This window comes from Oncorhynchus keta, chromosome 5 (assembly GCF_023373465.1).
Source record: "Oncorhynchus keta strain PuntledgeMale-10-30-2019 chromosome 5, Oket_V2, whole genome shotgun sequence".
Classification (NCBI taxonomy): domain Eukaryota; kingdom Metazoa; phylum Chordata; class Actinopteri; order Salmoniformes; family Salmonidae; genus Oncorhynchus; species Oncorhynchus keta.
Genome location: NC_068425.1, coordinates 8252376 through 8313323, shown reverse-complemented (window position 1 = coordinate 8313323; position 60948 = coordinate 8252376). Strand labels below are relative to the sequence as shown.

Genomic DNA, 60948 nt, shown 5'->3' with positions numbered 1-60948 from the left:
TCAATACATGTAACCTAGCCATATAGGCAATATACTACGTCCTTGCTTATCGATAACAACGAATTCGTAGTGTAAACACAGACCAAGTTTTTCGTTTTTAAGAAGCTAGGATTCCCAGTTGTACAAGCGACCTCGCTGTGAACTTTAGTCAGTCGGCTCAGTAAACAAGCCGTCCATTTGTTACACTGTGAGAGAAAACTCCAAGCTAGCAGCCAGTGGAAGGCCTTGATGGGCTGCATATTTTTAGGACCATTTCACACACACACACACACACACACACACACACACACACACACACACACACACACACACACACACACACACACACACACACACACACACACACACACACACACACACACACAATACATAATTTAGTAGCATATCTCTCTGCAAGGTGATAAAGAGCTAGGCTAGCAGTTATAGAAAGATAACATAATATAATTATACACCCCTTACACACACTGACCTGGCTCGTCACTCTGTAGCTTCCATTTATGAAAACAAAAATATAGCAGTCTGCAGGCTGCTAATCTGCACTATGCTAGGCTCTAGGAAACCGTTTTTCAGTATTTTGCCAAGCGAATCTCAGCCTCTTGTTGAGACATCTCCTATCTAGGTTGGGTGGAGTTATTTTTATCTTAAGTCTGCTCCTCTTGTCAAACTTTTAAGATTAATGGGCTTCTTTTGTATAAACACACCGTTTGCCATATTGTATATGTGCTCTTAACAACAACCAAATTTTACTGGATTACATCACCAGGGTCCAGGCAGAATCTCTGCATGCAAATCTCCATTGTTTGACATGAAGGCCCTCACATAACCTCCCACTCGAAACAACGAGGTGAGACAGTTGGCAACCGAACACTTTTTTTTCTTCTCAAAAATAATACCCCCCTGATAACACAAACCAATATCTTTTGGTATTTTTGAACATTTGTTGAAAATAATGCTTTCTTTAGCCACCAGGCCCCGGCTTTCCATTGGTTGAATCTTGTCATGTGACCAGGAATTGGCTGCAATTTCGCCCATAGTCTTCAGTTTAGTAGACCAAGGTCCCCATACGCTAGTAATATCACCAATATACACAATTATTAAAGCCCGCAAATACGGGATAGCGGGGAGCTAATAATCACGCGTTTTTATTTTTATTTTACTCGTTTTGATCTCGCCGTCCGTCTGTGGACCAGGATAAGCTATGAATTTTGAATTTGAGAGGGAGATTGGGTTCATAAACAGCCAGCCTTCCCTTGCAGAGTGCCTGACGTCTTTTCCCGCTGTCCTGGAGTCATTTCAAACTTCATCAATCAAGGACTCGACAGTAATTCCTCCTCCTTTCGAGCACACCATCCCCAGCCTGAGTCCCTGCACAAGCAGCCAGGCGCGACCGAGGAACCAAAAGCGAACCTCCAATGGCCTCCAGCTTCGGACGCCACAGCCGCAACAGGGCCCAGCCCCGCCGGCGAGCGCGGCTGGCCCGCTGGCACACGAGTTCCCCTGGATGAAAGAGAAGAAATCCTCGAAAAAGGGACCCAAATCTGGGAATGCCACGGTAGCCTCCTCTTCTCCCTCTCCTGCATCCTCCGGGTACGCCACTGCAGGACTTGAATCACCGACAGGTCGGTACATGATATAAAAGACAAGGCTATACATTTGTTCTGCATTTTCTTTTCCATTTTCTTTATTTGCATGGTTCCATTGCATGTTGGTCTATACTGCTGCACCTCATAGAAACAGATATGGAAGCCTAATCTTTCTCAAATTATTGTTGCAGGGCATTTCTCTCATGTTGACGTTAATAAAAGGACAAGAACCATGCATTTATTTCTGAAATATGAGTGCCATTCTCCTCTGTGTCGTGTGTATGGAGGAGTCAAAGAGACCTGCATTATGCTGCAGTGCTATTTCCCGTCATAATCCTTATTACTAATCTATTACACACCTTTCGATTGTATTTCACTGTAACATATCCATATCTTGCATTGCGTGATTTGATGTCAGGCATATAAACATTGATATAGCCTACACATAATCGGCTATATGTTAGCTATATTGCAAAGTCTTTGTTATGCCTGTATGTGTCAGATATTCTATGCATAATGCGGATGTTTGTGTGTGTGTGTGTGTGTGTGTGTGTGTGTGTGTGTGTGTGTGTATTCTTCCTGATAAAGTTGCATTTCTCAAGATACAGATTGCAAATCTTGTCCTAGAATAACGATTTTAATCGCAGTCAGTGTCAGTGCTGTCTTAATGATATATATTCATAACCATGTCTAGAGGTTTGGGGTAGCCATGTTGGATGTCAGTACATAACGTGGAGGCAATGGGACAAAACAAAATATGGGGCTTAGATGAATAACGCGTGTTCTCTGCAAACCTGATACACTGACATCAGAGAAGCACTGCAGTCATTTGAAAACAATGCACGTGGGGCAGGCCTATTGGGATTTTGATACGCCTCGTTCATTTTTATGGTTTTCAGTAGCTGCGTGCCAAATGTCTAGGCTCAACCCTATTAGCTTGCTATTTTGGACTTATTTATGTTCTATGTCTGGGTTCTTGCAGAGGCGCAGGGTGGATTGGACAGCGGAAGCGGATCCCGGAGGCTGAGGACTGCCTACACCAACACGCAGCTACTGGAGCTGGAGAAGGAGTTCCACTTCAACAAATATCTCTGTCGGCCCCGACGGGTGGAGATAGCTGCCCTTCTGGATCTAACCGAGAGACAGGTCAAAGTGTGGTTCCAGAACCGGAGGATGAAGCACAAGCGGCAAACGACACACCACAGGGAAGGCCAAGAGGGCGACCCCGGCGGGTTCGAGCCCCTGGAAGGTGCCGATGCTTCCTCGCCTTACTCGAGCCAGCCACTGGAAGCCTCGGGCTCGGCTGCGTCCGAGGAAGAGACGTGTAACTCGGCAGCCTCCTACACGAACAGCAGTGACAATAACCAGCCCACGCCTGAGGAGGGCCAGCTGAGCTGCCAGGAGCCCGCATCAGTCTCTGATACAACAGTGCGGTCGACTCCGTTCCCAACGCCCACTGCAGATAACCCCGCAACAATGGGCAACCGTGGCGCATCTGGCCCGGATCATTCTTTTTCAGAGCAGCAGGACGCCTCCTCCCTGCCCGATTTGAATTTCTTTTCTGCTGATTCCTGCCTCCAGATTTCTGACGCTTTATCGCCCAGCTTGCAGAGCTCACTCGACAGCCCGGTAGATTTCTCCGAGGCAGACTTTGACTTATTTACAAGCACACTTTGTACAATAGATTTACAACATTTACAGTTCTAACAACAAGAATAGTGCAGAGCAATCGAATTAAGGAGAATGTCCCACCGTCTTACAATGGTATGAATGCTTCTCGGCAACAGTCCTGAAACACACGTATGAAAAAGATTCCTGGGTTTATTTTGAAGATAACATAGAACCTGAGATAGCAAAGGAGCTATTATGTTCTTTCCTGGCATTATAATTTTGGTTTACTCCATCGAAATCACATACGGATTTCCCCTTGTTCAAATTTCAGGTATTTATTGCCTTCTTGTTTTCTGACAGTATTAATTGGCAGTTACAGTAATAGACTATACTGTCTCCTTAATGTTTCAAAACTGTTCAGTGCAGCTCAATCTTTTAATTCTCAGGAAATTTAGGCCTATCAGATATATAAGCCTAAAGGATAGTTGAACTGCTTTTAGAAATTCTCTCGAGACGGGCGTTGAACCTGTTGATGAGGTTTAGAACTAGTTTATTTATTGAGATTCTTTAATAGTAAATTTCAAATTATTTATTGTACATTATTTTCATAGTTGAAATAAAAACAAACTTTTATAATGTGGCCTAAGTGTTTTTGATTATGTAGTTACTAGTAAATGGAAAGTGCAATTATTTCTTTCAGATAAAGAAACATATAGAAATATTTCAAATAGAGACTGTTTGAGATGTATTGGTCTACCAAATATCTGTTACTGGTCGTGGCAAATGCATAATTTGCTATTGCATAGTTGATATAATAATTATAATAATATTAATAATAATAAGTAATATTATTATTGTCGTTAATATTATTTCCACACAATTATGTTGTGATGATTTCATCTATTATATGGCAACACATGGAATCTCCAAAGGTTGTATAACCCGTTGGTTTCAGATTTGGGGGTATTAAAGAAACACAAACGAATAATTTGCTATTTTAAATATTATTGAAATATTTTAATTATTATCTTCCAATAAGATATTTCTGGGGGAAATGCATTCTTATTGTAAATGAATTCTGTGCAAAAATAAACACGACACATATGATAAAACTATTTGGGTAAAGACGTTAGCCAAGAGAAATCGTCATAATCAAGAGCTGATACAGAACACAATCGGTTGGCCAAGTTATTGTTTTTGTCTAGCCTAGCCTGGTGGAATATGGTGCATGGTAGGCTAGCCGACCTAGCTTAGCTTACTTTAGATAGCATTGTAGCATGAGGGAATGACTGAGGTAACGGCTCTCATGGCTGCTGTCATGCTGATGCAAAATGGCGCTGAGAACACAATGGGCGATATGAACAATAATGCGGCAGCCATTATAGGACATTTGGGGTATGTGGCTTCACAGCCCAGCATCCTGCAACACTTTCAATGATAATTGGGTAATAAATAGGCCTATAGCCAAATAGATAAAAAAACAGTTATGTAATTGAACCGTACCTTATGTTAATTAATGAGATAGGCCTGGAATATTTAGCACTACTGACTATTTATACCTTTGTTTGGTTTATACCTAAATTATTGACATGGTCAGAACTAAAATAATAACATAATAATATGAATAATAATTATAATAATAATACAAATTATAATAATAATTATTATTATGTGCAGTATTGCATTGTTTATGTAGGACTAATATGCCTAATAATCAGGCATTATAGTAGGCCTAAAATTCACAATGAATAATGTGTATTCCTAAGACATAAATGAAGCTCTTCTTTGACTCAGCCTGTCTACTGTACCTATTTAAAATGCATCTCCTGGATCTGTGTTCCAATAAGCACTCTCCTCCATGTCAACTTTACCACTGCCTGTCTTACCCGCCTCTCCATAATCACATAGTCTACACACATACATGTTATCTTATAAAGCAGTATTACTATGCCATCACTACATAACTCACTAGCTAGTCCAATATTCCCTTTTATGATGGTACTTAGAGGGAGTTATTTTATTAAAGACATTGATATTAAGTTCCTATATCAAACATGAATACTATCATTATTTCATACTGCAATTACTTAGCCTACTGTGTCTCTGACAAAGTAATGGCCCTTACATTGTACCCCTGGTGGGGAAACCAAATGTATAGTGTGCACCAGCTAGACCCAGAATGGCTTCCTAGTGTGCATGGAATCAAGTTTAAGGAGAGGAAACTGAGAACTAGAACTGGGTCACAGACCTTTGGAGTCATCAGACTCAGGGGGCCATCAGGGAAAAACAGTGGAGTGGTCCAGACAGGGTTCAGCTAAGACTAGTGTGTGTGTGGCAGGAATCGTCACCCCCCCCCCCCCTCCCCCTTCCATGAAAGACAAAGACACCTGATCGATCCCAACTTCAGAGGTCCCTATCTGCCTCATCAATGGCAGAGCACACTCACAACCCTGGGACCCTAGCAGTGACAGGTATGAATCAATTGAACGTTCAAATAACCACCGGAATGAATGGGGTCAGTTCAGTTCACTGGTGTACCTTGGTGTGTGTGTTTGTGTAGGTGTGTACGTGGCGGAGATAGAGGAGAGTGGGATTGAGGTGGTGTGTGTTCATATTTGACACGGGTGTGTATCACTTGATCCTTTCAGGATATATCAGCTGATCAACATACATCGCGAAGGCTATGGAAACATGGGTTGTGACAAAGTGAGATGTTAACAAAATTAGCATTAGTAAACTTAACATTAGCATTAGTGGAAGGTGAAGAATTACGATTAATGTCAAGTTTAAGGTTGAAAAGGGCAACTGGGGTGTCTTATCGACCAAAAGAAAGCCCATCTAAACTGTCGAAACGTGTATCCTCAGTGCTGCATCTCAGCAGAGAGTCACTTCTTGGCTCAACTTCAGCTAGCTTAAGCTAACACTTCCCACCCTCCTGAAGTGAGTCGCTATGGGAATGGACGTGTTCATTCAGCTTCTCATGTGAAACATCTAGTCCACTCTACCTGGGACCAGACCAAAACCTGGACATAAGCACAAGGAAGACCCCGGCCATTGTTTAGACAACAGAAGTCACGCCCCGAAGCCCTTACTAGATCAGTAAACACAGGAGCAGGAGGTAATGGCCGACTGATATGGTTTAGGTGCTTGATAATTGGAGGTGTGGTGCCTGTGTCTATGCTTCTCCATCTGTATTTGTTTTCTTTGGACTCCTGCCACTACTAAGAGAGAGAGTTTATCAGCCGGGTCCCCTCACAATCGGCGAAAATCAAGACGTTTGTTTATTTCCCTCTTAGAGAGCGGCCATTGCTGTGAAGTTCTTGCGAGGTGTTTCTCTTGGACGGCACAGGCTTGTAAGGTGGAGCAAGGCAGAGATTTGTTGCATAAAGAGGAATGTCACTGCCCCAGATTTTTCAATATGATGTTTACATAGTTATGTTTACACATAAATGTGGGATCGGTAAGTGTTCGCAATAGCCAATCACATTTGAATGAGCCTAATGAGTGTTGGCTATAACTCATCTGATTGGCTATGAGGGCTCACATGAGGAGGAAGTAGGAGGTAGGCCAGGAAAAGCAGCAGCTGCATGCACAAACTGTCTTCACATTGGAAACCTTACTAGGTTGACCTGTATGTGCGGTGCCTTCAGAAAGTATTCGTACCCCTTGACTTATTCCACATTTTGTTGTGTTACAGTCTGAATTCAGAATTGATGAAAGATTTTTCTCTCTCACCCATCTACACACAATACCCCATAATGACAAAGTGAAACATGTTTTTCAATATAAATAAATAAATAAATAAATAATACAGAAATGTTTAATTTACATATGTTTTCACACCCCTGAGTTAATACATGTTAGACTATCCTTTGGCAGAGATGACAGCTGTGAGTTATTCTGGGTAAATCTAAGAGATTGGCACACCTGGATTGTACGATATTTTCACATTATTCTTTTTAAATTCTTCAAGCTCTGTCAAGTGGATTGTTAATCATTGCTAGACAGCCATTTTCAAGTTTTGCCATAGATTTTCAAGCCAATTTAAGTCAAAACTGTAACTGGGCCACTAAAAAATATAAATGTCATCTTGGTAAGCAACTCCATTGTATATTGGGCCTTGGTGTTTTAGGTTATTGTCCTGCTGAAAGGTGAATTTCTCCCCCAGTGTCTGTTGAAAAGTAAACTGAAACAGGTTTTGGATTTTGCTTGTGCTTAGGTCTATTCTGTTTCTTTTTATCCTAAACAATGTTCTTGATCCATCCTCAGTTTTATCTTATCACAGCCATTAAACTATGTAACTGTTTTAAAGTCACCATTGGCCTCATGTTGAAATCCCTGAGTGGTTTCCTTCCTCGCCAGCAACTGAGTTAGGAAGGACATCTGTATCTTTGTAGTGACTGAGTGTATTGATTCACCATCCAAAGTGTAATTAATAACTTCACCATGCTTAAAGGGGCATTCAATGTCTGCTTTTTTATTTTTACCCATCTCCCAACATCTCCTTTCTTATCAAGGCATTGGAAAAACCTCCCTGGTCTTTGTGTTTGAAATTCCCTGCTTGACTGAGGGATCTTACAGAGAACTGTATGTGTTGGGTACAGACATGAGGTACTCATTTGAAAATCATGTTAAACACCATTATTTCACACAGAGTCATGCAACTTATGATGTGACTTGTGAAGCAAATATTTACTACTGTATGTATTTAGGCTTGCCGTAACAAAGACTCAAGAAATTTCAGCTTTTCATTTGAATTCATTTGTAAAAAATTCCTAAAAACATAATTCCACTTTGATATTGTGGGGTATTATGTGTAAGGTCAGTGACACACAATCTACATTTAATCCATTTTAAATTCAGGCTGTAACAGATAAAAATGTGGAAAAAGTCAAGGGGTGTGAATACTTTCTGAAGGCACTGTAGCTAAAGATGTACCATAACAGTGTAAGGTATCAAACTCTGACACTATTCATCACTTTGTTCTTTGATTCACGTGGATCTTTATGACCACAACATTGTTGTTATAGTAGATAAACAGTTGAAATGTCATATTATGATCATAACAACATAGATTTAATATTTTACATTAAAGTATGACGTAGGGTTTGACATAATCTCACACAATAATTCAATAAACCGTAACTGAAAAGTGGAGAACTCCTCACATTTCTTCTCATATTGTCTGAATTAAACAAAGGGTTTTGCTGAGGAAAATGAGCGACACCAAGACTTTGGTTGCTGCTGTTACGGTTTGATCACAGAAGCCGCCACATCAAAGATTTCCAGGATGGAAAAAGGCAGGTCCTGTGAGCTGCTCCTGACACAACAGAGAGAATGGTAGGCAGTAGCCTCAAGTGATGTCCACAATGCCCCGGAGTCATGTCTTGTCATATCTGTATGGTGTACACTAGTGAAATTACAATGAAACTCTCCTTGATTCAATAGGACAGGTAACACTTTACATGTAGTTCTCCTTTTATTTACATTTACATTTAAGTCATTTAGCAGACGCTCTTATCCAGAGCGACTTACAAATTGGTGCATACACCTTATGACATCCAGTGGAACAGCCACTTGCATCTAAATCTTTTTTTTTTTTTTTTTTGGAGGGGGGAGAAGGGGGTGAGAAGGATTACTTACCCTTACTTACCCTATCCTAGGTATTCCTTGAAGAGGTGGGGTTTCAGGTGTCTCCGGAAGGTGGTGATTGACTCCGCTGTCCTGGCGTCGTGAGGGAGTTTGTTCCACCATTGGGGGGCCAGAGCAGCGAACATACTGGCTGGGCTGGCTGGGCTGGGTTACATCTTTGATAGCCAGAATACAAAATCACCCAGAATTACTTTATATCCTAATAATACATGTAATAATACATAATCATTAGGCCTACACACGTTACACTAAACCTCCATATTACTAGTCTGTGTATTGTAATACAAATAAATTGAAATTATACGTGATGTTTGGTCAACTTTAGAATAAAAAGGGACCTAAATTATAAATGGTATGGAACGTAAAGTCAAACCTTATAAAGTACACTGTATATGAACATGATGTCACCATCGATCCTCCTGGAGTTTCCCTGTGTTTCTCCAGGTGGCAATCTGAGGTGATAACGTTGGTTGACAGCCAGATAACTTTTTAACCTTATCAGCGATGGTTGCACACAGATAAGGCAAATCCAATGTGGCAGTGAACCAATATGGCTGCCGACACATTGTCTCAGCCCACAACTGCTGACGTCCTTCAAACACAACTGGGGCAATCCACATGGAAAGAGGTGCAAAAGCAAAGAAACAAAGAAACTGTGTTTGAGAACCATGTAAATATGGCTATGAAATATGTCACATGTTTTGATAGGCTAGAGACGATACAGATTCAGTACTTCTCCATTGTTCCGTAACGTTCTTCATATCTCATCATTCCATAGCCTCACAGATGTGCCAGACTCCCATACACACAGACACATTCACTCACGTGTATCAGGTTAGAGTTCAGGGGATATCACAACTGAAGTTTCTGCCACCATTTAAATAGGAATTTCTCAATATACAGTAAAGACAGTGATAAACATTGGTAACTCTTGATACCGTAGGTTACATTGCCCTCAATTATTCTATAACCACTACGGTAACCTCTGAACTGTAACTTCTCAGCATTACACACACAGTAACTGAAGAGAAGTAATAGGCAACAGGACATGACTTGGCAACGTGACACTTGATTTGGCAACCGACCAGATTCTGTTACTACCAGCATCGTTTCCATGTAGTTACATGATAAAAACATGTTGGAATTATAAAGCATGCACATATCTATATCCTGCAAGTGTCACCCCACCCCCACCTCACACACACATTTAGACTGTGTTGGAATTATACTGTAGATTCCTCACATTGAGCTTTTCTCCACATATCAAGTTTAGAACTTCAACAACCTACAGTTGTGTGTATTGTGACCAACTGAAATATGTCTGACTATAGCATGAGCAGCCTGGAGGGGCCTATAGAAAGGGGGGTTGTGGGAAGAGGATTTTGGGGTCATATCCTGTGGTCTAGAACATGGGCGGAGAACCGTGCTGCTTGTGAGCCAGGATAGTCCCTTCCGTCAGCACCTCATTCAGAACCTCAGCAGCCATACGAGATGACCTCATCCAAACTAAGGATTCCATATGGCCATCCACATCTGAGGGGGAAAACTAACCAATTAAGGTTGTTGTTGTGTCAACCCCATTGCTTCATTAGCAACTTCTCACTGATACTTGACGTGATTACGACACACACAAAGGCAATGGTGAGTTTAATAAACCAATAATCTGTGACACATGAGAATATCACTATATACCGGCACTTTCTTTCTCCTCTAGTCTTGTTTGTTTCGTGGTTCTGGTGTGGAGAGTGGTTCTATATTCTACATTGCGGCGGTAATGTAATAGGCTGCCTATTCAGCAGCCGAGAGGGAAATCTCCTCAACCCGTCGCCTATCACATTCCACGCTTTTCGGGAAAGACGGGGCCTGCTTCCAGGAATGCTGTAATGGGCCCGGAGGGTCATGTGACTGTCTACAAGCCCAGAGTGCGCTCAGTGGTTCTCAGACCTCCCTCTGTATAACGGAAGGATCCGATGACGCAGCGCTTAGAGAATAATGCGTTGTTTTATCAAAATCAGTATGTCTAGGTGTCATGATATGGCCCATACACTGCTAGAAAGTAGAAGAACACACACACTCACAGAAGGACACACACTCACTCCTCCTTGAGGAGTGCATCTCACACGAAGTGGGTTTTGTCAAATGACGGAACTCGAACCAGTCATGAGGTCATGAGGTCATTATCGAATCAAACTGTTAATATCTACGATGGAGAGATGAAGTAGCCAGTTATTGCACTGAAGTCACTAACTTACAATAAAGCAGGCGATGAGATATAATTATTTTTTAACCTGATATTGCACAAATGAAATGAGATCATTTGACACATATCTGTTTGCTATATTCAATATTCAACTTGGAAAATATTGAACTAAATATAGCATGGTTTTATCAGAGCCATATACACTGTATGTACAAACATAAGGAACACCTTCTCTTTCCATGACATTGACTGACCAGGTGACAGCTATGATTCCTTATTGATGTCACTTGTTAAATCCACAACAAATCAGTGTAGATGAAGGGGAGGAGACAGGTTAAAGAAGGATTTTTAAGCCTGGAGGCAAAAGGGGGTGCAACTCAATACTAGGAAGGTGTTAATAATGTTTTGTACACTCAGTGAATAGCGATGTATTCTATGTGGTGCTGGGTATACTGTATTATGACAACACAATATTCTAATGTGTTTTATTACCAGTTGATGGACTTAATTTTCTCCCTTGGGATACTGCAAAACCCATCACAATGGTGTTGTCACCGAGCACTGTACAAATTATTACATTGAGTGGCCGGATAGACAATAACTGTGGTGACAACAGTTGACTAATCATCCCTGAGAAATACCTTACTCTCAAGTATTGACACACAGTGTGACAGGTACCATTATGAAATGAAAAACTAGCTGTCAAAACTGACTATCCTTGCATTGTGAAAAAGAAAAATGGTTTCAAAGTCGTACCATCTGGTTTAACTACAGTAAATCAAGTCAAAATAAGCCACAGTCAATAGATACAAAGGCTGAAATAACTATGTTTGTTGTTATGTCTATCTTTTTTAAAGACGTAATGAAGAACAAAGAAGAAAATAAGATAAATATCTATCTGAAGGGTAAGTTTGGAAAAAGTGTGTGGAGGGAAATACAAGAAAGCCCTTCCCACAATAAAACAATTTTAAGACGACATTAGGGAATACTGGTAATGTGATGTCATAGAACAGTTTCTGCCGCTGATTGGCTGAAAACCTGGGGCGTGGGGTGGTTGGAATTGTCAACAAAGCAACATGACAGAAAAAAAAAAAAAATTCAAACTACAGTTTGTTTCTTTGAGAAGATTTCTAAAGCAATCTGTGCATTTTAACAACAGCTACAGTGGGGCAAAAAAAGTATTTAGTCAGCCACCAATTGTGCAAGTTCTCCCACTTAAAAAGATGAGAGAGGCCTGTAATTGTCATCATAGGTACACCATAACTATGACAGACAAAATGAGAAAAAAAATCCAGAAAATCACATTGTAGGATTTTTAATGAATTTATTAAAAAATTATGGTGGAAAATAAGTATTTGGTCAATAACAAAAGTTTAACTCTATACTTTGTTATATACCCTTTGTTGGCAATGACAGAGGTCAAACGTTTTCTGTATGTCTTCACAAGGTTTTCACACACTGTTGCTGGTATTTTGGCCCATTCCTCCATGTAGATCTCCTCTAGAGCAGTGATGTTTTGGGGCTGTTGCTGGGCAACACGGACTTTCAACTCCCTCCAAAGATTTTCTATGGGGTTGAGATCTGGAGACTGGTTAGGCCACTCCAGGACCTTGAAATGCTTCTTACGAAGCCACTCCTTCGTTGACCGGGCGGTGTGTTTGGGATCATTGTCATGCTGAAAGACCCAGCCACGTTTCATCTTCAATGCCCTTGCTGATGGAAGGAGGTATTCACTCAAAATCTCACGATACATGGCCCCATTCATTCTTTCCTTTACACGGATCAGTCGCCCTGGTCCCTTTGCAGAAAAACAGCCCCAAAGCATGATGTTTCTACCCCCATGCTTCACAGTAGGTATGGTGTTCTTTGGATGCAACTCAGAATTCTTTGTCCTCCAAACATGACGAGTTGAGTTTTTACCAAAAAGTTATATTTTGGTTTCATCTGACCATATGACATTCTCCCAAACTTCTTCTGGATCATCCAAATGCTCTCTAGCAAACTTCAGACGGGCCTGGACATGTACTGGCTTAAGCAGGGGGACACGTCTGGCACTGCAGGATTTGAGTCCCTGGCAGCGTAGTGTGTTACTGATGGTAGGCTTTGTTACTTTGGTCCCAGCTCTCTGCAGGTCATTTACTAGGTCCCCCCGTGTGGTTCTGGGATTTTTGCTCACCGTTCTTGTGATCATCTTGACCCCACGGGGTAAGATCTTGCGTGGAGCCCCAGATCGAGGGAGATTATCAGTGTCTTCCATTTCCTAATAATTGCTCCCACAGTTGATTTCTTCAAACCAAGCTGCTTACCTATTGCAGATTCAATCTTCCCAGCCTGGTGCAGGTCTACAATTTTGTTTCTGGTGTCCTTTGACAGCTCTTTAGTCTTGGCCATAGTGGAGTTTGGAATGTGACTGTTTGAGGTTGTGGACAGGTGATACTGATAACAAGTTCAAACAGGTGCCATTAATACAGGTAACGAGTGGAGGACAAAGAGGAGCCTCTTAACTTCTTGCGTCGAGCCAACCCGGATCCGATATCACGACTACAGCCTCAAGCCCATTACCATAACGCAACGTTAACTATTCATGAAAATCGCAAATGAAATGAAATAAATATGCTAGCTCTCATGCTTAGCCTTTTGTTAACAACACTGTCATCTCAGATTTTCAAAAATATGCTTCTCTACCATAGCAAACTAGCATTTAGCATTTAGCGTTAGCATTTAGCATTAGCATTTAGCGTTAGCATTAGCAGACAACATTTTCACAAAAACCAGCAAAAACATTCAATAAATCATTTACCTTTGAAGAACTTCGGATGTTTTACATGAGGAGACTCTCAGTTATATAGCAAATGTTCAGTGTTTCCTGAAAGATTTTTTTGGGCTGGAGAAATCGGTCCGTTTGGTGCGTCACGTTTGGCTACCAAAAAAAAAACCGAAAATTCAGTTATCCAAACGCCAAACTTTTTTCCAAATTAACTCCATAATATCGACTGAAACATGGCAAACGTTGTTTAGAACCAATCCTCAAGGTGTTTTTCACATATCTCTTCAATGATGTATCGTTCCTGGAAGTATGAGTCTCCTTCTGTATCGCATGGTAAAATAATTGCCACTGGGAATTACGCACCAAATTAGACAAAGGACACCGGACGGCCCCCTGGCAAATGTAGTCTCTTATGGCCAATCTTCCAATGATATGCCTACAAATACGTCACAATGCTGCAGACATCTTGGACGAACGGCAGAGCGCATAAGCTCGTTCACAGCATATTCACAGCCATATAAGGAGACCAGAGTAAAACAGAGCGTCAAAAATCCTGCTCATTTCCTGTATGAAGTTTCATCTCGGTTTTGCCTGTAAAATCAGTTCTGGGGCACTCACAGATAATATCTTTGCAGTTTTGAAAACGTCAGAGTGTTTTCTTTCCAAAGCTGGCAATTATATGCACAGTCGAGCATCTTTTTCGTGACAAAATATTGCGCTTAAAACGGGCACGTTTTTTTTATCCAATAATGACATAGCGCCCCCATAGGTTGAAGAGGTTAAAGAAGAAGTTACAGGTCTGTGAGAGCCAGAAATCTTGCTTGTTTGTAGGTGACCAAATACTTATTTTCCACCATAATTTGCAAATAAATTCATTAAAAATCCTACAATGTGATTTTCTGGATTTTTTTTCTCATTTTGTCTGTCATAGTTGAAGTGTACCTATGATGAAAATTACAGGCCTCTCTCATCTTTTTAAGTGGGAGAACTTGCACAATTGGTGGCTGACTAAATACTTGTTTTGCCCCACTGTATCTTCTGCTGTAGAGGTAACCTTCCTGGTCTTCCTGTCCTGTGGCGGTCTTCATGAGAGCCAGTTTCATCATAGCGCTTGATGGTTTTTGCGACCGCAGTAGAAGAAACTTTAAACATTTTAGAAATGTTCTGAATTGACTGACTTTCATGTCTTAAAGTAATGATGGACTGTCGTTTCTCTTTGGTTATTTGAGAGGTTCCTGCCATAATATGGACTTGGGCAATCGTCTATACACCACCCCTACCTTGTCACAACACAACTGATTGGCTAATTTGCATTAAGAATGAAAGAAATTCCACAAATTAACTTTTAATGAGGCACACCTGTTAATTGAAATGCATTCCAGGTGACTATCTCATAAAGCTGGTTGAGAGAATGCCAAGAGTGTGCAAAGCTTTCAACAAGGCAAAGGGTGGCTACTTTGAAGAATTTCAAATGTAAAATAGATTTTGGTTTATTTAAAACTTTTTGGGGTTACAGCATGATTCCATATGTGTTATTTCATAGGTTTTGATGTATTCACTATTATTCTACCATATAGAAAATATAAAAAATAAAGAAAAAACCTTGAATTAGTTTTTGCATCCAAACCTTTGACTGGTACTTTATATAATTTTATATACGTGTTTATTTATTTTTTGGGACCAATCACAAACTGGGCGTTGTCCCTAACATCCTAATGAGCGGGCCACCACTGTCGTAGAATCAAAAACATCAAGCATCCACTGGTTACCAAAACATTACCCTTTGCAGTACCATATCTAGCCAGCAGTGGAGACAACTATATGGATTCCATAGTGACAGGATGCCTGGCCACATTCCTCCAACATTTTCATCAATCAATCACAGTATAATAGTGCCTTCATTTTGTTGTGATACAGCCTGAATTCAAATGGGATTACATGTATTTTTCTCAGGCATCTACACACCCCATAATGACAAAGTGAAAACTTTTTCGAAATTGATGCAAACTTATTGAAAATGAAATATCTAATTTACATAGGTATTCATAGTCCTGAGTCAATACTTTGTAGAAGCCCGTTTGGTGGCAATTACAGCTTTGAGTTGTCTTGGGTATGTCTGCATCAGCTTTGCACATCTGTATTTGTGGATTTTCTCCCATTCTTCCTTGCAGATTTTCTCAAGCTCTGTTAAGTTAGACAGGGAGCAGCAGTGAACAGCATGTCTTTCCACCGATTTTCAATAGGATTCAAGTCTAGGCTTTGGCTGGGCCACTCAAGGACTTTCACATTCTTTTTCTGAAGCCGTTCCAGCATTTCTTTGGCTGTATGCTTGGGGTCATTGTCCTGTTGGAACATAAAAATTCTCCCCAGTCAAAGGTCTTTGCACTCTAAAGCAAGTTCTCATCAAAGATTGGCCTGTATTTAGCTCCATTCATTGTTCCCTTTATCCTTACAGGTCTCCCAGTCCCTGCAGCTGAAAAGTATCCCCCATATGCTGCTGATGCTCCCAGTCCCTGCAGCTGAAAAGTATCCCCCATATGCTGCTGATGCTGCCACCACCATGCTTACCAGTGGGGATGGTGTTAGACGGGTGATGAGCTGCGCCTGGTTTTACATTTTTGTCTCATCGGCCCACAGAATCTTTTACCTTATGATCTCAGAGTCTTTCACATGCATTTTATTTTGCAAACTCCAGGCATGCTGTCATGTGCCTTTTTCTCAGGATTGGCTTCTGTCTGGCTACTCTCCCACAAAGCTCAGATTTGTGAAGTGCTGTAGAGATTGTTGTCCTTCTAGCAGGTTCTCCCATCTCAGCCAAGGAACTCTGTAGTTCTGTCAGAGTGGTCATTGGGTTCCAAGTCACCTCCCTGACCAAGGTCGTTCTTGTCCTGTTGCTGAGTTTGCTCGGATGGCCAGCTCTAGGCAGAGTCTGGTTATTTCTATATTTTTTCCACTTCCAAATGATGGAGACCACTGTGCTCTTGGAAACTTTCAACACTCTAGAAATGGTTTAATACCCTTCCCCAGATATATGCCTCATCACAATTCTCATAGATCTACTCACAATTCCTTGGACTTCATGCTATAGTTTCTGCTCCGACATGCACTGTCAACTGTGGGACCTTATATAAACAGGTGTGTTTTGCTCTAAATCATGTCCAAATAATTGAATTGGCCACAGCTGGACTCCAATCAAGTTGTAGCGATATCTCAAGGACTATCAAAAGGAAATTGGATGCACTTGAGCTCTGTTTGGAGTTTCATAGCAAAGGGATGTGAATACTTATGTAAATGAGATCTTTCTGTGTTTAATTTTCACTTTGTCATTATGGGGTATTGTGTGTAGATCGGTGAGAAAATTCTTAATATTTATTTTGAATTCAGGCTGTAACACAACAAAATGTGGAATAAGTCAAGTTGGTATGATTACTTTTTGAAGGCACTGTACATTAATTTGGCAAATTAGAGAAGTGATATAATAGTGCAATGGTATATTGAGTTTAGAGCAACTGGTCCATATCACTAGAATACTACGAGACTAAGCTATCCATGAAACACAACAAACACCCCACTCATTTCTATCATTCTGAATATCAAAACACATAGCACCATATGAGTGTCTCTGAGCCTCACTACGTTCACCTTCTCAAAGCTCGTGAGACAAAATGCAAAAAAGTCAAAGCTATGTGTGTACAGTACACAGAGTGAGTTAACATCCCTGAGAGAACACATCAAATACACTTTCCTTGCTTGGATAGAGCTGGAGGACAGTAGCTTTGCATGTAGGTAAATATTGTTGTCCGTATCTGGAGGCAGTAGGACATGTCTGAAAATAAGGGTCCGGTGATGATGGCATCTCCACGCTCAGCCAGCTGAAACGAAAACAGCAGCGTATACTGACGCAAATCGCATAGCGCCATTTGCATCATCATTTGCAAAAACACTTGGGCAGAGTCCTTTGGGCTGTGTCTCAAATGACACTTAATTCCCTATATTGTGCATTATGGGATCCAATGGAACCTGGTCAAAAGTAGTGGACTAAATAGGGAATAGGGTCCTGGTTAAAAAGCAGTGCACTAAATAGGGAATAGGGTGCCATTTGGGACAGAGCCTTGGTCAATGCCAGATCGCAGCATCGGAGCACTTGAGGATGGAGGAGAGGATGATGCCACTGCCACTATGTAGAGTCAACAGAGTCTGGCTGCAGTGACATTGCTAACAAAACAAGGCTTGTAGATTGTGATGTAATGATTATGATTTTAGCCGCCCATCTGCATCTGCTGCGTGATTCATGTCAGCTAACAAAACAACAGGGCACAGCCTGCTTTGGGGATCAGACAAGTACCCAAGGGCAGCATAGAAGGCCACATTCAGATCCAGAGTGTACACTGCAAATAACCCAAGAGAGTGTTCCAAACCTTCTCAGATATATTTGCCCCCCTTTGGACTCACACTAGCCACGACACCAATACGACAAACCCAGGTCTCCTGTGTGCAACCAAACAGTGTTAACCTGCTAAGCTGAAGATCACGGAGCCAACATAAGTCTTCACAGGTCTCAAGCAAAGTTACTTAACATGTGAGCGTGGTGAACCAGACATAATGGTCTGGGAAAATGAAGAGGTTTTAGGGCTATACTTCAGCTGTAATATCATGTCTTAAAGGAATTCCTGACTCATTCTTAAAGATTCCTCTTTACACTTAGGGCCTAAGTGTTCCTTATCTAGAATCAGCCCTGGAATATTGCACGGAGCAGTAGACCAACTAAAGGGGGAAAAATGATTTGGCTTTATGCAAGAGAATCATATTAAACACAACATAAAGATGTTAACATAACTTTCTCCACTTTCAAGCATTGGGGCTTTTTTTAAATCCACTGGGCTATCAATACAATTATATTCATAATGTAGCCGTATTTATTGTTTCTCTTTCATTCGCTATTATCCTCCCTTATAAACCACTAATATAGCCTACTATTTTCATTATAGTTTTATTATGATTACAGGCTGTGAAATCAAATGGATTCTTGTATAATGTTCTCATAAAATGTTTTTGTTATCATTTCGAGTGGTACTACAAAGATAACTTTTATGCTCCTGAACAGATAAAACAAGCTGGAATGGGACGCATTAAAAACGTCGCTAAGAAGACTTCGAAGTCCCTGAGTTGTTGTTACCTCGTCGTACCGCTAGGTGGGTCCTACTAGTGTCATTACCATTTGCTTGTATGGCCGTATCTGTTCTGTTTGTTAGCAGTTTCTGTGAAGGGATTACATGCTGCGAAGTGTTAAGAAGGGGGCAATGATCAGAGCGTTAGATTCTAATCCCTGTTTACATTTGCATTTGAATTCATTTTTAGATGGATTAAAATTTCTTTCTCGGTGACCTTTCGTTAACCTCGCAGCTAACTGTTGATTTTGCCACAACAGTTTGTTTACAGCAGAAATGTAGCCGAATGTTTCCTCAATGGCCTATAAAAGTCTGCAATGTCAATGACTGATTGTGTTAAGGTAAATTATATGTTTATTATAAACTCACGAACGTTGCTATATTGGAGAGCATATTAGCTGTTACATTTTTTTTCAATAATCCCAAAAAGTTTTTTCATAAATAAACGAACACAAATGATCGAAGGAATTCGTAGCCTATGCATAGTCAGATGCGTCCGTGCATTAAATCCCTCCAATAGGAAAATTGCCCATTCAATGTGAAAATACCAATAACAATTTCCATAGTTAATTAATATTTTAATAAACGTTTAACATATATATTTAGTTTTATCTGGAGCGTAGTGTACAACGTGTAATGGTATTTGTATATGATTGTAGGCTATTGCTTTTTATTTCATTTTCTACCTTTTTTTTTATTGTTAACAATTTGTAGTGTTTATTGAAAGGTACCATGTAACAAATAGGCCTGCTATAACCACAAACAAACACAGCCTAATGTGGGCAATTCGTTTACACCTAGCTTTTAAAACGTTTTGCAGGCCGCTTGCTCATTGGTAGATTGAATAGCGTTTGGACGTTTTTTTTTACTTTTCATTTCCAGCTTGAATAACTTTCAGAAATAAATTATTATTTAAAAACAAAGTAATGTTTTATGTTAAAGTGAAGGATAGACATGTATGCATTGTTTTACTTTAATGCATGGCTAGTTTACTTTTTTTTCTTCATAAGATTATTGTTAATGAAAATGACAACATCCCAGATTAGAGTTCACGTCTAACACAGTCGATAAAGAATATAATGTAATCTAGCCTATGTTTTGCATTGAATAAACAAAGATCGATTGTGAGTTTAAAAAACATAGCTGTTTAGAATAAGAACAGCCGTTTTGAGTGTCAATAAAAGTATTAAGCTCTAGTTTAAAACTCCAATTGAAACAAGAAAGCAAAATCAAGATAGCACATCATTTTATTGTTGTTATTAAGGCGTTAAAACGCTCCTCAACTAATGATATGGGTCACTCGTCAAGGGCAGTGTGCTGTGTGTGTGTGAGGGGATGGTGGGGGTAAGCAGGTTGAGATGGGGTTTTCTCCTGAGAAATGCCAGGCCTGGTTGACTTGCTTGCAATCAATGTTTTCTGAAGAAACATGCTGAGGTTAACCAAAATACTGAATTTTTCCGATATGGTCAATGACAAAATGATTGTAAACTGAGTAAACTACTAAACCTATAAAGACCGACTATATAACCAATTAATAATATTTAGAAAACTAGGACTACTTTGCAGTGAGGCAGCATATCGAATGACTCTATGGGTTGGCTCTACTAAACCGATAAGCACATTTGAGGGGTGGTTAACTAAAATGTTGGGAGTACTCTTAAGAGAGAAAAGATATCGCCAAGGTAAACAACAAGCTACTTGGTTTGAACTTTTGGCCGCGCAATGCAACCATCCTGTTCTCATGGATGCGAGCCGAACAGTAAACATCCTGACAAGTAACAAATTACTGTGGGCGTAGTATTGTTAGTCCCTCTCGTCCACCATGTATCAACGAGCAAATATATTAGAGATTCTTCAGTCTCCCTCCTTTGAGCGTGGGCTGCTTCATGAACAGGCAGACTTTCTTACCTATTGTCACCACAATTAATCATTAGCCTTTGCCATTTCCTCTTCTTTTTCACCTCTGCCACCTTACGCTTGTTAACCACTGGTCTAGACAACTCACCCATTACACTATTGACGGCGTCCTGGTTGTTGTGGAATGTGGATGACAAAATGTATCACATTTCAACATATGTATAGTGCCTCTTAATATGCTCAGTAATACTTTTTCTGCCTTCATAAGCACAAGGTTCTATTCAACACTTATGGAACTGTACATACAAAGGACTCCGTAACAGTGAAAGATATCTTGACTTCTTTCGGCTGGTCTTTCTGCTACCAGAAGGCTTTGCTGTCGGCCTAACCTCGTTTCTGTAATAGATCAGCTCATTGATTAAATTAGATAGACCAATGCAGGCTCGGGACCGATCTGAAAACGATGGCGTCACTTCCAATCCGAGTGTTAAACAGATTTCAACCCAAAAACAGATATTGGGTTCTGTGGTGAGCCCTTTTCGCTTGGGCCAGAAGTATCTAATGACATTATGCAGTCCTCGTTGTGTAATGCTGGCCAGGCCATGGTGGATGTTATGTGTTTAGTTGTAGCAATGAGAAAAGTGCATCCACCTCTCACCATAGCTCAACCCTCTGATAGGCCTAACCAAATGGACTTCTACACTTTTAAAGTAAGTATAGGGAATCCAATAATAGGGGAGAAACGAAATGGGGGGATAGCGAATATCCAACTCTTTCTTTATTTCATTCTCTGCCGGTTCGGGAGAGGTTTCTTCAGAGGGGTTTGACATATACGTGCTGTTATCAGATTGATGGGCCGGTTTGATTGAAGTGGCTTTGTCATGCAAATGTCAGCCGCGTGATCGATGATCGCGGTGCGCTGACAAACTTCTGGAGGTCCCCATCACCATTGGCGCCGTGACGGCTCACGTGACCAGCAGCTGAGGTTAAAAAAAAGTGTTATAGGGAATCCCAGGGTGACTTCTCCGTGAGGTGAAAGCTTCTTTTTTTCTCTTCCACATGACATACCGAGAGGTTGCAGGGTAGGAGGAATCCCCCGAAACGCAGGTTGATCCTCCGTCATCAATTGCGCATGGAGAATTCCAGAATGAACTCTTTCATAGAGTACTCAATTTGTAGCCGTGGACCGAACGCCTACTCACCCAAGTCCGGATACCACCACTTGGACCAAGACTTCCCGGCCCCTTTTCAAACGGGCTCCGGCACAACAAGTGATAACGGCGATGGACGGCTTTACGTGGCGGGCAGCGCCCAGGCAGTGGTGGCCCAACATCAGCACCAGAGCAGTAGCTACGCGCATCATCATCAGCCCCAGTCGCATCATGCCAACATGGTCCTTCCATATGGCAGTACAGGGACTGCGGGATATGGGACGGAAGCGTGTGCAAACCCGGACTATGGACACCCACAATACTTTATCAACGAGCAGGACGGGATGTACTATCAATCAACGGGCCTTTCCGCCTCCAATGTAGGCCCCAACTACGGCTCCCTGGCCGGGGCATACTGCGGGGCGCAGGGGGCTGTCCCAGCGGCACAGTACCAGCACCACGGCTGCGAGGGCCAGGACCACCAGCGGGGTTATTTGCAGAGCACCTATGTTGACATTTCGGCCTCTCGGGAGAGGGAGAAGGACGCAGAGCAAACACCACAAGGAAAGACTTTCGACTGGATGAAAGTCAAGAGGAACCCCCCTAAAACAGGTGAGATGGGAGAGTCCAAAGAAAAATCTGACCCATGCACGAAATCGAAACGTTCTTGTCAGATAAGGTAATTCAAAGTTCATTAGGTCCACCAGGTGACCCAAACACGTCGACCCACCGCTCAGGTAGGCTAATGGATGTGGTATGCAAATGCACATGCACTCTCCAGCCCCATAAGGGACATGACTGAGGACTGAGGATAGTGTTGCCTCACTCCACTATCTCTGATCCACAACATATGGGGATTTCTCAGCACCATTCCGAGTCATAGCGGTATCTCTGACCAGACATGCCTCTGGTAGATTTGCTTGAAGTGTTATTTTCTCCCCGTCTACTCAGCCTTTGCACTAATGCATCGAGCAGACGTGCTTTCTTACGCCCTAGGAAGTGACCCAACTCTGTTATCTTTAACTTGTCCCAGTTCTCGTTTCAGTTGTCCTCCATTGTATTCCCCAGCCTTTCCTTCCTCGCCATGCTTGGCCCGTCTGAATTGAGTGCACCGACCCACGTTTTAACCTCACGTAGTAGGCCTGCTACCGTGGGCATAGATCGTAAAATATTACCGTCGGAATATGGAAGTACACGTATCAAATGCGTGTATGTCTCCCCCAACGTGGGGCAGCTTTAGTTCATTCTTCAGGAGTGAGTAATGGGAAAAGAAGTAGGAGGTTGAGTCTGTGAACTTACCTATATACAGTAGTCAACAGTTTGGGGCTTGAAATGGTTGGGTGCGTAATTGATGAACCCTTTAGTATGACATTAGTATGACATTATCCAAATCATTTAATCATTAATAATGATTTATGCGGTATTGGTGTCAAATCACACCTTTTTTTCTCTTTATGGGCTTAAACATTTAACGACGGATTGGTGAATTTAAATTAATATGACTTCGAATATGGGACAATTTTCATATTTTACACATACAATTTCCATATTTTAGGCATACAATCTATTCCAGATTATAATGCGTTTCTCCCCTCTTTCCTTCTCTCTCTCTCTTTTTTCACAGCTAAAGTGGCTGACTATGGAATGGGACCCCAGAACACCATCCGCACCAACTTTACAACCAAGCAGCTGACCGAGCTCGAAAAGGAATTCCACTTCAGCAAGTACTTGACGCGGGCCAGGCGCGTGGAAATCGCCGCCACCCTCGAGCTCAACGAAACGCAGGTGAAAATCTGGTTCCAGAACCGCAGGATGAAACAGAAGAAGCGCGAGAAAGAGGGCCTGGCCTCAGCCTCGAGCACGGGTTCCTCCAAGGACCTGGAAGACAACTCGGACCATTCCAGCTCCATTTCTCCTGGCGCGTCTCCCAGTTCCGAGACCTAATGGACCAAATAAACTGCAACTTGCAGACACTGAACTTCAAAGTGATGAACTCGAATGGGAAGAACAAGTGAACGAATTGATAATAAGTCAAAACATTCCTATCCATGCTTGAATAGACTATTCCACCCGTTATGCAACACGTCTGTAAGAGGAGTTTGTTTTGTATATGATTTAAACTCAAATAATATTTTCGAAACGCACACTTCGAGGGAGAAAAAACGAGGTGACAAAGGCACAACTGTGGATGATGTGCGCAACATCTTTCTAGACGAGACGTTGCTTTCCACCCCACAAAATCTGTTTGGATGTACAGGGTCGTAAAACTTCATACCCACGACTATTGGAGTGATGCACTTTTGCATGTTTACAAATCTCAAAGCGAGCCTTATAATAATGTTTATACAGGGAGCCTCTTGGCAAAACATAGTATTGTTGAATTTATTTCTATTTTGTAGTGTTTAAAAAAAATGTATTTCTTCTTATTTGTATAGAGGTTTTGACATTAAACGACTTTACCGTCAGTAAGTTAGATAGAAAGGGTTCATGTGTTACTGACTCTTTGCACTATAGAATTATTACTTTACACGGGAAGTTGTGTGTGTGATTTGGCGATGTTCTTTAATTGAAATATACAGTGAAATGACTCATTTAAACACGAGCGGGTGGATTACCCAAAGCTATTCACTCTAGTAATGTCAACACATGTCTGTATAGCCAATTGTTATTGTCTAAATAGCAGACGTGAACTAAACCTATACAGGGAATGGTTCATGCAAGATGACGTTATCCAACATGACGAATGATGATTAGAGGGAGTATTTATATTATTAAATGGCCAGAGGATAGAAAACGTTTATCATGTCATACAACTAAAAGGAAAGTTTATTGCAACTTTTAACACCTGCCTGAGTGAAACCAACTCGACAATTTACTTTTGAATTAGGCCTTTTTGGATTAATAGGCTGTAACTTTTCCAGGATGGAGTCAAACGTTTTGATAATAGGCTAGTGTCTTGCGAAAAACAGGGTAATCTGAAGTTAGTTTTATTTTCTACGGTTAGGCCTACATTTCTATTTCAAGGCAATAGGAGTGAATTGTATTATTTGTATGTGCAGATCGACTGAGTTGTATTAGTTAATGTCTGTTTTACATGTTTTGGAAAGGATCTCAATCAATGCTGGTTCATCTCTGTCTACCTCAAATAAAAATAAGATATTGCAGATTGTGTTGTTAGTTTTATTATCATTTATGGTAGTTAACGTGCATTTATAATATTTCTTAATGAATATATTGATTGTAAACATTAAAAAAAGTTTATTCCATGAGGCCTATGCAAATACGCAGCATGAACCAGGGCATAGAGTAGTCTATAGCCTATTTGTTGCCATGGTCGATTCCTTTTGAATGAGTTTTGTCCCAAAATATGTGATAGCTAGTAAATCACACACGTGACATACAGGTAAAGTATTTCAATGGTATTACCGCGTACAGTAAGTCTACCCTTGGTTTGACCCCCGAGGAATTTACGAAACTAACCCAACACGCCCAATAGTGTTGCCCTGCACGCTGCATGGGGTGGGGAATGTTGCGGTGCATTCCAGGTGGCTCGCGCTGACCTTTTTACCTATGGACGCCTCTGGAATATCTAAACATGTAAACATACTCTCACCTCCTCAAGTCGCTCTCCGCCTCACACTCTCCGTAAAGGCTCAAAACAAACATTCTCTGAAACACACCCTTGAAGGTTTGGCGAGGTAAACTCATGAGAAAAAAACCCATTCTTCAGTGAGCGGTGTTGTTTGTCCATGTTCAGGCCTATCAAGGTCTCATCAACATATGACAATGCTGTCCCCATGCGTGACCCATGCAGGTGAAGACTAAACAGAGTACATACAACTGGGAATAAAAGTCATATACAGGCGTAGACGGCCAACCTGGATGTACGTACAATGCCTTTAGCCCACGGCAAGACTGTTTACTAAACAATCTTCTGATAATAAGCCAGGTGTATGATAATTAGGCCGACATAGAACACAATAGATGCTATTTCAATTATTAGTACCATGCAGGTATATCACAATATTGTGTTAATACAGACCACTATATTTGTAATAAAAAAACGTTCAAAAGTTGTAGTAGTTACAATGTTTGGCTATTTCAAACACTGAACTTTGATTAGCAGGTACATTTGAATAGGGATGTGGGGGTTCTTTTTTGACTGTGTGTGTCAAGCTCGATCATCAGCACACACACACACACACACACACACACACACACACACACACACACACACACACACACACACACACACACACACACACACACACACACACACACACACACACACACACACACACACACACACACACACACACACACACACACACACAGGACGAACCGCTGCTTCCACTTCACCTATTAAACAATGACTTATCAACTGATAAAATGACGTACAACTATATCTGCTGATGGTGGGGGTCTTATTTGACAGTTGCTGAGCTTCATTCATCGTTGACAACTATAATACTCAACAGCATGGTTCTTTCTGGGGCGGCAGGGTAGCCTTGTGGTTAGAGCGTTTGACTAGTAATCGAAAGGTTCTAAGTTCGAATCCCCGAGCTGACAAGGTACAAATCTGTCGTTCTGCCCCTGAACAGGCAATTAACCCACAGTTCCTAGGCCGTCATTGAAAATAAGAATTTGTTCTTAACTGATCTGCATTACTAAACTAGTCATTCCGCAAAATAGGTGACGTATGAAATTTTATAGACATATATTATATTGCTTTTAATGTACACTTTTAGAGAGGCCATAAACGTTGTTATAGTGTGAAGAGTAAGATCACAATAACTTACAATAAAGGACAGACTCCATTGTAATATATACATTATAATGCAACATAAAATCGTGCATGATAGTACTGTGGATCCACACAGTGGCAATGACGTGCCCTTGTGACCATCTGGGGTGAAGTTGGTGTTAGTTTCAAACCTGCTGTTTGGGCGTTTGGCCTGTGCTCCCCCCTGCACTCCCTCTGCAGAACTTTGATCCTGCGGCTGATCCCCGCAGTGGCGTGCACATCGTCACAGAATGACGAAGACTCTATAGGCCTACTATGGTATACCGAGTTGTCCAAACAGGCCGTTGTATAGGCCGTGGGTCTCCAACAGGTAGCTCGCTGCCAACCTATGAGTAGCTCACCAAACAATTCTGAAAGTACATGCAATTTTCACGTGTTTCACCACAAACTGTCAAACAAATCTCACAAGTATCAGACACCGCAAGCTCCCAGCTATTATCTAATCAACACTTTGGCATTATCCAATTCCTGGTTAGCCAGTTTAAAAAGCCCAAACTAACACAATATCTGATAATTAATTTCCAACAATAATGCTCATGTCTGTCTGTGGGCCGGTCTGTGTGATGCGCGGTAGTCTATCACTCCGTGTGTAGCCAGTCGATATGATAACCGTCTTGTGGGTTGACAGAAATACTCTCCCGAAAATCTTCTCAATTATAACTTCAAAGTAGGCTTACCTGGCAGAAGTATATAATTTGTATCTATTATTTGTTATTTGCAAACTTTCCCATGAAATGGAGCAGCAGTAGTACAAAACCATAGCTAGACAGGCACATTAGATAGCACATTCCTCACTAGCTAGATGCACAATTAAAGAGCGAGATGCGCAATTAAGGGGGAATTACACATCTAATTCTATTTTTTTCGTTATCTTCCAGACCCAAAAAAAGGTCCTCAGATGTGATTTAAGCATTGGCATGGACTCAGAACATCCTGTTCCGTTGTTTGTCTATGAACAATTGTCAGTTTCTGAGTGAAAAAAATATCAATCTCAGACCAAAGATAAATAAAACTGAGAAAACATAATTTATAGGGCCCCCCTTAGTTGTTTATTAACCATTATTTTACCATATACAGCTGAAGTCAGAAGTTTACATACACCTTAGCCAAATACATTTAAACTCAGTTGTTCACAATTCCTGACATTTAATCCTATCAAAAAAGTCCCGGTTTCAGGTCAGTTAGGATCACCACTTTATTATTAGTATGTGAAATGTCACAATAATAGAATAGAGAATGATTTATTTGAGCTTTTATTTCTTTCATCACATTCCCAGTGGGTCAGAAGTTTACATACACTCAATTAGTATTTGGTTGCATTGCCTTTAAATTGTTTAACTTGGGCCACACATTTCAGATAGCCTTCCACAACCCTCCCACAATAAGTTTGGTGCATTTTGGCCCATTCCTCCTGACAGAGCTGGTGTAACTGAGTCAGGTTTGTAGGCCTCCTTGCTCGCACACGCCTTTTCAGTTCTGCCCACACATTTTCCATAGGACTGAGGTCAGAGCTTTGTGATGGCCACTCCAATACCTTGACTTTGTTGTCCTTAAGCCATTTTGCCACAACTTTGCCACAACTTTGGAAGTATCCTTGGGGTGATTGTCCATTTGGAAGACCCATTTGCGACCAAGCTTTAACTGATGTCTTGAGATGTTGCTTCAATATATCCATATAATTTTCCTTCCTCGTGATGCCATCTATTTTGTGAAGTGCACCAGTCCCTCCTGCAGCAAAGCACCCCCACAACATGATGCTGCCGCCCTCACGTTTTATGGTTGGGATGGTGTTCTTCGGCTTGCAAGCATCCCCCTTTATCCTCCAAACATAACGATGGTCATTATGACCAAACAGTTAAAAACAATTCATCAGCCCAGAGGAGATTTCTCCAAAAAGTACAATCTTTGTCCCCCATGTGCGGTTTTGGAGCAGTGGCTTCTTCCTTGCTGAGCAGCCTTTCAGGTTATGTCGATATAGGACTTGTTTTACTGTGGATACAGATACTTTTGTACCTGTTTCCTCCAGCATCTTCACAAGGTCCTTTGCTGTTGTTCTGGGATTGATTTGCACTTTTCCAAGCTGTTTAAAGGCAGTCAACTTTGTGTATGTAAACTTCTGACCCACTTGAATTGTGATACAGTGAATTATAAGTGAAATAATTTGTCTGTAAACAATTGTTGGAAACATTACATGTTTGTCATGCACAAAGTGGATGTCCTAACAGACTTGACAACTACTGTTTGTTAACAAGACATTTGTGGAGTGGTTGAAAAACGAGTTTTAATGACTCCACCCTAAGTGTATGTAAAATTTGACTTCAACTGTACACTGACAGAAAACAGTAAACTTTTTCTTGTACACTTAGGACCTGGGGAAGAGTTGCGGGGGAGAGGAGAAGAGAAGATGTGGCTATTTGAAAGCTAGGAAAGGTTGGAGACTACTGGTATATGCCCAAAACCAAAAATTCCCATGAATGATACTGGTATAAACCTTTCAGATAAACCTTCATATAATCTAGACATTTAATGTAGGCCAATAGGCAACATAATTTTGATAACAAATAATTTGAAGACATTTCTGTGTTTCACTAGGTGACCTGTTTTGATTATCTGTAAAGTGGAGCCCTGAACTATTGAACTATTAACCATTTGCCTTAAAACAAATCTCGTTTCAACTCATGTCAGGCTCACATACTCTCCCCAAAATCAAATAATTAATCAAAGATGAAAACAATATTTTCAGAAACCTCAGCCTCCTGAAATTGTGATGAGTTATGGAAGGAAAAAACAGAAGTCAGGGGGTAACCCGATGAGTTCACCCTGAAAGAATCTCAACCCTTACCCCCCTCCACATCTCCTCCCCTCCAGCCAAAGCAAGAATCGCGAGATAGCCCGTTCTAAATTTGCCACGCAATTAGAATGCCCAATTTAGCCTCTCTGAGCTAACAAGACGCGCTCGCAGTGGGCAGGTGAGTCCGAGGGCAAGCTTTACATCAGGTGTTGAGTTCTGGAGGGTGCTGACAACATGAGAGGGGATGGGAGTGTAGGGTGGGGGGAACTTTAGGGGGTGGGGGGTTACCAGTTGAGGAAACGAGTTTGACAACGTTTTTTTTCCAAGCTCTCTCTCGTGGCCTCACCTCTTCTCCAAAGTTTACGCAGACTTGACAGTTCCATTTCATCCACGACCCTCTGACGGACTGGTTCAATATTTACACAGGCGGATAGGTTTGCCCAGGCCCCTGCCTCAAACAGCCACGGCTTGCCAGCTTCGCTCTCCCCAGGCCCAGGTTCACCCCGAGTTCAGGCCCAAATTAATTCTCGAAAGGCGTGGGTCAGCCTGTCAGGAGCCGCAGATGAGCTTCCATCTCTCCGGGGTCATCTGCAGGTCTCTCTCTCCAAGCGCGCGTCCTGGATGGAGCAGCACTCGGGGCTCGCTTTGTCCTGCCCAAATTCTATAGGATCTCGTCGTTTCTTTTCTATTTTCCTTTCATTTTATTCAAACTAGGGTGTTCTCTTGTGTAAATGTACATTTTGGAGGCGATAAAAGGCCCAGCTTTTCAATCTCATGGCCAGCGAACCTGTTTCTACATGAATGACGGGAGTTTTGTTGTTCCTCTTGTTGCCTGTAAAAAGGTCAAAGTTCAGGCCTTCACTGAATACATGGATACATAAACTGTACGCATAATGTCCCGCGTCCACTCATAGCACAGACAGACCTGACATCAGAAATGGTTGTGTAAAACGTCACAAAAATGGTAGGCTATCTATCGGTGGCAAAAATGATATTTCAAACAATATAAACTTTCAAGTTAAATCATTAAAATTAGCCCACAAACTATTGTTTTCGATTTAGGCTAATTATGAAATAGGTTCAAAGGTCACAATTTGCATTGAGTTTTCAGAGATATCGTGTATTTACATTAGATGCTAGGCTATTTCTTGAGCGTTTACTATAGCTAACTAATTTACCAGAATGTGTCTAGTTAAAAAAAAAAAAATCAGTCGATGTAGACCTACCATTTCTGAAGTGGCCTTGTACAGCTAAATACTAACATGTTGATTACCAAACCCTAATAGTTAGTACAAATGCGTTTAAAAGTTGTGTAAAAGGACCCATGACAACTTTATTACAATGTTAGAATTCACAAGTTCACTTATTTTCTATTGTAAAAACGTAAAGGAGAAATACGGATCGTTTGAATCGTTATTCTGATATGCGACAATAGTTTCCACATATATATTTATTAAGCTTTTAGTATGATTATTATCGTTAATAATTGGTGTTGTTGTTTTTCCATTCTGACAGCCATTTTGGATGTCTAACTTCCGCCAATGCTGATTCTTCAAGGTATGTTTTTTTCTTTCTTTAAATGTAAATAATGTAATTACAAAAATAGATGTTACAGTAAACCGATGTAATCTAATATTCGCGAGGATATCTTAATCGAAATGTGTCTATATAGGCCTATAGTTATTATTATAGCCTAAGGATCGCAGCAGAACTATTTAGCATGAATTCATAAGCAAAAGCTCAAACAGCTTCGTAATAATCACTGGATCAAGCTTTCATGTTTTAATTTGTTCATAAAATATTAGTCGTCGTTTCATTAGACCTGTTTTCTATTAACATGTTTAGACAATATAGTTTTGAACTTACGTGCCTGCAACAACAACAAAAACAGTTGAAACTTTTTTGTTTCATTAAACATAATGCAGAAAATAGTGTAGGACAGACGGTATATGAGTCGGCAGGTAGCCTAGTGCTTTGAGCGTTGGGACAGTAACCGGAAGGTTGTGAGATCGAATCCCCGAGCTGATAAGGTAAAAATATGTCGTTCTGCCCGTGAACAAGACAGGGGCACTGTTCCTAGGCCCTAATTTTAAATACAAATTTGTTCTTAACTGACTTGCCTAGTTAATTAAAGGTTTAAAAAATATATAAAGGCTGTAGGCCCATGACATTATGACTTACAGAGCAGTATCAACACTTTGACGGGTCATAATAATAGCTGTAACGGAGCTAATGGACTGGCATCAAAGACATGGAAACCACCAGCCATTTCCCAAAGCACGTTCTCCCCAATTAAGGTGGGTCATAGAATGTACAGGGTGCCTTTCCAATGCTGCTCAATCGAATGAAGCATGAGAGCCCTGTGAGTGAGCCTCCCTGCAAGACATCATTTTACGAGCACTGTCGTTTTATCATGGTCCCACACCACGTCCAATGTTGCACAATATTTAGAAAGGAATAACAATATATCAGTACATATGGAAATGAATCCTTATAATACGAATCCTAAAATAAAAATACATTACATTTCAATAGCGACTAAATGCGTCTAAAATATTCTCAAACTCAAATTCATTTGAGCAAAACTATCCTCACAATCAAGGTAGATTTCTGGAGTGTAGTTTTTTTATTCCCCTTTTTTTTTGTAGTTTCAAGTGTTACGGACAGCCTCTTCCTACTTCGCATCACATTTTTGGGTGAATCCAGATCAAGAGGTTATCCGCATAACATTCCTAACTCCAGCGCACCGGAGTGAAAAAGTCCAGAGAAAACATCAGACACACAGATTGAATGTTCTCACAACGCAAAAGTTGAATTGAAAATTGTACAGAAACAGTTGAACCGAGGAGCTGTCTATTTTATAAGTATTAAACTTTCAACTACGTGACTGCTAGGGTGATGTCATGCTCAGGTGAGTGAAATGTGCCCACGCCTTTATGCTTTGAAGGGCTATAACCGTTTAACCCATATTATGTCATGATGTGCTAAATTAATAACAGGTGGTATGAGTCGATATGATATCTAGTACAGATAAGAGATGGTCATCCCTGAACTTTGGCCAAATGTGACTGTGGCCACCTATTCAATGAAGAAATAAAAGGATGGATGTGTACTAGGGGGCAACTGGGTTACACTGACGTAATTAACAAAATAGATAAAAACCATAATAACATGGACCTCTGGACTTGCATTCGTCTTTGTGAAGGACTGAGAGGGATCAGAGGTTGGCAGAACACAACACAGTTACAGCGGAAGAAAACGAGCTAACTTTTAGAGTGGGGACGTGTGTGTGTGGAGTGGAGTGAGCCTTGTCAGGTGGTTGGTTGTCAGGTGATTGAGGGAGGACTAGTTTGCTCCTTCCTGACCCCATGTCCTCATCCCCACCCAATCACACACACACCTTTACTTACTGGTGGGTGCTGAATGAAGCTGGCACAATAGCAATGTTTATCTTGGACTAACACTGCATGTGGACACTTGTTTCTCTTGGCACAGAGAGGAAATTAGCAGCTTGAGCTAAAATGCCATTCTGTTCCATTATTAGGGCCCAGGCAAGGGCTGATCAATCATGTAGACAACTATGACCACCCTGCAACCACACTAGGACCACAGTGGTCAAACAGCAAACACACCATCACCACAATCGATCAATTTCTGCTACTTCTGTGACAACCCAATGGTCCATCATCATTGATAAGGAACAAGCATCGGCAAATTACTTTCCAAACAATTTGTCTACATTTTATATTCCTCGTACTTTACTGACTTACATTAACACTCTCTTTTTTATAAGATACGCTAGCTACTAAATTGATTAATGTATATGAGACAATAAACCACATACAGGTAACTGCCAAAATAAAGGAAACACCAACATAAAGTGTCTTAATAGGACAGTGGGGCACCACGAACCACCAGAACAGTTTCAATGCTCCTTAGCATAGTGTCTGGAAATCTATTGGAGGGATGCGACGCCCTTCTTCCACGAGAAATTCCATAATTTGGTGTTTTGTTGAGGGTGGTGGAAAATGCTGTCTCAGGCACCGCTCCAGAATCTCCCATAAGTGTTTACTTGGGTTAAGATCTGGCGATGGAGATTCGTGCGCACCCACACCCACCCACCCACTCACACACTATCACTCACTCCCTATGCTCCTTTGAGACACCTCTTTCAAAGTCACCGAGATCTCTTCTTCTAGCCATGGTAGCCAAAATAATAAGCAACTTTGCATTTTATACATTGTCCTAATCACGATGGGATGTTAATTGCTTAATTAACTCAAGAAACACACCTATGTAGAAGCACCTGCTTTCAATACACTTTGCATCCCTCATTTACTCAAGTGGTTCCTTTATTTTGGCACTTACCCGTTACCTGTACATACAGTATGATCTCATTTCAACACCCATGACCACACGTTGACTGTGTTTCAACTTCAATGCCCTGACAACCTTACGGTCACTCATTATGGGTCCTTGGGTTGCCAGGTTAGACTGCCAGGTCTGGAACCCCCTGCCCCAGTAGATGAGTTTGTCTCTTGATTATGACTGCTGCCCACTCTGTCACCTCCGACTTGATGAAGACATCCTAACGTCACTGAGCCATCCAGTAAATCACTTGGGTTCAGTCGCAGAGTTGACAAACAGAGCGATGCATGCACGTCAGTGACATTTAGGGTCAAAGGGAGCGTGTCCATCAAATGTAAGCACCCTTGTTGGTCCCTCTAGTCCCCTACATTGACAATCCCTCTAATGTAATGTTTGTATTGGTCAAACATGCTACAGGCCAACCAAGCTATAGAAGTTGGCTTGACGTGTTCCAAGGGTCTTCAGATAATCGCTAGCGTCATGTCTTATGAAATAAGCACACAGAGGTACCTCTAAGATGTGTTGTGTGAGCACCAGTCAGTGTTTCGCCACAAACAGATTATTTGGGCTAAATCTAAATGAACAATGTTTCTCTTCTCCCCCCCTGTTTTTCTTGTGGTTTGTTGTAGTCCATCACAATCATGGGTTTGACTCCAACTCCCAGAATTCCCTAGAGCTTTGGAGTAAATTCAGACAGAGGAGGTGTGATGCTCAATGAAAGGTTTCAGACCGCAGACTTTCCCCACTGCATGCCCCTCTGACTCCGGTCTGAGCCTCAGCCATCACACAGGGTCTCCCATGGGCCTCTTCAGGGGCCCCACACTTAGAACTCCAAACAGAGGGAAAGCGATGGAAGTCGAAGAGAGTGAGAAAGAGAATGAGAGAGAGAAAACAAGGGGGAAATAGGGAGTTAAGAGAGGGATGAGGTAGGGAAAAATAATAGGAGGCAGGAGACTTAGGTTGATAAACAGGGCTAAAATAATTTATTACGTCTGGAAATGCACACACCATTACTACATTTTGCATACATATGCAAATATATTAACAGGATTCAGATATTTCTATACTACTTGCCCTCCCCTTTTCCTATTTTCATCCTCTCTTATTGCTCAGTCCTAATTTGTTCTCCCTCCCAAACCCTTTATTTCACTCTCTCTTCCCCTCTCTGTCTATTTGACCTGGTTTTGATTTGTCTTCCAATTTATTTATTCTCCATCTCTCTTGCTAGCTCTAACTTGCCCCTTGTATATCCCCAGCCCCTCTCTCTCTCCTCTATTCCCTCTCCCTCACCGCGTGTAAAAACAAGAGGCTGGATTCGGTTGGGCCGCTGATGCATGGCGTGTTGAAACCCATCTGCAGGAGCCGTCACTTTTCTCATCACCAGCGCTATCAATAAACAATGAGCTCTCTCCAATTATAGCCAGCTCCCGCTACCCGACACCCCCTCTCCCACTGCTAGCCAAGGAGGAGAGTGAGTGTGTGTGTTTGAGTGTGTGCGCATGGTGCGAGTTTGTGAATAAAAGAGTAACAGAGTGTGTGTGTGTTTAAATGTGAGTGTGTGTGCACGTGTGTGTGTGTGTGTGTGCAGGTGTATGTGTGTAATGGAGTGAGTGTGGTTGTTGTGGAAGGAGGAGGTAGGGTGGAGTGTTGGGAAGACAGGGTGACATGGAGACAGGTCAAACTCAGTGCATTTGCCCCGTCCCCTCCGAAACACCCACAGTTCACAGCGGGAGAGAGGAGAGGAAGGATGAAGGGCTTGAGGGAGGAAGGGGTTAAAGGCTGCAGGGGCAGGGGGTAAGGGCCGGTCAGCTGTCATTCCAAACATTTTTTTTTCTGCCCGTCCTTTTTCATGTTCGCGTCAGCAGTGCGTTGGTTGCGGTCCCGTGACCGGTCGGACAGCCATTCCTACCAAACCTTCCTTCCTCTTCCTCCTTCGCCAAGAATAACAGGAGAGCTCGGCCTGTCAGTCTCCTGTCCCTCCTGCCTGTCTGACTGTCCGCGTGCTAATTCTCAACATGTGGAACGGAACAGGAGAGGGGAGCTGGAGCTCATGAACTCGCCATGAATGTGTGGCACAGAGCTCATGTGTTTTCATGTGTTGGAGAATGTTGTCTGTGTGAGTCTCCATCTATCAAATGTTTCACTCCTCATGTACAAGAGAGTAATTGTACACTAAATGCAGAGCGAAACCACACCATATCCTATCTGAAAGGTTATGGAGAGGTGAAAGTGGTGGTGGGGGACAAGGAGGAGTTAAGGGGCAAGGTCAGGGCAGGGTCATCCACCGGCAACGTCCATCCACCATATCCATCTTCCATATCCTGCCCACTGACAACAAACACACAGACAGTATGTAGTTCCACCACTGTCTAAGGAACATCTCCAACTCCAGACCACCCCTCATCCCTGGCCAGCACATGCCCCCTTTTGATCCACTTGGCTTGTGTTGAGGCTGCAGCCTGGCTAGGTCTATGTCTGTGTTGAAAGGTCCAGCCAGGGAACCAGAGACCTGGGGAATTCCAACCAGCAAGCCTCAGTAGGAGTGCCCCTCCCTCTGGAAGCTTGTAAGCCATCAGGGCCTGTCAGGAGCCCAGCGGATGGAGGGGTATGAAGGGTATAGAGGGAGGGAGTGGAAAGATAGAGGGATGGGAGACAGGTGCAGCTCAGATGCAGAGGAGGAAAGCGAAACTCAGGTCAATTTATCTTCCCCAGACCTTTTACACCCTTCAGTGCCTGTCACTCTCCCCTCTTCTCCTTCCCTCAGTTCTCCTCTCCTGTAGCCCTCGCTTGGCATATTCCAGCTTGAACCATTCTTTGAAACTCTTAATAAGAGATAACACATTGTTAAGTTGATAGGAAGAGGACACATGCAATGACTGTACATGGGTTGGACCAATGGTGCAAGTAAATGAAAAAGAGAGGCATACCTTTCTCATCTGTTTTACATGCGCACAAATGTGTTTTGGTTTGATGGTGATGATGACAGTTTGGACCCTTTGGTCGCAGAACAAACACCAGAGGCTTGACATGTCTAAAGTTCTTTCTTTTTTTACAGAGGTTAACAGGTAGGAGAGGGTGAGCGAGAGAGAGAGGTCCCTGAGGCCACAGTAAGTTGACCTCCTGAATGGTTACAGCCAGGTCAGTCCAAGAGACTCGACACTCTCCCCTCCCTTCTCGTTTTTACAATTCTCCATGCAGGCCTTAGCAACACCCACAAAACCTATACAACACCTACACACCAAGCTTGTAGTATACAGCTAATTAAGTACAATCCCTTCATTGAGCAGTAAACAGTACATCAGGTCTACCCACCTGAGCATCATTTAGTACAATCACTTTCAATGCCAGCTAATTGAACAGGATAGTTTGAAATTACATTTTTATGGAAACATCTGTCTCTCCTTCTCCCTTCCCCCTCTACTCCCTTCTCCATATCTCCTCTCTTTCCCCTCTTTCCTGTCTTGTCCAGAGAGCCATTCATACCATGCTATAATCGGAGCTGATCTAGGGCTTAGCGTTACTAGACTGAGGTGAAGAGAAGGTGGGAGTTATGTGTGCCCCTGTCTGGACCAGAGTAAATCACAGCCACCCAGGAGAGAGACAGTGTGAGTCTCAGTATGGCTGTGGCTGGGATTCAGGCTGGGGCTGAGCTGGAGGTTGATTGGCTTCCATGAGGGAGATCCATCGGCCAGAGGCCTGTCCCTATAAATCAGAAGGATAATTAGGTGAGGAGAAGAGCTTAAGTGGGCCTATCACTGTGATGAATACGGGTCTTCCTGAGCTCTCCGGACAGACCCACGGGCCTTCTGGGTTGTTTACGAGCCGCGCCAGGAGAGAGAGGGAGTATAGGGTGACAGGGCTGGGGGAGTGATGGCTCCACAAGGATGAGTGTGTGTTTGTGTTTGTACAGTGGGGTCTGAAATGATTGACGTCCTTGATAAAGAGGAGCAATAATGACTGTATCAAATAAATCAAATACTGAGCCATACTGTACACTCCAAAGAAAATGGAAATTATATTATTTTCTACTAATACAATTGCTCAGATAAAGATTTTGTTTAACAAAACATTTTTTTTCTCAAAAAGGTAGGAGTCAACATTACACACTTAAAGATTCTTAAAAATAAAATAGTCAAAAGTTTATTATTTGGTCGCATATTCCTAGAACACAATAAGTTCATCAAGCTTGTGCCTCTACAAACTTGTTGGATGCATTTGCATTTTTTCCCCAGATTATTTTGTGCCCAATAGAAATGAATGGTAAATAATGTATTGTCATTTTGGAGTAATTTTTATTATAAATAATGATATAATATGTTTCTAAATACTTCTATATTAATGTGGATGTTATCACGATCATGGATAATCCTGATTGAATCTTGAATAATGATTAGTGAGAAAGTTACAGAGGGTCAAAGACCCCCTTAAGGAATAAACACATGATTTAACATGGAAAATCACATTATTTCACATGTGAACTCATATGAAAACCTGACATTTTACAGTACATGTGAATTAATGTGTTTTGGGAACACGTCACATGTGATAAAAATGAGTCATGATGACACAGACAGTGCTTTTAACATACAGTATTTTCATCTTACATATTTGACACACATGACGACATTTTGTATGTTTATATACAGTGCTTTCATAAAGTATTCATACCCCTTGACTTTTTCCACATTCTACAGCCAGAATTGAAAATGTAATAAATGTAGATGTTTTGTCACTGGCCTACAAACTATACCCCATAATGTCAAAGTGGAATTATGTTTTTTGACATTTTTGAAAGTTACAAATGAAAAGCTGAAATGTCTTGAGTCAATAAATATTGAACCCCTTTGTTATGGCAAGCCTAAATAAGTTCAGGAGTAAACATTTGCTTAACAAGTCATAAAAAGTTTGCATGGACTCACAGTGTACAATAATACTGTTTAACATGATTTTTGAATGACAACCTAATCTCTGTACCTAATCACACATACATACACTGATCTGTAAGGTCTCTCAGTTGAGCAGTGATGTTCAAATACAGATTCAGCCACAAAGACCAGGGAGGTTTTCCAATGCTTCACAAAGAAGGGCACCCATTGGTAGATGGGAAAAAGTAGACATTGAATATCCCTTTGAGCATGGTGACTTACACTTTGGATGGTGTATCAATGCACCCAGTCACTACATTGCTACAGGCGTCCTTTCTAACTCAGTTGCCAGAGAATTATGAAACCGCTCAGGGATTTCACCATGAGGCCAATGGTGATTTTAAAACAATTAGAGTAATGGCTGTTATAGGAGAAAACTGAGGATGGATCAACAACATTGTAGTTACTCCACAATACTAATCTAATTGGCAGAGTGTCAAGGAAGAGTGTACAGAATAAAAATATTCCAAAACATGCATCCTGTTTGCAACAAGGCACTACAGTAAAACTGCAAAAAATGTGGCAAAGCAATGACCTTTTTCCTGAATACAAACTGTTGTGTTTGGGGCAAATCCAATAAAACACATTACTGAGTGCCTCTTTCCATATTTTAAAGCAAGTCATGGCTGCATCATGTTATGGGTGTGCTTGTTATTGTTAAGGACTTGGGGGGTTTTCAGGATAATAAAACAAATGTAATGGAGCTAAGCACAGGCAAAATCCTAGAGGAAAACCTGGTTGTCTGCTTTCCACCAGACACTGGGAGATGAATTCACCTTTCAGCAGGACAATAACCTAAAACACACCGCCAAATCTACACTGGAGTTGTTTACAAAGACAGTGAATGTGTGGCCGAGTTACAGTCTTGACTTAAATCTGCTTGGAAATCTATGGCAAGACTTGAAATTGGTTGTCTAGCAATGATTAACAACCAATTTGACAGAGCTTGAAGAATTCTGAAAATAGTAAATGGGCAAATATTGTACAATTCACATGTGCAAATCTCTTCAAGACTTACCCAGAAAGACTCAACTGTAATAAGGTGATTTTAACATGTATTGATTGAATACTTAGGTAAATTAGAAATGTCTTTTCATTTTTAATAAATTAGCAAACATTTCTAAAAACATGTTTTCACTTTGTCATTATGTGGTATTGGGTGTGAGGGGTGAGATTTTTAAATATTTTTTATCCATTTTGAACACAACAAAATGTGGAATAAGTCAAAGGGTATGAATACTTTCTGAAGGCACTGTATACTGTAATTATTATTAAATGTGTCCTCACCTGGGATTTCAACAAACTCTTGATTCATTGCACCCTGATATTTTTGCTATTTTTTTTAACCTTTATTTAACCAGGCAAGTCAGTTAAGAACAAATTCTTATTTTCAATGACGGCCTATGAACAGTGGGTTAACTGCCTGTTCAGGGGCAGAACGACAGATTTGTACCTTGTCAGCTCGGGGATTTGAACTTGCAACCTTCCGGTTACTAGCCCAACGCTCTAACCACTAGGCTACCCTGCCGCCACAATGTCTGTGTCAACGGCTGGTTTCACCTGTATTCCTACACTTTAGACTTCAAAGTAAATCTCAGCTTTGTATAATACACTCAAGAAAAAATATATTTATCAGTGTTTCAGGAGTAACATTAAAACAGAATCATCAATCCAACAATAGACAACTATACAGAAAACCCTCAAATTGCTTAAATAAGTAAACTAAATCAATGAGAGAATAATCAGATGAACTCATAACTAAAATAGCAGTGCAGAATCCACTCTTTTGCTAGGTGTGGAGATGTAATATATGGAATGAATATGTGGGACACTGCGACAGACCGTCGCACAGCAGGAAGATCAGCACACCTCAAATCCAGAGGTTCCAATCCCAGGTAGGGTCATATTTTAGATGAATAGCTTACCACCATACCATTACTTTATTATAATGGTTTGGGACCATTTGAAGCCATCATGTGACGTCCTGACGACTGATAAAACAAGTGTCTTGAGAAGATCTTCTAAAAATCCTAACATGGATCTCGCCTGAGATCACATGAATTTCACATGATCACATGTTTCACATGTGAAGTTAATGGGATAACACGTGACAACATGAAAGTAAACATATGACAACATGTGAGCACATAGAGTTCTATTAACCTGAGCCTTGGTGTACCCGGCTATGACCTATGACGTGAACGGGCAAAACCCTTCTCAAATCGAACACTAATCTGCACCACTCGGTCTTGTTGTCAACAAGGCAGCATGGAGCATCATCCAGAAACAGACATCAATATTCCATAAAATATACGCTGAGTCTACAAAACATTAGGAACATTGAGTTGCAGAACAGCCTCAACTCATCGGGGCATGGACTCTACAAGATGTCGAAAGCGTTCCACAGGGATGCTGGCTCATGTTGACTCCAATGGTTCCAACAGTTGTGTCAAGTTGGCTGGATGTCCTTTGGGTGGTGGACCATTCTTGAACATGAAAATCCCAGCAGCGTTGCAGTTCTCGACACACTCAAACCGGTGTGCTTGGCACCTACTACCATACCCCGTTCAAAGGCAGTTAAATCTTTTGTCTTGCCCATTCACCCTCTGAATGGCACACATACAGAATCCATGTCTCTAGGCTTGACAATTCTTCATAAACTGGTCTCCTGCCTTTCATCTATACTGATTGAAGTGGATTTAAAAGGTGACAATAAGAGATCATAGCTTTCACCTGGATTCCCCTGGTCCGTCTATTGCTTTGTACACTCAGTGTATGCTGTAATTTTCAAACTCGTTTTCATTAGGAAGGCAGATAAGGTGTTTTAATCAAAATCAATCACTTTTGCATGTGAAAACACAGAATCCTACTCATTAGTCCATGTGCTTAATTTACGTCACTTTTTGTTTCTGAGATGATTTCACTGTGGGCTCTGAAACAAATGAAATCCCTTTTCACCCGGTGCAAACTCTTCCCACCGGGGTAACCTGTGCCAGCTAATAGAATCTCTGTCAATGTCACATGTGAAGTGTTCCAAAAACACATATTTTCACGTGTAAATGTAGCATCCCCATGTTGTCATGTGTAGTTCCACATGTGAATCACATGTTAATTCACATGTTATCAGATTAACTTCCCATAAAATCACATGATCAGATGAGATCACTTGTTCACATGAGTAATTAATGTGTTTTTTCCTGTAAGGGTCATACCCCCAGACATGCTAACCTCTCACCATTACCAATAACAGGAGAGGTTGGGGGTATGATCTTTGACCCTCTAACTTTTTTACTCATTCTAGTCAGGATGATCTATAATCATGGTAGCTTCCACATTAACGTAGGAGTGTTTAGAATCATTCTATTCATAATTACAACAACAGTGACCACAAAATGACAACACATTATTTACCATTAATTTCTATTGGGCGCAAATCTGAAACAATGAAAACAAACTGTAGATGCATCCAACAAGTCTGTAAAGTCTTACGTTCCTCAGCAAGTAAACAAAAAACAATGTCGCTCAAACAGATGAGGAAACTAACAAAGAGTCACTGACAAACAAACAAAATGAAACAGGTGGGGTTTTAGGAGGGATTCTGAAAGACACTCATGGGGTTGTCCAATGAAAGTTGACTAGCAACAACAACTGGAAACTAAAAGACTCCCACCATGAGTGCCCACTAAATTTACCCACTAAGAGGCAAACAAAATAAATACCAACACCAAACTTATTGACAGGAAGCTAACCGAAATCAGATAAAAGGAGAGGCAACTAAAGGTGTTAACCCTCCACATCTATCAAGACAACTGGAGCCCTGGGTCAGCACAGGTTAAACAACCTCTGACTAACGAGACGGCAAATAGCACAGGTGTAACACATATTGACTAATCAGGTGACACCAATTAGTGTGCCTTATGTGCTAACAAGCTATACATGCTAAATTCCAACCTCAAAACATAAATGGAAAAACCAAAGCCTGCAACAAGCTTGATGTAGCTAAGAATATGAGACCAATTACTAAACTGTTGACTATTCTATTTATAAGAATATTTAAGGATGTCAATAATTTTGCCCCTACGTTTTAGAGATTTTTTAAATGACTTGTTGAACAAAATCTCTTTCTCTGAGAAATTGTGTAAGTATAAAATAATAGTTTCCAAATGTTTTATTTAGGATACAACATAGCTCAGTATTTGAATGATTTATTTTAAGCAGTCATTATTGCTCATCTAACAAAACCATTTCTCCAGTTAAATAAGATCTGAGGAGCTAGATTTAGCTGTAGCCGCAGTGAGAGTAATGATTGAACATAGTGGCCACATTGCTAGTTAATCACCATACATCAGGTCCTGTGGTGGAGAGGCCTGCAAAAGTCAGGCCACAGAGGTGTCTACAGTCTCTGCCGCCAAGCCTCCCTGTCTCCGATAACACATCCAGCGCAGAAGACGAGCCCTCACACCACTTGACAAGACACCTCTGGCTGAACTCCCCTTACCCCTACCCCTGTCCACCCCCCTTCTTAGGCTGCTCTCTACTCCTGCACACTTCTCACACCGCCTCCCCTCACGCACCCTTATGAGTGGATGCTGGAATACCTGGAAGTCTATCTCCAGTGTACGCACGCACACACACACACACACACACACACACACACACACACACACACACACACACACACACACACACACACACACACACACACACACACACACACACACACACACACACACACACACACACACACACACACACACACACACACACACACACACACACCCACCCCAGGGTCAGTCCCTGCCTCTATCTACCCAGCAGCCCAAACCCAGCAGTGTCCTGCCCACACAACTTGACCAGGTGAGCATCACGGTGAAGCTCTGCCTCTGGGCTCAGGCCTCTCAGCAGCCATTCATCATCCAGCCGACACATTCCTGCTGAACGCCTGGGAGGCTTACGCTCCTCTCGGACGCCTACGACCCAGCAGCCTACTGGCCCTGGGATGAGCTCACTGAAAAGCCACAGCTGACTTTGTTTTAAGGTAGGTTCACTTTAGTTCACATTTTAGATCAGTACTTTACTTGATACCTAAAAAAGAAATGTTGATGACCAAAACCGGTAATTTATGAATAAATTCAGTTCAGTACATATACTTGAATAACCACATAAACAGTGTAGGCTAGTTCAAAGAACTTAGTCCAACGCTTCCAGCCATGTCTCAAAGCTTCAACACTATCAACAGTAAATATTCCTTGAAACCCTCTTACTCAGGTCCATGCCTGTTTTCCCCCTGTACTCAGTCACACCTGTATATCAGTTTCAACCCTATCTGCACCACACCAGCAGCCCAGCCACTTTCACCAGACCTGATCCCTCATCAACACACCACCAACCGACAAAATCTGTGTTTGCAACGCCAAGCACTTCCATCCCTGTATAATCTGATGCCGCTGTTTGCTCGGAGTCCCAGCAACAGCTGGAGCAGCTGGAGATCATAGATTTCAGACTGATTCATTGTTTGATGTCTTCTGACACTCTCGCCCGTTGTTCTTCTTGCACTACTCCTCCTCCTCCGCTCCTTTCCTCCGTCAGAGATGGATGGAGGGATGAAGCCACTTCTCTTTTAAATAGTCCATTGTGCGTTTCCTGTTCAAAAGGTTCATTACCAGTTGTCACGCTGCTTTAATTGCACAGATCTCCGACTCTAATCAGTCCACCAATGGGCATTGGCGCAATCACCCGGGACTTCCTGGTCTGAGTTTATTGGCTAAGCCACAAAGGAAGGACCAGATGCTCTGGCGTTAGCCTTTCTACTACTATTTAGAATACATACATGCTAGAAGACTGATGGTATTAACAATTCGTTTGACTTCTTCGGTAAAGTGAAGCTGGTGGTGGAATTCTTTGACTTGATTAAAGGCAATGTCTTTGTGTTTTGTATGGTGGGGTGCGTGCAAATGGATGCTACCACCTCTGGTTGTACTCATAATCCTGCAATTCCACAGCATGTTTGTGTGCTGGGGTGAGCATTTGTGTGTAGTGGTTTGTGTTCTTTTAGGTATGAAATGAAAGCTATGGTTTCGGGTGAAGTATGTATCTGACTTTGTATGGACGTATGCGAGTGTGTTGCAGTGAGTTTGTATATTGCTGTGTGCAGGCATATTTACCACATCAGAGACGTAATTGATGAGAAGCAAGGCTGCAGGGTCTGTATGAGGGAGAGGTAGAGAAGGAGGGAGGCGGGGGCTTTAGGCCAGATGTGGAGTGGTGAGAGAGACATTGCTGTCTGGCAGGCAGAGATGAACCAGTCCTGGCAACTCTCCTCTAGGTGGGGGGAGATCCGGAGGGAATGATACCGGCCGGTACGTAACATACTGTAGAGACCTGTAGCTGCACAGAGGGAAAGAGAAAGAGAGAGAGAAAGAGAAAGAGACACCTTGCCTCCCTTTTTCCCATGCAGTGGATGTATCCCCTGCTCTAAAGTGCCAGATTGCTAAAACAGAGGAAGGACAAGAGAGTGCAATTGTGGCTTTGTTTGAGAAACCAAGCAAGAGAATGGGAAGAGGGAGCTATTTTGTATGAGCTGTGTGTGATGTTTGGGGGGCTGCCAGGCCGGGCAGGGCCCAAACTGTGGGCATTGTTGGCTGATCAGGAGGACAGGCCTCAGGCCAGGGGTCTGCACTGTGCCCCCTTCAGCCCTGTCACCCTGGCCGTTATTGATGGGACAGCAAGGCAATGGACCACTGGGACAGGAGGGTCCCCAGCCCCCCAAACCCCCACCACAAGGACAGACAGGGACACCCCCTCCACCCCAGATGAATAAGAAACAGCTGGGAGAAGACTGTCCAGCAACTAAGGTCTGGTGGGTTTGAGGGGGTATAGGGGGTTGCACCCTCCCCCCTCCTCCCGAATGAAATCGGTAGATTTTCTGGTGCTGACAAGGGTGTCATTAAAGAGTACGGGAGAGAAGCGAAAGGTTTTCCCCAGCTACCAAAGAAAGGGGATTAGACAAAATCTCACTCGACAAAGGAGTTTTCAGAGGAACATTTCACGTCGTCCATTTCAGTTGTGTTGACCTACATTTCGACAAACTGAATCCCATTTTAAATATTTTAATATATTCATCCTGTTTTAAGCTATTTTTGTATATTCATCAGCAGTTATTGTCCCAGTTCCATTTTAGATCAGTGATGTTCCCTCCACAGAGGAAAGCAGTCTGCACAGATACAGTTAGGCCACAACGATATACAGGCAGACGTGCTACCATGACGATGGCTCTGTTGACGCTGATGACAATTATCCCTGCCCCTGAGAGACGGCACACCGGATCAGAACCCCTTCGCTGTGTCGCGGGAGACCCGATGCGTTCTGACAGAGCTGTCAGCGGCCAGGTGGCGTGTGTTCGGGATTTTTTCTCCTATGCCAGCCCCGACTGTCACAGTCACCACCTCTCTCTCTCCTCTCCACAGCCAGTAATTTCGGCAGCCAACGTCGGAGCAGGGCGCCACCACCGTCGCACGTCGCGCATGTCTTAATTTCCCTCTGCAAGGCCCTGTTGTTCTGGCTGACAGTGAAAAATGGTTAGTCGGCTCGCATCTCTTTGCCGGAGCGAGCAAGGCCGAATGGCGCAACATCTGGCGGAGGTTCATTGTCTCGGAGTTTACTGGCACGAGTTCCTGGCTAGCGCTTCTGGTTGCTTTTCTTTTTTCTCTCTTTCCCACAACCCCTCCCTCTTCTCCCAGTGTCTTCCTTTCCTACTCTTCGTCACCCAGTGTCTTTCTTTCCTCCTGTCTTCCTTTTCTCCTCCCAGTGTCTTCCGTTCCTCCTCCCAGTGTCTTCCGTTCCTCCTCCCAGTATCTTCCTTTCCTCCTCCGTGTCTTCCTTTCCTCCTCCGTGTCTTCTTTTCCTCCTCTTCTCCCAGTGTCTTCCTTTCCTACTCTTCGTCACCCAGTGTCTTTCTTTCCTCCTTAGCTCCTGTCTTCCTTTCCTCCTCCCAATGTCTTCCTTTCCTCCTCCCAGTGTCTTCCTTTTCTCCTCCCAGTGTCTTCCTTTCCTCCTCCCAGTGTCTTCCTTTCCTCCTCCCAGTGTCTTCCTTTCCTCCTCCCAGTGTCTTCCTTTCCTCCTCCCAGTGTCTTCCTTTCCTCCTCCCAGTGTCTTCCTTTCCTCCTCTTCTCCCAGTGTCTTCCTTTCCTCCTCTTCTCCCAGTGTCTTCCTTTCCTCCTCTTCTCCCAGTGTCTTCCTTTCCTCCTCCTAGTGTCTTCCTTTCCTCCTCTTCTCCCAGTATCTTCCTTTCCTCCTCCCAGTGTCTTCCTTTCCTCCTCCCAGTGTCTTCCTTTCCTCCTCCTCTTCTCCTCCCAGTGTCTTCCTTTCCTCCTCTTCTCTTTTAGCTGTGTGAAGAAGAGGGAGAAGCTTGATGCTCTCGCTAACGAGCGCTAGGCAGCGTCGGGGGGGGTGTCATTCTCCATTTTGTGCTCCCTCACATACCAGCATGTTTCTGGTCTTGTTAAGTATGAATAATGCAACCCATTCACTTAGAGGGGAGCACCTTTTTAACACAAGCCCTATTGCGCAGTCTTGTCAAAACGCCTATTTTTCAGTGATGAAGACATCAAAGCAAACCCTGGGTGTCTTCAGTGATACTTCACACGTGTAACATGATGGGCCATATCTCTGTTTTATGGGCATGGCCTTGGGTCTGAATAAAGACTCCCATAATTCATTGGTTATCTAATAAATGAATGTTTCTATGATGATATATGGCCACAAGATTCTTTTCCTCTCCGGCTGTGTTCTTTGGCCTGGTTCCTCGATCGGTTGCAGAGGGTTCAGAAGCAATGCATCAGTATACTTCTCTATGGTGAATCACACAGCGAATCTGGGGAAACAGCTGTGCTATAAAAGGGATTAGCAAGAAGCTAGACCATCAGCTTGAACGGCTACTGTTTGTGGCTGCATTAAATCAAATAAAATCAAATGTATTTATATAGCCCTTCGTACATCAGCTGATATCTCAAAGTGCTGTACAGAAACCCAGCCTAAAACCCCAAACAGCAAGCAATGCAGGTGTAGAAGCAATTACTAGGTGTATACACATTGTTCATGACTTTGGTCGTGCAAACATCAATAGGAAATCATTTTAAAGTGGCACACTCAAAACACTATTCCGCAAGTCTAAGAGCCAACGTGCTCAAGCGTCTGTCATCAAACAAAGTGGAGAATCGTGCCGCGACACTGTTCTACTGACCCACTGATCCAGCTTTATACAGCACAGCACTTCTGCATCTTGGGGGGACATTTACGACAAATCAATTAGCTTCCAAGAATTTGAGCTTTGAAGGATTAACTCAGGTTTATTTCTTTTAGATGCCAGAGTAATGTTACAAGGTGTATTTAACTGGGTGTATGCTACTGTACATGTGCGGATGTCTCCTGTCACTGCTGATGATCCATAACCCTGATCTGAGAGAAGCTTTCGGTTCCTGCAATTAATCTCCCATTCGGATAATTCATTACCGTTTTGAAATGAAAGGGTGTAGGCCTGTGAGCAGATGTGCGCCTGTGATTTAAAGCTAGTGGAAAGGAGAGCTTCTCCATGAGTCCACACAGCCAGGCAGGTCGTAATTGTTTAATATTTACGACGCCGGCGCAAGGTTGAGAAATCTACTGTTTTTTTTTTATTTTTTAGAAGTGGGAACTCCTCGCGAGGCCGGTTATTAAAAACAGATTTATTCAAAGCCATTGAAATATGCAGCTCCCTCCATCTGCCTCATCCTCAGCCTTTAACTCTCCATGGGAAATGTTTCTCTTTTGCCGGCAGGAAATTTACTATCTCTCTCTCTTCTGGTGAATCATTCAGACAGAATGCTACTGTAACTGAGCCGAGACAATGAGGCCATTTTAGTCCAAACCGCAGGGCTGATGCAGATGGGAGAGAGATTAAAGGAGACTTGTTTTCAGACCTCCCCCCTCACAAATCTACTTTACGAGCCCCTCCGGATCGAGCTTGGGATTCTCTTTTGGCCTTTCTGTGCTTTGCCGCATTTATTCCGTCTGTCTTCATCTTCACTCTCTCTCTTACGGTGTATAAAAGAGGGCAAATAAAGATGAATAAATCAGACTTTTACTGTACCATTGCTGCTCTGTAAACTATGGGAAGACAGCTTTACAAGAGCGCGGTTGCTAGAGGCGTGGAGCGAAACGCTGTAGCAATGGGGCTTTTATGTCGTCGGGTTTGGTTTGAAGCTTTGTTCCTCTGGGTCAGTTGGTTTTCACTGCGGAGACGGCACATCCAGCTGGAGTGAAATTGGGATTGGAGCTGGAATTCTTTCAATTTCGCTAATTAGCTCAACCCGTATCGCTCTCCATACGGCTGCTCGGCAGCCACTCGTTAAAAGACAACGGGAGACCAAACTGTCCCACTGATACATTTATAGGAGTCAAGTTCTCACAAGTTCTCAGTAGTCTATCACACAACCACAAAAGGTGTTAAACAGCTCCAAACTGTATCAGACCACAAAGATAAGCTATACTGCACTTGTTTCCCAAGGTTCTCCTTTAGGCAGTCTAGTGAATTCACTACAACTGCTATGTTATCGCATCAAGTTTTTCTCTCTCTCTCACTCACACACAGACACACAGAGCATCCAGGTGGAGAGATCAGAATCCAGTACAGGAGGAAGACCTGGGAAGATGCAATGATCACAATGCGGCCCCCATGCTGAGGGCAGTTGTCACCAGGCTCTTTCACACATCAAGTCCCAGGCCTCGTCACTTCCTGGGCCTTGTGCTAGCCCCACAGTAGCGCTCTGTCACTCCATAGGGGAGACGCTTCAAAAGAGCTTGATGAAAGCTAAGGAGGGATGGGGCCTGGGGGACGTTTATCTTTGTGTTGTGTACCAAGGCCTCTTTCATGTCAAACAAACCCTCTCTAGCATTCCCCAATGTACTACATGCTCAAAACTCAAAGACAAAGGTGGTTGAAAATGGTAGTGATCGAGGGGTAGGATAGTTGAAGGTGCGTGCAATGCTATCAATGTCACGAGCTAGCTACACAAACTGCAACTCCAAAAGCTAGGTACTGTAGCCACGGTCTCATACAGAGTGCTAGTATTCCAATGATATACTGGTAGGTTACCAGTTCATACATCACACTGCTTTAAACACAAAATCAAATGGTATTTCTGTAGAACAACAATGAAATGCTTACTTACAGGTCCTTCCCAACAATGCCAAGAGAAAAATAATAACACAAGGAATAAATACACAATGAGTAATGATAACGTAGCTATATACACAGGGTACTAGGACCGAGTCGATGTGCTGGGGTACGAGGTAATTGAGGTAGATATGTACATATACAGTGGCTTGACATGATTTTTTTATGATTAACCCTTCCTCTGTCCCCCATACATACAACATATGTTTGGTCCCTCAATCAAGTATTGAATTTCAAGCACAGATTCAACTACAAAGACCAGGGAGCTTTTAGAAAGCCTCATAAAGAAGGGCAGTGATTGGTAGATGGGTAACAATAACAAATCAGACATACAATAATCTCTTTATATACACTATTAAGGGTGAAATTCAGAGGGTGAATGGGCAAGACAAAAGATGCAAGTGCCTTTGAACGGGGCATGGTAGTAGGTGCCAGGCGCACAGGTTTGTGTCAAGAACTGCAACACTGCTGGGTTTTCCACGCTCAACAGTTTCCCTTGTGTATCAAAATGGTCTACCACTCAAAGGACATCAAGACAACTTGGCACAACTGTGGGAATCATTGGAGTCAACACCTTGTCGACTCCATGCCCGACACATTGAGACTGTTCTAAGGGCAAAAAGGAGTGCAACCCTATATTAGGAAGGTGTTCTTAATGTTTTGCTTAATACTTATGCAACGACTATATTTTTGCTAATTTCTATTCATCTTTAAAAAATATATATAATTTTTCTTCCCCTTTGACATTGGAGTATTTTGTGAAGCTGGTTGACAAAATAAAAGACAATTAAATGTTAATCCCACTTTGTAACACAATAAAATGTGAAGAAATCAAAAGGGTCTGGATACTTTTGCAACAGGATCGATAATAAACAGAGGCAGCAGCGTATGTGATGAGTCAAAAGAGTTAGTACAAAAAGGGTCATGTACAGTCTGGGTAGCTATTTGGTGAACGATTTAATAGTCTTATGGCCTGCTGTTCAGGGTCTTGTTGGTTCCAGACTACTGTGCAGTAGCAGAGAGAACGGTCTATGACTTGGATGGCTGGAGTCTTTGACGATTTTTAGGGCCTTCCTCTGACACCGCCTGGTATTGAGGTCCTGGGAGGCAGGGAGATCGGCCCCGGTGATGTACTGGGTTGTACGCACTACCCTCTGTAGCATCTTAAGGTCGGATGCCAAGCAGATGCCATGCCAAGCGGTGATGCAGCCAGTCAGGATGCTCTCAATATTGCAGCTGTTGAACTTCTGGAGGATCTGAGGGCCCATGCTACACTTCTTTGCCTCCTAAGGTGGAAGAGGAGTTGTCGTGCCTTCTTCACAACTGTGTTTGTGTGTGTGGAGCATTTTAAGTCCTTAGCGATGTGGACACCGAGGCACTTGAAGCTCTCGACCCACTCCACTACAACCCCGTCGATATGGATGGGGGCGAGCTCACCCCTCCGTTTCCTGTAGTTCACGATCAACTCCTTTGTCTTGCTGACGTTGAGGGAGAGGTTTTTGCCCTGTCACCACACTGCCAGGTCACTGACCTCCTCTCTATAGGCGGTCTCATCCTCGTCGATGATCAGTCCTACCACCATCGTGTCGTCAGCAAATGTAATGATGGGGTTACAGTCGTTCGCAGCCAGGCAGTCGTGGTGAACCGGAGGTACAGGAGGGGATTAAGCACAAAACCCTACATGGCTATAAATTGCAGCGGTTGAAGCCACTGTATAGCATGCTCTTTAATTTTTAAATTTTTTATTTCACCTTTATTTAAACCAGGTAGGCCAGTTGAGAACAAGTTCTAATTTACAACTGCGACCTGGCCAAGATAAAGCAAAGCAGTATGACAAAAAACAACACAGAGTTACACATAGGATAAACAAAATTACAGTCAATTACACAATAGGAAAGTCTATATACAGTCAATTACACAATAGAAAAATCTATATACGGTGTGTGCAAATGAATATGATGAATACGGCTGCAGCGATCGGTAAGCTGCTCAGATAGCTGATGCTTAAAGCTAGTGAGGGAGATATAAGTCTCCAAAACTTCAGTGAATTTTGCAATTCGTTCCAGTCATTGGCTGCAGAGAACTGGAAGGAAAGGCGGCCAAATGAGGTGTTGGCTTTGGGGAAGACCAGTGAGATATACCTGCTGAAGCGCGTGCTACGGTGTTGTTGTGGGTGTTGTTATGGTGACCAGTGAGCTGAGATAAGGTGGAGCTTTACCTAGCAAAGACTTATAGATGACCTGGAGCCAGTGGGTCTGGCAACGAATATGTAGCGAGGGCCAGCCGACGAGAGCATACAGGTCGCAGTGGTGGATGGTATATGGGGCTTTGGTGACAAAAAGGATGGCACTGTGATAGACTGCATCCAGTTTGCTGAGTAGAGTGTTGGAGGCTATTTTGTAAATGACATCACCAAAGTTGAGGATCGGTAGGATAGTCAGTTTTACGAGGGGATGTTTGGCAGTGTGAGTGAAGGAGGCTTTGTTGCGAAATAGGAAGCCGACTCTAGATTTAATTTTGGATTGGAGATGTTTAATATGAGTCTGGAAGGAGAGTTTACAGTCTAGCCAAACATTTGTAGTTGTCCACAAGTCAGAACCGTCCAGAGTAGTGATGCGGGCAGTGATCGGTTGAAGAGCATGCATTTAGTTTTACTAGCGTTTAAGAGCAGTTGGGGGCCACGGAAGGAGTGTTATATGACATTGAAGCTCGTTTAGAGTTTTGTTAACTTCTTCGATATAGGGGGCGCTCTTTTAATTTTTGGATAAAAAATGTTCCCGTTTTAAACAAGATATTTTGTCACGAAAAGATGCTCGACTATGCATATAATTGACAGCTTTGGAAAGAAAACACTGACGTTTCCAAAACTGCAAAGATATTATCTGTGAGTGCCACAGAACTGATGCTACAGGCGACACCAAGATGCAATTTCAAACAGGAAATGGCCCAGATTTTGAAGGCGCTGTGTTCCAATGTCTCCTTATATGGCTGTGAACGCTCCAGGAATGAGCCTACACTTTCTGTCGTTTCCCCAAGTTGTCTGCAGCATTGTGACGTATTTGTAGGCATATCATTGGAAGATTGACCATAAGAGACTACATTTACCAGGTGCCCGCTTGGTGTCCTCCGTCAAAATTATTGCGTAAACTCCAGCTGCGTGCATTTTTCTATTTGCTTCAGAGGAGAAACCCAACTGCCACGAATGATTTATCACCGAATAGATATGTGAAAAACACCTTGAGGATTGAGTCTAAACAACGTTTGCCATGTTTCTGTCGATATTATGGAGTTAATTTGGAAAAACGTTTGGCGTTGTAATGACGGAATTTTCGGGGGGTTTTCTTAGCCAAACTTGATGAACAAAACGGAGCGATTTCTCCTACACAAATAATCTTTTTGGAAAAACGGAACATTTGCTATCTAACTGAGAGTCTCCTCATTGAAAACATCCGAAGTTCTTCAAAGGTAAATTATTTTATTTGAATGCTTTTCTTGTTTTTGTGAAAATGTTGCCTTCTGAATGCTAGGCTTAATGCTATGCTAGCTATCAATACTCTTACACAAATGCTTGTGTAGCTATGGTTGAAAAGCATATTTTGAAAATCTGAGATGACAGTGTTGTTAACAAAATGCTAAGCTTGTGAGCCAATATATTTATTTCATTTCATTTGCGATTTTCATGAATAGATAATGTTGCGTTATGGTAATGAGCTTGAGGCTATGATTACCCTCCCGGATACGGGATTGCTCGACGCTAGAGGTTAACACAGTGTCCAAAGAAGAGCCAGATGTATACAGAATGGTGTCGTCTGCATAGAGGTGGATCAAGGAATCACCCGCAGCAAGAGTGACATCATTGATATATGAAGAGAAAAGAGTCGGCCCGAGAATTGAACCCTATGGTACCCCCATAGAGACTGCCAGAGGTCCGGACAACAGGCACTCTGATTTGACACACTGAACTCTATCTGAGAAGTAGTTGGTGAACCAGGCGAGGCATTCATTTGAGAAACGAAGGCTGTTGAGTCTGCCGATAAGAATGTGGTGATTGACAGAGTCGAAAGCCTTGGCCAGGTCGATGAAAAAGGCTGCACAGTCCTGTCTTTTATCGATGGCGGTTATGATATCGTTAGTACCTTGAGCGTGGCTGAGGTGCACCCGTGACCAGCTCGGAAACTGGATTGCACAGCAGAGAAGGTACGGTGAGATTCGAAATGGTCAGTGATCTGTTTGTTCATTTGGCTTTCGAAGACTTTAGAAAGGCAGGGCAGGATGTAACAGTTTGGGTCTAGAGTGTCACCCCCTTTGAAGAGGGGGATGACCATGGCAGCTTTCCAATCTTTAGGAATCTTGGACGATACGAAAGAGAGGTTGAACAGACGAGTAAACAGGGGTTGCTACAATGGCGGCAGATCATTTTAGAAATAGAGGGTCCAGATTGTCTAGCCCAGCTGATTTGTACGGGTCCAGGTTTTGCTCTGATTTACAACTTGATATCTGTGACGTGTTACTAGAAACACCCTTTACATCTCCCATTGACATCAATACATCATTTACTGTATACTAAAGTGTAAATTCTGCCCACAGGTCATTAGAATGTGGTCCACACTGGAGGCTTTAAATGATGCCCGGACTGATACTGTGGAGGCCATGCTGTTCTGCTCATGCTACATGAGTTATATCTACTGTACTGACGCGACTACACAAACAAACAAACTTCTAAACGCATCGCTAAACACACTAACCTACAGTATACGGAAGTTACGACATTGAAATGTCAAATGAACGCAACATTTTAGCGACACAGTTGCTGTGCAAAAGGCCACACTGTTGAGTTGACATTAACTGTGTGCTAGGGAGCGCTCAACGGGAAGGGAATTGTTTTTTACAGCCTGGAGGTCCAATCACCTACAGTCTCTATTCCGTGTGTGTGTGTGTGTGTGTGTGTGTGTGTGTGTGTGTGTGTGTGTGTGTGTGTGTGTGTGTGTGTGTGCACGTATGCACTTGTGTGCCTAAGTGTGTGTGAGCAAGAGATATCCATTGTATATGAAGGTCTTTGTGATGTGCATGATGTCTATGAATCTGAATAGGCCAAGCTTAATATTTGTAAGATGTATCTATCTGTAGGTCAGTTTACATGCAGATATTGATGTGGATTTGTGTGTGGTTATGAGTCAATTGTGTGTGTAGGTCTGTGTGTGTGACTTAATTTGCATTGTGAGACGTTTCCAATGTGACAGTACAGTAGCATGCACGGGTAAGTATGTGTACACACACACACACACACACACACACACACACACACACACCACACACACAGCTGAATTGATGAGCAGCGGTACATCAGCTTGAGATGAACTGGCTCGGAGGCGTTGGGTGGAAAGGATAAATTGGGGAGGAAGAAGGAGGGGAGGAGGAAAGGAATGGGTTAGATGTGCAGTGTGGGGGGGAGGAGGAAAGGGGAGACGGCGGAACTCAATCAGGGCTGGGTCACATTGGTTCAGAGCGGCAATTCAGCGCTGCCGCCGCACTGAAAAATGCGAGGTGACAGTTCATTTTCGCTGGTGACAGCTTTTGTCGGTCTCACTCGCCGGCTCCCTGGTGAACTGTGTGGTGGTGGCAGCGACGGCAGAAGAGGGACGAGGAACAGGGGGGAGTGAGGGAGGAGGGGGGAGTGAGCCGAACCAGCAGCATGTCAGGCAGCATTCCCAGCTGCAGACAGACAGGAACAGGCATACAGGAAGAGCAGCGGTGGCGGAACAATGACTAGTGACAGTGAATAGACAAGTGGATCAGCCAACGGGGAACAGCTAAGGTGGAATAGCTATAGGAAATGGCCAAGGAGGAACATCTTAGGCCAAGGAGGAACAGTATTAGGGAACAATGATGGAGAACAATGACGGAGAACAGCCAAGAGGGAACAGGAGTACCGATCGGTCAAGGTTCAGCAGTCAAGGCATATGTTATGTCAGTCTTATGACAGGGATATGAAGTACAGTGTTGCAATTATACAAAAAAAAACATTTAAATAATTTAGCAGATGCTCCTATCCATAGCAACTTAAAGTAGTGAGTGTACACATTTTCATACTTGTCCCATGTGGGAATCAAACCAACAACCCTGACATTGCAAGCACCATGCTCTACCAACTGAGCCACATAGGACCTGAATATCTAGGACAACGCAGGAGACCATCACCCAGAGTGCATAACACACCAGCCATGGCATGTCATGTGACACACGTAAATGTGCGCACACAGAGACTCTGGGGTTCATTGAACAGGAGAGCGACACACGACAGACAGATACGCGTGTGTGTGTGTGTGTGTGTTGGCACCTCAGCCCGGTTTGGGAACATGATCGCGGCTCAGCGGCTCGATTGACACGTGGGTAAATGAGAGGCGGTAGATGACGGCGTGCGGTTGAATGGGCCCTAATTTGCATGCTAATTGTGTGATAGCCTGTGAATGATTGTTTTGGTCTGGATCAATGGAGAGACGAGCCGTGGCGGCCAGGGGAGATGACACACACACACACACATCAGCGAAAGACAGCTTCAACACGCTCTACTATCAACGCTCCACTCTGCCTAACCCCAACTACCAACCAAGAGATATGGAGAAAAATAGAGGCCAGAGAGATGTTCATGAAATTGGGGTTTGACAGTGTGTGTATTTGGATTGGTTGGGATTTATATAAAAAGGTAGGTTTGCATATGCGTGTTTGCGAGCGTATCGTTTTGGTGTACATGTTTGCAAGCACGTGTATTTTAAAGTGTGTATAAATGTGTATAATACACTGAGGGAAAGTAAACAGATTTGCACATTTTAGTTGGAAATACTTAACATTTCAGTCCACTATAGCTTTCTGTTGTTGCATGCAGTTGTGCAATATATCTAGTGGGGTTTCAATGGATCCAACTGGCATCATCAGTCATGTAGAAATGAAGTGATTTATTGTCTTACAGCTGTCAATACTTGATTATGTTACGCATAGGCAAGAATGAACCGGTATTTGCTGGTTTAGTGTGTGTGTGTGTATTTTTGCGATAGAGAGATAGTGAGAGACAGAGAGAATAACAGATGTACAGGTAACTGCCAAAATAAAGGAACCACTTGAGTAAATGAGGGATACAAAGTATATTGAAAGCAGGTGCTTCCACACAGGTGTGGTTCCTGAGTTAACTAAGCAATTAACATCCTATCAAACGCCATGTATAAAAATGCCCAGTTGCCATTATTTTGGCTACCATGTTAGTGACTCTGAAAGAGGAGTCTCAAAGGAGAATAGGGGGTTAAAAGGGTGTGTGTGTGGCCTCCCGGGTGGTGCAGTGGTCTAGGGCACTGCATCGCAACGCTAGCTGTGCCACCAGAGACTCTGGGTTTGCGCCCAGATATCCTTGTCTCATCGCGCACCAGCAACTCCTGTGGCAGGCCGGGCACAGTGCACGCTAACCAAGGTCGCCAGGTGTACGGTGTTTCCTCCGACACATTGGTGCTGGCTTCCGGGTTGGATGCGCGCTGTGTTAAGAAGCAGTGTGGCTTGGTTGGGTTGTGTTTTGGAGGACGCATGGCTTTTGACCTTGGTCTCTCCCGAGCCCATACGGGAGTTGTAGCGATGAGACAAGATAGTAATTACTAACAATTGGATACCACAAAATTGGGGAGAAAAGGTACAATTAAACATTTAAAAAATAAAATAAAACGTGTGTGTGTGTGTGTCTCAGTCACCCAGATCTCAACCCATTTGAGCACTTATGGGAGATTCTTGAGTGGTGCCTGAGACAGCATTGTCTACCACCATCAACAAAACACCAAATTATGGAATTTCTCATGGAAGAATGTTGTCACATCCCTCCAATAGAGTTCCAGACACTTGTAGAATCTATGCCAAGGAGCATTGAGTCTGTGGTGGCCCAATGTGGGGGTGTCTTCTTTCCTTTATTTTGACATTTACCTGTATCTCTGGTCTGAACAAGGTCTTCAAATCTCACGTTGGCCCCTTTACCGTAGGTTGAAGGTCATTGGAACCCTTTTCATACCAAAACAAAATGGCCACCCTCTTTGTTATCCATGTCTTTGGGGACCAAAAGGCACAAGTGTCCAGGTCAATCATCATTATTATCCCTCAATAGACCAAGACCGATACAGTCAGCAGCACCACAGGAAAAAGACAATAAGACGGAGCAGACATTCTCCCACACCAGGCGTCCATCTTGGGGATTCAAGCTCTCCATTGCTGCTCAGTCATCTATTGATCAGGATGGGTATTGATGGAACAAGACAAGAGTTTTGACTTCACTTGGACATTCTTCTTTCCAACATGGATGTTGATTATCTTGCCATTACCTCATTAGGGAATCTCTGGAGGAGTCTTTCTGCCGAGCTGACCACAGCTCTAGTGATGGTCTTAAAGGGAGAGAGATAGAGAGGGTGTGTGGGGAGGGAGGCCTGATAATACAATAGAAATAGACCGTTTGATTTCTGTAAAGGATAAATGCCTAAAATTCCTCTTTGCCTGAAAGATCATTGCAGAGATCCAATATTTACTTGACCTTTGAATGAGCCTGCATGCCCTTTGTATATTCTGACACGGGTCATGTGTGTGAATGCTAGTCAATTTGGATGTAAACATTGGGGTTTAGCTTGAATATGTGCGTGTCGTATGCGACTTAGTGTGTATATGGGTGTCAGTTGTAATGTCTGTCCCTCTGTCTAACACTGTGGTCACAATACTGTCTCTATACTGCAGGACCAACACTCCAACCTGATGGCCAAAGTCTCCTGTCACACAGGCACAAAAACACCCCCCCCCCTCAGGCCCCCACCCTCCACCTGCACACACACACATAAGCACGTGCACACACATCTTCCTCCTGCGTTTGGGATCCCTCATAGTCCAGTATGATTTCCCTCCAGGTATCACAGGATCAGGCTTGTTGTGTGGGTATGGCTGGCCATGGGTCTGGAGATGGCTGATCCGTGACTTGGAGCTCTTGTCGCAGTGGGGGCAGGGATGATTCGTCCTCCGGCTTGTCGTTTCTGTGCTTTGAGGCATGCTCTCTTTCCGGCCGTTAGCTCTCTTCTTTCGGGCCTCAAAGAGTTGAATTCCGTTGATGATGACCTCCATGAAGATCTGTCAAGGGCATGGTTTTTTATCAGTTATTTGGATTCACATGGCATTTCTTGAGGTGTGCTTTGAGGTTGTCACGGAAACCCTTTCTACCCTCCAGTGGCACAGGAACCACCTCAATCTCCCCACACTGAAACATACACAGGGTCCTGATAGGTTGCTGCAATGTAATGTGCTGGTGGTGCAGTAGCCCTAATGCGTGCTCTCTGTGGGGGCGTTTTGGCAGCAGGCACCTGCTTAGGGAGGCTGACTGTGGGTTGCCAGGTTGTCTTGGTCCAGAGCGCCTGAGGAGGATGACACCATTACAGAGCTACAGAGAGACGGTCCTCATTTGCAGGCAGAACCCGTCGAGGTCGGGACCCTGCTGCATCCGTCGCCATGGCAACCCCATGTAATGTTGAGAGAAGAGCGCAATTCCAAACTCCCTGGTCTATCACTCTTTATCCCTCCCCTTTGCTCCTTCGGTGCCTGTCTTATGTCCTACTTCTTCTTTGTCTCTTGATCGCATCGTCATCCTTTCTTTCTACTTCGACTGTATTTTCAGATTCTTCTGCAGGGCAGCTTTGGTCAATGAATCAATGTTCCTATTTTGGGTTGTTTCAGTTCATTCACCAATTTCTACAGGCCTATCCTTCTCTCCATGGTAATTTCTCTCTTTGTATTCTTCTCTTTTCCTCTCATCCCTGTGGGTCCTTCGCTTGCTGCCTTCATCTCTCTTTTCTTGACTCCCGATCTCCCTCGCTTTGATAACTCCAAATGATAATATCTTAGATAAACTTAGACTTACACACACACACACACACACACACACACACACACACACACACACACACACACACACACACACACACACACACACACCCCTTTGGCTTGCCTTCATTCATTCCTTCCCTATCTGTGGTAGAGGGTTGTTGGGGTCACATAGTGAACACCAGTCTCCTCTGCTAGCTCTGATAAGACAGTGGCAGGTAGAGCTCTGAAGGTAGAGGCCAGAGCAGCAGGTCACTGGAGACTCACACATAGCAAATTGGAGCCTGTGTGAAATATGGTGGCATAACTGGTAACAATACTGCTCCGATACATTTTCCCCCTGCTATTTAATTGCCTCCTATGATGCTATTGTAGAGATATTGTGAATGCACATAAACATACACACCTGTGAAGGTACACAAACACCTGTGTGTTTCTAGCACTCTTACCTTTGCACTGTGCTCCACCCTCATCTATGTCAACCCTGTCTCATCTATCCAACCCTCATTCCCCCCGCGTCCCCACCAGTCAATAAGCCCATTCCAACCTCTTAGCAGGTCTATGATTCAGGCTTACAGTAACTTCCTCTCCCTGTCCAATCTATTATACTGTCATGTATCTGGTTTTGGGGAGTACTGATACAAAGTCTGTGTCCCAAATGGCACCTGATTCCCTATATAGTGCACTGCTTTTGACCAGAGCTCTATGGACTGTTCTCACTGGGTGCCATTTGGGACCCACAACAGCCTTTGCTGGTGTAATGGTCAGTGAGCAGTTAAGAGTGTAATTGTCATTCCCATGTGGGCGTATACTGGTCAGGGACAGACAGATCACCCCTTGAGTCCAATCACTCTCCCCTACTGCTGCAGGGAGTCTGGGCTTTGTGCACTACTGCTTATCTACCATGGGACAGTTCTGGCAGGTAGCGACAACAGGGAGAGAGAGAGAGGAGGAGAGAGAGCAGGCAGATTGAGGAG

General features: G+C 42.8%; 2 protein-coding genes and 1 long non-coding RNA gene across 3 annotated transcripts; all 3 read left to right on the top strand.

Moving 5' to 3' along the window:
- The first annotated feature begins 502 nt into the window (after positions 1-502).
- On the top strand, positions 503-3830 carry LOC127929996 (homeobox protein Hox-B2a-like). Its single transcript, XM_052518633.1, has 2 exons — positions 503-1619; positions 2566-3830. Exons 1-2 carry the CDS (start codon positions 1199-1201, stop codon positions 3288-3290), a joined length of 1146 nt encoding a protein of 381 aa, XP_052374593.1. The 5' UTR covers positions 503-1198; the 3' UTR covers positions 3291-3830.
- Positions 3831-21891: 18061 nt separating this feature from the next.
- LOC118384779 (homeobox protein Hox-B1-like) lies at positions 21892-25153 on the top strand. Its single transcript, XM_035771510.2, has 2 exons — positions 21892-22601; positions 23614-25153. Exons 1-2 carry the CDS (start codon positions 21971-21973, stop codon positions 23931-23933), a joined length of 951 nt encoding a protein of 316 aa, XP_035627403.1. The 5' UTR covers positions 21892-21970; the 3' UTR covers positions 23934-25153.
- Positions 25154-42871: 17718 nt separating this feature from the next.
- On the top strand, positions 42872-50843 carry LOC118384778 (uncharacterized). Its single transcript, XR_004825914.2, has 3 exons — positions 42872-43015; positions 43227-43915; positions 49505-50843. It is a non-coding gene; the product is annotated as an uncharacterized LOC118384778 (long non-coding RNA).
- The last annotated feature ends 10105 nt before the right edge of the window (positions 50844-60948 follow it).

Bases quoted from the DNA above. Each gene is read 5' to 3' on its own strand.
- LOC127929996 (XM_052518633.1), top strand. From the start codon at position 1,199: ATGAATTTTGAATTTGAGAGGGAGATTGGGTTCATAAACAGCCAGCCT. The intron at 1,620-2,565 runs GTCGGTACATGA...GGGTTCTTGCAG, and splicing joins AGGACTTGAATCACCGACAG to AGGCGCAGGGTGGATTGGAC.
- LOC118384779 (XM_035771510.2), top strand. From the start codon at position 21,971: ATGGAGAATTCCAGAATGAACTCTTTCATAGAGTACTCAATTTGTAGC. The intron at 22,602-23,613 runs GTGAGATGGGAG...CTTTTTTCACAG, and splicing joins GAGGAACCCCCCTAAAACAG to CTAAAGTGGCTGACTATGGA.